This window comes from Hakea prostrata, unplaced genomic scaffold (assembly GCF_041222555.1).
Source record: "Hakea prostrata isolate BN-2017 unplaced genomic scaffold, UWA_Hpros_2 contig_1, whole genome shotgun sequence".
In the NCBI taxonomy this organism is placed as follows: domain Eukaryota; kingdom Viridiplantae; phylum Streptophyta; class Magnoliopsida; order Proteales; family Proteaceae; genus Hakea; species Hakea prostrata.
This window is the reverse complement of record NW_028291120.1, coordinates 1-72089: the sequence shown is the minus strand read 5'-3', so window position 1 is coordinate 72089 and position 72089 is coordinate 1. Positions and strand designations below refer to the sequence as shown.

Here is a 72089-nt window from a genome sequence, read left to right as displayed (position 1 = left end):
ACTTAAAATATTGAAATTGGAATTTAAAAACCAAAATTGTGAAATTGAATGAAAATAATTTGGAAATAAACTAAGAAACCAAAATTTGAAAAATAAACTAATAGACATACTTAGATTGCAGAATCAGATTAAAACATAATGAAATTGAAAATTTAATTTTAAAGCCAGAACAGAATTGAACACACTGAAATTGCAAAAGTTAATTATGAGTATAAAAATTGGAAAAATATTACAAACCAAGATTGGAAAATGAATTAAAAAAAGTTTGAAAACTATGTATACAAACAAGAATTGGAAAAATAATTAGAAAAATAAAGTAAAAAAAATTAAATATACTGAAATTAGAGACTTAGAGTAAAAAATTAATGAAAATGGAAACTTAAGTTAGACAACAAATTAGAAAAAAATGAATAAAAAAAATTTGGAACAATAAACTTGATATGGGAAGATTTATGCCGAACAGGGTTCACTATCGGTTCAGTCTTTGACCCCGGTCGAAGACGGCCCGACCCCATGGTCGGGTTACGTTCGGGTTCAGACATCCAGTCGAATCATTATATCGTGATGAGGAAGGAATCCAGAAGGTTCCAAGGATGAACGTGACCCCAAGGAATTTGGGGATTGAGTTATATTGTCATGAGGAGTGAACAGTCGTGTCACACATGGAAACTACCACTGATATGGGGGAGAGATCGTGTCTCATAAGGAAACTGCTTCCACCCCCAAGAAAAGGGGTAAAACCCTATAATCGGACGACCAATTTACATGCACCATCATGGACCTAACCATGTCCAATAGAGTTCTATTTCTTCTTTCTACTACACCATTTGTTGCGGAGTGTTAGAAATAGTCAATTGTCTCTCAATTCCTTTTTTACACAATTCTTTAAATTGTTCAGATAAATATTAGCCACGGTCAGTTGGCAGAATTTTTTTATATTCCTGCATAATTGATTCTCAATCTCTATCAGAAAGCATTTGAAGCAATCTAATGCTTCATGACAGTGAGCGATCAAATAAACATAACCATATTGCGAATGATCATCTATAAAAGTAAGAAAATAGGAGGCTCCATGTCTTGCCTTAACATTCATGGTTCCATAGATGTCAGAGTGTACTAACTCTAATGGTTGAGTTGATCTAGGTGCCTTTTCAAAAAGGCTTCCGATGAGCCTTTCCAGCCAGACAAGGTTCACATATGGACAAGTCTACTTTAGAGTGAGCCTAAAAGGCCGATTCTAGCTAACTATGACATCCTATCCTTCACGATGTGGCCTAACTTAAAATGTCATTTTACGGATTCTATATTATTGTCAACAATTTAAGAAGAAGAATTAGAGATAACCGAAATCAAATCTAATTTTAAAAAATCCATTGTCAAGAATGTAGTGGCCCCATCAAATAAAAAAAAAATCCAAAGCACTGTTGGAAAAATTGAAAGAATAACCAAAACTTAAAAGTGCTAAAACCGAAACTGTGAAATCTGAAAATCCATAGTGTAGATCCGAAAACCAGAAGTGAAGAAAGAAGACAACTGTGGGCCATCCAAATTTGAACCCCTTTAGGTCTGAACTAGAACCCTTGGAGGTAGATGATGAAGATCCTAGTGTAGAAACCCCGAAGTGACTTGAATGAAGTTTGATTGGAATGGTGGACCAAGAATACAGTGTTGACACCCTTAGAAGGTCCTATGAAGTCATTTAAGACCCTTTCTTAAGTTGGTAACGGACCCAAGTGAAGCCCGAGGCTATTGGAGACCAAAATTCAGCAATTTTGACCATGGACATTGCTTAGTCGATCCTTTGGTTGATGCCATCGACCAATGCAAGTTCGGGGCAGAATTGTGTATTTTAGCAAGTTTTAGGTTTTGGAGCCCTACATATATTTTAATCGGACCAAACCTAAACACTTTGCCTCTTAAATTTTGGAGAATGTGAGAAGAACCCTAGAGCTTCCTCTTCAAGCCCAAGGTTGATTCCAAGCATCCAAGCAAAGTTCCTCCGTTGATTCTTCTTCTACAAGGTTAGTATTCAATCCTATACTTCATTGATTTACTCTCTCTAGTGTTTTTACTATTTGTTTTGATTCTGAGGAAAGTCTTACACTACTGTAATGGCCTAGTCTCTGATTCTCAGTCTTAGAGTGAATTCCCATTCACTCCACTCTTTCCTTAGATGATAAGGTGTATTTTCAATGATTTGATCTAGCATGAGACCATGGTTTACTCTTGTTGTAGTTATTTGATCATAATCTATGTTAGAACTACTTTTAGGTTGTTTTCTATGCATGATCTACTTTTTTCTAATCCTAAGAATGAATTGCCATTCATTCTAGCCTTTCTGTGAGAATCGGTGGATTAAGCCTATTAGGTGATTTATTGGAATTCTATTACAGTGACCTTGTTTGATGTTTAGATCATCATAGATAGTCTTAGTATGTAATTTTAGAATTTTTCTATTAATTTCGGAGTGTTCCGATGTCATTCGACGAGTTTCCGACCAATTTTGAGTACAATATTGACACCCTTGGAAGGTCCTATGAAGTCAGGTAGGACCCTTAAGTTGGTTGAGGACCCCAAGTGTTGATTTTGACTTTTGGAGACCAAAATTCAGCAATTACCAAGAGGGGAACCCTTTGGTAGATCCCATCAACCAAGACCATCGACCAAAGTCTTTCGCAAATCTTTTTCTGCAAATCTTTTTCTGTCTTTCGCTGTCCTTAGAATTTTTCTAAATACCAATAATGTTGTACTATCTGTTATTTCTTTAGTTATTTTTGCAAGGATAATTTGGACATTGTAGTCATGAATTATTATGAATTTATCCTTAATTTTAATCCCGATTTCTCTCTTGACCTCTTTCAATCTATCTCAAAGTCTGTCGTTATATCCCTCTCCCTCTCAAACTCTCTCTGAATCTCTCTCTAAATCACCACTATCTCTCACGACCCCTCTCAATCTCAGTCTCTCGCTCTCTATATCCTCTCCCTCTCGAACTCGCTCAGAATCCCTCTCGATCTCTCTGAATATATGTATTTGTTCTCTCATTGCAGAAATATCCCTTTACTCGCTCTGAATCAATCTCTGCTATTTATTTATCTTTGTTAGAAACTTATAGAGTTTGAATGTGTGAGATCAAGGGTTGCAAAGCAAATCTTCGATATTTCCAGCAAATTTTAATTTTCTCAATTGTTTCTCCTCACGAGTTGTTCTAATGCTCAACTGTTACTTAGGGTTTCTTCTCACTCTTCGGTTTCTTTCGGCGATTATTGATTTATTTCAGTGATCTCTTTTCAGGCAGTGTTTGATGACGATGACAAGGGTTGTTATCGATCACAGAAGATCAGAATGATCGATTTCTGAGGGATTCCCGTTGGTATCTACAAGAGGTAGGTGGAAACCAATCTCTTTTATTTGTTTATCTTTGTTATTTCTCCTCTTTTTCTCGAGCTCGGGTTTTTGTAAATCATACTATATCGGATTTTGCTTGGCAGCAGTGCTTGAGTGGCATGCTCCAAGCAGTGAACGGTTCAGATGAAGAGTTAGAATCTAATATTAAATCGTTGTCGTTGATTTTTTCCATGTGCAAGAAAGCAAACTTTAAGTGGAAGTAGACCCGGTTCGCACGGTTCAAAACGAACCAGTACAAAATCAAAACTCAATTTTAAAATAAAAAGTTAAAGAACGTCGTCTTCTTCCTTACGAATCGACGTTCTCATCTTGAATAACACCGATCTTCAATCTGGAATTGAGGCAATTCTAACCTAAAAACTTTGTCATGGAAGAGATCGGAAAACCCATGATGATACCCTGACTCGGAGAAGGAAAACATGAACCATGGGGGAAATTGAGGTTTGAGGAGAAATCGAATCTGTATTTGTATTTGGTTGGCCGCAATGGTGATGGATTGCCATTGCCGACACACACAGCAACGAAATGATGGAAGCCCATCACGTCTAATTTGTTTAATATCAGAATCTAAATTTCACTGGGGAGTAGGTCAATAGTGCTATTGGGGATATTATTCTTAACACCAGAAGTTGAAATCTTCTTCAACCACTGTCTACTACTTGAGGAGTAGCAGCTGGATAGGGAATCCATGGAAGCGATGCTAAGTTCCTAGACCTGTCAGTAGTGAAAACAACAAAGAAAATAAGGAACTAATTGATGAGGGTACCTGGACGATGGGGATCGACTGATCGTCAATAGTCTGATATGTGATGTTGAAGAAGAAGAAGAAGAAACAGCCGCACCGCTTCTTGGGCTCTCCCGGATTTTGTAGCAGGTATTAGTAGAGTAGACTGAAGGGTTTGGTGCTTCAAACAGAGGTTGTAAGTCTTCTAAAACTCAGTTCCAAATCTGAAACTGTGATCGGAATGAAATTCCATATCTGAGCAGGATTGAAGTCAACTCAAACTTAGGGTTTATGGAGGTTTCGACTAGGGTTAGGTTTGGCTGATACCCTACTGTTCTGCTACCAGAATGGTCCTCCGTTGATGTTTTTATCAACTGGGTTGAGTTCCTTCCAAGTTGATCACACATAACAAATTCTTCACAAATCTCAAGGTTGAAGATGACTTGCAGAATTTTTAAACTCACCAAAACAAGTCAGATTTGCAAAAACAAAGGGTAGGGATAGTTTCTAAAGCTTCCTGCGATCAACTTGGAATTGGGAAACTAGAGTTGATGTTCACGGAACAAAATAGAAGCAGGAGATATGCTGTGAAATCTTAATCATTCTTTCTCAAAAGACCCACCAAGGAAATGGCGGAATAATTGCAAGAATCAGATGTGCTTTGGCCAAAACAATCAAGCAGTAACCAGATTGAAGATCGGTGTTATTCAAAATGAACGTTGATTCGTAAGAAAGAAGACGACGTTTTTTAACTTTTTATTTTAAAATTGAGTTTTGGTTTTGTATGGTTCGTTTTGAACAGTGCGAACCGGATCTACTTTCACTTAAAGTTTGCTTTCTTGCACATGGGAAAAATCAACGACAACGATTTAATGTTAGATTCAACTCTTCATCTAAATCATTCACTGCTTGGAGCAATGCCGTGGCACTGCTACCGGGCAAAATCCTACTATATCATACTATCATACTACTATTATAAAAGCACGTACTCTTCTTTTTTCGCAATTCTCTTTTTGTCCTTTTTTATCCTTATCATTTTTTAAAATTTCATTATTTTTTACTATTTTTTTTCTTTAATTATTTTTGTAGGGATATCTATGACATTTTAATTTTTAATAATATATATATATATATATATATATATAATATTCCTATACGAATTTGGAAGATTCATGTTTTAATCTCTCAATCTCTCTCAATCTCCTCTCACAACGAATTTAGAAGATTCATGATTTAATCACCCTCAATCTCTTCCGTTCGATCTCACTCAATCTCTTCCTGTGATCGATCTCTCTCAATCTCTCCTGATTTGGAAGGTTCTAAGTTTTAATATCTCTCAATCTCTCTGAAATATCTTCCTATGTTCGATCCCACTCAATCTCTTCCTATGATCGATCTCTCTCAATCTCTCTCAATCTCCTCTCACGACGAATTTGGAAGATTCATGTTTTAATCCCTCTCAATCTCTTCCTATGACGAAAGGTATTTATCTCTCTCAATTTCTCTCAATCTCCTCCTCTCACGAAGGGAAGATGGAACAAGGTAGCTTGAAACCTGCTAGCCTTTTATGTTTCTTGATGATCCTGCTTATTTTCATTGTATTGGGCTTCAAGAATTGAGGCAAAAACACATTATATTTCCATTTACAATCAATTGTTTTCATGTTTGGTTGTTACTTTTTAGATTTATTATGCCTTCAAAAAGATCTGAAGCTGACTGAATGTATTGTTGTTTCTCCTAATCTGCTCATATCATGCCTGTAGTAAAATAAAAATAAAAATCCCGTATCATGAAGTGGCCAGTAGGGTGTGGTAACCAAGCCACCAAAATTCATTCAAACTAGGATCAAGTCTCCCTCTAGGTAAGACCGGCCCTCATATCTCAATTGCATCAGCTGGGTAGGTAGTATGCAACAGCGACATAGAAAATTCAGGAAAAAAATTCCCAGAAACTGCAACTACAGGCATGATCTCCATAGAATAGACTATAAATTGTTTACTCCTTCAAAGCTTGATAAAAAGGTTTAACTCATGATAATCACTATTAATCAAAGTCTTGAAAGTTGATAGGCTGCACGGATCAGAATTGGTGCAAGCAATACAGTACACAGGCTTTTCCTTTGGGAGGACTCTCAAAACAGCATAAAAGGTTGGATCAATATCTCGTGTTCACCACTTCAATGCTTGGGTACCATGGGAATAAATAGTCACTAACTGGCTAGATGTAACATGGGTAATAATAATAAGAAGAGAAAAGGATAGGAGAGGTCGCAAGAGAAACACAACTTGGTAGCAGTCCTCTCTCTATTACGATATTACTAAATAGAAGGAGAATTACAATCTACTTTAATCTGTACTTTCCTAAAAACTAGAAACAACAATTAAGAAAATAAAGAGAAACTATAAGCATATAATAATACTGATCAACAAGCTAAAGGTAAAAGAAAAAGACCTGGATACATGACACGTACTTAACCCCATGGTGAGTATGTTTCGTGCACTTCTTACCTGAGCGGTAGACACTCTTACACTTCCATTTGGACTATTCTGGTTATTGGTTGTGAATGGGTATATTGGATTTGTAGGATTAGGTTAGGTTAAATTTTTGGAACCAGTCTATTTCAATGTTAACAATATATCCAGTGTTATTCTTAGTGTTATTCTTGAAGTTCATTTATAGTGATGTTAGTTCTGTAATTTTTGGATTTCTGATGAAATACTTGTTTTGCAGGGAGGTGCTGTGTTAGACAAATTTCCAACCTCATGAATCACATATTCCTTATCCTCTCCAAGTTTTGGTACGTGATATTCTCATGTAGTTGAGGTTTTATGTGTGAGCAATAAATTTATGCTTTTGAACATGCCAAGAGAACTCTTCAATGTTCCTCTCAGTCGTTTTTTTTCTTCTTTTTTCTTTTGACATGGTCTTGCAAGAAGCCTAGAACCAGCCACTTTGGCAGTTTTTCAGTCTGTTTCTTGAAAACTTGAATTGATTTGCTGACATTTTTGTGTGGACTCTTATGGCTCAGCTGACCGTGAATCCCGGAATACATGCTTAGAGTACTAGCAGTAGGCAGTTGTCTGTATGAATCTTTTTTTTTTTCCTTTATTTTTCTTTCTTATTATTATTATTATTATTATTATTATTATTATTATTATTATTATTATTATTATTATTATTATTATTATTATTATTATTATTATTATTATTATTATTATTATTATTATTATTATTATTATTATTATTATTATTATTATTATTATTATTATTATTATTATTATTATTATTATTATTATTATTATTATTATTATTATTATTATTATTATTATTATTATTATTATTATTATTATTATTATTATTATTATTATTATTATTATTATTATTATTATTATTATTATTATTATTATTATTATTATTATTATTATTATTATTATTATTATTATTATTATTATTATTATTATTATTATTATTATTATTATTATTATTATTATTATTATTATTATTATTATTATTATTATTATTATTATTATTATTATTATTATTATTATTATTATTATTATTATTATTATTATTATTATTATTATTATTATTATTATTATTATTATTATTATTATTATTATTATTATTATTATTATTATTATTATTATTATTATTATTATTATTATTATTATTATTATTATTATTATTATTATTATTATTATTATTATTATTATTATTATTATTATTATTATTATTATTATTATTATTATTATTATTATTATTATTATTATTATTATTATTATTATTATTATTATTATTATTATTATTATTATTATTATTATTATTATTATTATTATTATTATTATTATTATTATTATTATTATTATTATTATTATTATTATTATTATTATTATTATTATTATTATTATTATTATTATTATTATTATTATTATTATTATTATTATTATTATTATTATTATTATTATTATTATTATTATTATTATTATTATTATTATTATTATTATTATTATTATTATTATTATTATTATTATTATTATTATTATTATTATTATTATTATTATTATTATTATTATTATTATTATTATTATTATTATTATTATTATTATTATTATTATTATTATTATTATTATTATTATTATTATTATTATTATTATTATTATTATTATTATTATTATTATTATTATTATTATTATTATTATTATTATTATTATTATTATTATTATTATTATTATTATTATTATTATTATTATTATTATTATTATTATTATTATTATTATTATTATTATTATTATTATTATTATTATTATTATTATTATTATTATTATTATTATTATTATTATTATTATTATTATTATTATTATTATTATTATTATTATTATTATTATTATTATTATTATTATTATTATTATTATTATTATTATTATTATTATTATTATTATTATTATTATTTATAGTGAAGAACACCTTTTCACCTTCCACCATCTGCTTTTGTATTATCTAACCTATTTGCTTTGCTTTTAGTGCTATTTCGTCCTTTTTTGGACATTGGGCATTCTACTAAGTGTGACTCCTAGATTGGTGTCTGCATTTGTTCCCTAGAGTAGATCATCAAGAGAAAAAACAATTGTAATGGGCAAAATTATGAATCTAACCCCCCGAATCATAATAAGCGTTGTGTTATTTTCATCTTACTAGCCTTGTGGTTATGATGAGGCTGTGATGATCAGACATCGGGGATTTACCCTTAATTTTTCACTTTGGAGTCATGATTCATAATCCTCTTCTAAGATTTTATGGCCGTCTGATGGAGAGCTGTTTAGAATAGTGTATCAAAAGTGTGGAGATTGTGAGATAATGACTACAGTTGTTGTGGAACCAATTCTGTGGATGATTGCTATCAGATGTAATTCTGAAGTCAATCCAACCCTCAACGTTATGAAATATGTACTTTTACAGGAGGGATGTTATTTGTATATTAAAGGTACAATACAAACAATCGAAAACCCAGAACCATGGTACCATGCCTGCAACTCTTGCAAAAAAAAGATACATTTTAAAGAAAAAGAAGCAACTTGTGAAAAATGTGGAAACAACAATGCGGAATACACACCACAGTAAAATTCTAAACTTTAATTTCTACTAATAAAAAATTATAGTGTGATTTATTAATTAACAGCAAATTGTTCATCTGCAGGTTTATGGAAAGATTTAGAGTGACAGATTCTACCGACAATAATAATTACGATGATTTGATGCAATCAAAAGTATTGTTGATTGTTCAAAGAATCGAATATGCAAAGATCGCTTTAAAAGGTAAATATAATTTCTATTTATATTTAATTAGTTTTATAAAATTATATATTTATAATATTAATTTAGATGACTCAATTATAAGTTTAATATTATTGTTTTTGAATTTTACAGCATAAATGCAAATTGATTCATCGTGAAGGACGGACACATTCATTCTATTTCAAATGAGATAGCAGAAACAGATACAATTTAAAATCAAAAAAGGGTATCGTTGCAGATGCCATAGAAAATGAAGATGATAAGCTGAAGGAAGTAGTTGATTTAGACAAATATGAAAATGTTAAATGTAAAAAAATCAAAATAGAGAAATGTTAGACATGAGAAGTTTAATTTGTTTCATATGTATTAAATACTAGGGATAATTACTATTGGCCCCCTGTACTTTGATTTTATTACTACTGTATCCCCTGTACTTTTCAAAATTACTAATCCAACCTTCAACTTTGTCTATAATTACTGTTGCCCCCCTACCATTAAGTTCCGTTAGTTAACTGCTTATGTGGCATCTTTGTATTTTCTCAAAAAACCCCAAAATACCCTTATACTTATCTCTTTACTTATTTACCCTTTTGTCAAGTTACAGTAGTACCCTTAATTAACTGTGGACAAAAAAAATAACTATAATCCGTTTTATTCTAAAAAAAAAAATTAAAAAATAAAAAAAAACCAAATAAAAAAAGAATGATTGAATAAAACTCAATAAAAACTGAAGAGGAAGGAAAATCGAATTCAACTCAAATTGGAAACTGAATATCACCTAAAAAATTTTCAAAATAAATGAAATTTAGTGAAGGTGGGAAACCAAATTGGACTTAGATTTTGCTTATTTCTTTAATTCAATATAAATGAAGTTTGGTGAAGGTGGGAAACCAGATCGGATTTGGATTTTGCTCATTTCTTTAATTCAAAATAAATGAAGTTTAGTGAAGGTGGGAAACCAAATCGGATTTAGATTTTGCCCATTTCATTAATTCAAAATAAATGAAGTTTAGGGTAAACTTGACATTTAATCTGGTTTTATAAATGGGGTAGCATCGTCTTTTGATTTCTAAATTTTAATGAAGGGCAAATTAGACATTACATATTCAAATTTAACGGTAACTTAACACCGTTATAAGGAAGGGGGCAATAGTAATTTCATAAAGAACAGGGTTTTATTAGTAATAAAATCAAACTACAGGGGGGCAAGAGTAATTATCCCTAAATACTAAGATTTACTTTCATTTTCTTCCAATGTAAATTTTTATTTTAATACACTATTTTAATCAAATTTTTTTATTTCATTCTTATAAAATTGTCTGTTTAGCATAAATAATTTTTTATTTATCTTTTGGTTATTGGCTAAAAAGGGCAATATAAGTTGGTGGAAAAAAACCATTCAAATAGGTTGAGCTTCTGTAGGCAAACAAGTTCGCAAATCCCTTGGGGCAATTCAACAAGCTCATTGCAATAGTTGATCTTAATCTCCCCAAAATTAGGCAATATGTATGGGAAATTGAGATGCAACTTTTTCTTTCTAAAGGGGAGAACATTGTATGCAGCAGAGAGAAACCGAGTTCATTACTGAGTTGAAAGCTGTCATTGTTTCTCTTTAACAAATTCAATGGAGATCTACACGTAGAAGAGCACCACAGAGCTTGCTTGTTTATTTCACTGATTATTCCCTCACCCCAAAACTTGATTGTTTATTTCAATTGTCTTCTTTCTTAATATAAAAATTTTTTCTCTGTTTTTTTTACTCAATATCGTTTCTCTCTCATATGGCCACATGCATTTGCACATGTCTTACAAGTTTGGAAGCTCGAGAGATAATTGATCATACATGATCGAGAGAAAGGAGTTCTACATACAAGCAAAAGTTCTTTGTTGGATGAAGCATAACAGCTCAACAAAGACTTGACCTATCATGCTCAGAGGGAGTAAAGAAAGATATAAACATATCACATCTCGACCTCCTCGTACAAATCATAAAAGCTTTAAAAAGTGATAAGTAGCCATGCTCTACGAAAGAGGTCTAAATATACAAATCTAAAAGACTACTATACTAGAAACCTATGAGTCGACCACAATCACTCTGCTCGACCGACATTGGAAGGACCACCCATTGAATTTGAAACCTAAGTCTTCTCTAATGAATAAGACCACCCATTAAAGTCTTCAGGCTTCCTGAATAAGACCTATGAAATTAAGCATAAAAAAGAAAAGACCTAAAATTATATATACAACACAATAAGTGACGTGCATTTGCACGTGCACGGTTTTACTAGTATATATATATATGTGTGTGTGTGTGTAACTTTGGATTAAACCTCACCACTTTGCCTCAAAGACTTTGGAGAACGTGAGAAGAACCCTAGAACCTCCTCCTAAAGTCCAAGGTTGATTCCAAGCATCCAAGAGAAGCTCTTCCATTGATTCTTCTTCTACAAGGTTAATATTTGATTCTCTATTGATTGATCTATTCTCTCTACTGTTTTTACTCTTTGTTTTGATTGCGAGGAAGGTCTTACACTACACTAATGGCAAAATATCTAATCCTCATAGTCTTGGAGTGAATCCCCATTCACTCAATTATTTCCGTAGTCAATAGGGTGTGATTTCGGTGTTTTGACCTAGTATGAAACCATGATCTATTCTAACTTGAGTTGTTTGATTATAATCTATGTTAGATCTATTCCTAAGTTGTCTTCTAAGCATGATCTATTGTTTTCTTATCTTTAGAATGAATCCCCATTCATTCTAGTCTTTTCGTGTAAATCCGCAGATCAAGCCTATTAGGTAATTATTAGATTTCTCTTCCAATGAACTTGTTTGATGTTTAGATCATCATAGATAGTCTTAGTTTTTTATTTTAGAAGTTTCCTATTAATTTTGGAGTGTTCCGATGTCGTTTAAGGAGTTCTCGACCAATTTTGGAGTTTTCTGCCCGTACAACATACCTTTGGTCGATGCCATAGACCAAGGCCTTCAACCAAAGGAGTGCTTGACAACAACTTTTCTCTGTTTTGACTCTGTGTCATCTCCGATCATTAGGGTTTGTTCCTTATACTCTCTACATGTTTGCTTAGGGTTATTTTGATGGTTTTGGACTTGGTCTTTGATCTCTTACTTGGAGTTTACTAATTAAATACAAGGTGAGTACGTTCACTCACAATTGACATTATTGCATTCTATATGTTGTTAGAACTTGTATGCATATGTTAGCTACTGTTTTAGGACTTTTTCTATATTGCTTTACTTTTATAATTACATTAGGCTATTTATGATGTGATTTACATACTTGAATTGAATATGAATGATGGAATTGTGAATTGGACTATATTGTGATATGTATGGAATCATGATGTGATGTGATTGCCTATATTGTGGTTGTGGAATTGGGAATGCCCTTTTGGAGTTTCTGTCATTGGACACCAGTGGAGATGGTATGGGACGCATTCCTATGGTGTCCCTTGGCGCTTTCCTCAACTACTGGTTGACATACCTAGGTTTGGTCTAGAAGTGTTTGGCCAGGGAAACCCTGTCATATCTGACCCTATTCGAAGGGGAATTGAGACTAGTGGTTGTGGAATGCCCTTTTAGCATTTCTGTCATTGGACACCAGTGGAGGTGGTATGGGACGCATTCTTATGGTGTCCCTTGCCACTTTCCTCAACTACTAGTTGACATACCTAGGTTTGGTCTAGAAGTATTTGACTAGGGAAACCCTGTCATATCTGTCCCTATTGGAAGGGGAATTGAGACCGAGTGACCCCGTGACAGCAATGAGAATTCTAAGAAGATGTGCATCAGAGCCATGAGAGGACGTAATTTACATTGTGGGGGCCATTCATTAGTAGGGTCGCACATAATAAACCTGGGGTCATGGGCGCTCAAGACCGGTAACCAACCCATGAGAGGACATGAGAGCTTCCTGTTTATTATATGTGGATGACCAATAGGGTTAAGAGTTTACGTAGCTGGGAAGGAGACGGTGACTCTAGGGAGGGAGATATCGGAATTGACTACATAGGCATGGAAGGGAGGCTATCATACTAGAACGGAACGTCTAGTGCACGGAAGGGAGATATCAAGCTCCGAATAGATGTGACTCAGTAGATGACTTGCATTGGGCTAGGTATAACCCTGACATGTGCCAGTACTAAGACCAATGGTGCTGAGCCATAGTATTGACCAAAACTCCAGCCATGGAATGTCCAAAATGGATGCAAGACCCAATTACCATCGGAGAACCCAAAAGACGTGCATCAGAGCCGAGAGGGAGAGTGATTTGAGACCTACCCAAAGGAGTATGGTGTTCTATCTTAAAGCATATCTGCTAATAGAGACCAGCATATATAGAGTTAGAAACATACTTGCATTCATTGTTTCATATCATTTGCATTTATGCTTTATTTCTACTATTGAGATTGTGATTGTTGTAGTTGTTTATTGTGAATTGAACTACTAGCTGAGTTCTTTTGAGCTCACCCTTCAGGGAACATGTTTTTCTTTAGATTGTATTGCAGGTATCGATGATTACAAGATCCCGAACTACAAAGCCATGGCATGTGACTCGTATGGTTTCCAAGATTTTGGCGACTACGAGCAATACAATGAAGCATACCCGTGTGATGACAGTGCATACTAAGATTAGCCAGATCTTGAAGGTTGAGTGTCCCGTGTTGGAGTTGGACACATCTAAGTCTAGACACTGTTTGATGGACATAGATACTCATTATGTTTAGTTTTAGAACAATTCATAGTTTCCTTTATTTCTTTCAGTTGTAATACTTTAGTTTCGATCTACCTTTTGCATTGGGGACTAGATACCACCCTTTAGAACTCGTTTTTCTCCCATCGCCTCTATCTATTGATTGCCTCTCTGTATCGTTCTCCACTTCTTCCCTGTTTCTTTGTTTTTATGCATTTTTTTTCTAACCAATTTCAGCTTCCGGTTAAGAGAAAAAAAATATCCAATTAGGTTGATGCGAGTTCTGGTCGTGCATTTTGCGGATCTGGAAGATCTGATGCGGTGAGCTTCTGTAGGTATTCTCCTTCTACTGCAGGTCTTTGAGTTTGCGGCTTTGACAAATGGCAGTTTTTGAATTGAGATCCATCCCCGTTTGCCTGATGGACTCATCCTCTTTCGGATCCACCGTAATAACAACCTTCTACGCAATACAAGTGCTACAACAACCGAATTTCTGCCCTTGTGGTGTGTTTTGTCTCTTCCCTTGTGGTGTGTTGTATCTCTGCCCTTGTGGCGTGTCTATCTCCACCTTAATGGTGTATCTCTACTTTTTTGGGTGTTAGTGGAGGATACGTTTGTTGTATCCATTGTGCTTAATTGTTGTTGTGGTTGTTACAACCATTAATCTAAATGTTTATTGGGCTTTACCCATCATTTAGCTTGGATAACCCTGTCTATTGCATGTACGATAGCTTGGTCAATTTCTATTCCTTGGTTTGGATCGAACCTTGTTCTTTCATGCATCTATCTTTTGTATTTCTTTTTTTCTTCTTCTTCTTGTGTGTGTCTGTATTTCCTTTCAAGTTTATTAATGAAGTTTTTAACTGTAAGAATTATGTGGCCCAACACATGTCATTATATTACTTATACATTCACATTGGACACTTGTAAGGTTATTTTAATTATATGTGGCATTTATTGTTTATGATGATTTATGTGGTTATTTGGTCCATTGGATTGTTTGGACTAATTTTATAGATGCTCATTTGGTTTGAACCACTTTGTAGTCCTTGACTTGACCACACCCATCATAATGTATTATTGTCTAAATATACATTGTTGGACTATGATGGGTTTGAGGGGTGCAAGTTAAAATTGCTCAGACTATGGGAGATATGAGGACTAGTCTCTCTATGATTAGTACACTTTGAATCTATGGAGTCCATCCATGTTAAGATTATTTGTACATTGAGTGTTGATCTTAATGACTAGTGCTCCATTGCCAGTGACTTGACAATTACAAAAGTGTACGCGTACCTACAGACTATCTTTTGAAAGGATTTATCGATAAAATGGTTTTGCAAACTTGTTTTTATATATTAGTAAAAACTTATCTATTTTCTTTTTTAATTTTTGCAAAACCAATTTTGTTTTGTTTTATTTAATGACAGTTCTTTAATTTTGTTCCCTAATTCTTTTGGGGGATTTTTAGTAATTGTCAAGGTAAGCTTTAAGGGCATTCTAGATATGAGCATTTGTGGGCTAGCATCTCACTTAGGGTGGACTTTATGGCTAGTCATCTCCACCCTAGATATATAAATATCTCAAAGTCACACAGGCAAAGGGATTTTAATTTTTCAAAAGCTCAAAATACCAAGTAATGGTATACCTGTCCAGCTAGGGTGAGCACCCTGATTGCTTGTGAGATCCTTGGCATCAAACGTGTTTCTTTTTGAGGAGTTCATCTTCAAGTTTCATCCTTCACTTTTGCTTCAATGGTGCTAGATCTTTCCTTTTCTTTTATATCATTTCTATATGGTTGGAATATATCTTCAAAGAGGTATTTTAATTCTATCATGATTCTGTCAATTTGTAATTTCTTCTTTCATATATTAAATAATCTTAATTTTATTTTTTAGCTAGTTTTTCTTATAGCACAAGCATGATGGCTCTGCATAGATTTCTTTGTTTTTATATGAACTGTTCTTGTTTAACTTTGAAAGATTCCTTGTTTTGATCCAAAGTTAAATTGTTTTGTCCTTTGGATTTTGTTTGTTGGTTAAAAGAGAGAACCCAAGAGTCATACGTATGGGAGTTTGAAAGAGTAGATGAAAAATTGTGTTGATTCAATGTTTTATAATTTAGTGTAATAAATGCTGTCTTAGAATTTAAAAATAATTGTTTAGTGAAAAATTTCTTCCTTTCTTGAGAAATGAAAGATTACTTCTCTATTACGTATTCACCATACTTGACTCTTAATTGCCAAGCCACCTTCTTGGCTTGAGTCAAGCCAAGCCATCAAGATTAATTGGCTCAAGCCAAATTGATATTGGCTTTAAGCCAAATTGATTATGGCTTTAAGCCATATTTATGTGAATGACTCAAGCCATGATATTCCTAATTTTTTGTTTATATTAATTCTTTTGTATAAACTGAGATTTACCTTGTTTCTACTTCAATTTTTAATGAAATCATAAACTATATTTGATTTCTAAACTGAGCATGGGTTTGAGCATTTAGATATATGAATTATGTAAGTTTATCGATTGTCCAATGCTTAGACATGATGACACCCATTGGTTACTCACATAGATAAGCTATGATTATTGATAAGTATATCATTCTATTATGTCGACGTCCATCGGATAAGACATGAATGAATGATAAAAAATAAAAAAAAAAATTTGTTTCGTTTTTCCCTTATGCCCATCAACTATAGGAATGTTTAAAATTTTGCATTGATGTGGTTTTTGGATTATTGAAATTTTCAATTACGCCCATCGGATACGGGAAAAATTGTGACATTTAAGGACTTGTGATTGCCACATATGTCCAATGTGAATGTTATAGTGCAAGTGGGTCATGGTCTCCTTATTATGTTACGTGTTATATAACAGATTGCCAATTATTCTAGCTCTCTGAATATGTCTGATATCATGAAAAGTTGCATCTTGACTGGACCCAATTATACTGAGTGGAAGCATAGAATTGACTTATTTATTGGATTCTACAATTTACTCTTTTTGTATTAAAGAGAATTGTCCTGCTATGCCTAGTGCCCAATCTTCTAAGACTGCAAAGGCTGTTTATAAGTTCTGGAATGAGGTTGATAATAAAGTGAAATATTTGATGTTGGGTTATATGACAAATTCTCTTATGGTGGATTATATGAACAGTCCCTCTGCTAAGGCTATTTTAGATAATCTTGAATTGAAGCTTGGTAAGAAATCTAGCCAACACATTGAGGGTTTGTAAGAGAAATTTATCAGAACTAAATTATATGAAGATGGAGATGCTAGAGAATATGTAAATAGTATGATTGCAGTAGCTGATGAATTAGCTTTGTAGGAAAAACCAGTTGATGATAAAACTAAGATTTCTACAATCTTATCTTCTTTGTCTGATTCTTATGAAACTGTGAGACAAATCTATTTTGTGTCTAGGTTAAGTTGGACTGTAGATGATCTTTTATCCAAGATGACTGGTCATGAAGATGCTAAATTGAGGAAAAAGAATTTGTAATTCATGTTGTTGAATAAAATGTTGATAAGCCCAATAATTCAAAGAAATACCAAAAGAAAAAGAGGCTTAACAACAAGAGGCATGATTGGCAAAAGAATAAGAGAACTAATGTGAGACATGACATTGAATTTAAGTCAAGCCAAATTGTATGCTATTTTTGCAAGAAGCCTGGACATAAAATGTCTCAATGTTACTCTTTTCTGAGATCTAATGGTAAGCAACCTCAAGGGGTTTAAGGAGTTAAAGAGAATAAATGATGGGAGGAGCTATATCTATATGGAAAATGATGATAAAGTATCAATTGAAGGAGTTTGAGTTTTTAAGCTAAAGTTGAATGATGGAACATTCTTTAAGTTAGTTGATTGTTTATATGCTCCTAGTATAAGGAAAACCTTGTTATCTGTTTCAATGTTGGAGAAATTTGGTTATGAATTTTATTTTGAAAATAGGAAATTCTTAATGCATAAAGATGGTAAAGTTGTGTTACATGGCTTTAGAAATAACAATAGGTATTAAGTGCAATTATGTGGTAAAATTGTATGCAATGTGGATGTTTCTGTTAAATCTAATATCACATATCTTTGGCTTATGAGGCTAGGACACATCAATGTGGATAGAATTGGAAAATTAATTAAGTCTAGAGTATTGACTAGAGTGTCTCTAGAGAAATTTCCAACTTGTAAAAGTTGCATTTCTAGAAAAATAATTATGAAATCTTATAAGAAAGGTGAAAGGTGTTCCCATATTTTAGAAAAAGTGCATACTAATGTAAGTGGACCTAAGAATTTCATTGCAAGAGGAGGCATTTGTTACTTCATTACTTCCACTGATGATTTTTTTAGATTTGGCTTTGTAGATCTTATTAAACATAAATCTAAAGCTTGAGACTTTTCAAAAACATTTCAACTTGAAATTGAAAAGTCGACAGGAGAAGTGATTAAGTCAATTCATTCAGATAGAGGTGGAGAATATCTATCTGATGAATTTGAGAAGTATTGTGAAGAGAGTGGCATTAAACATTTTAGAACTCCTCCTTATACCCCAAAAGCTAATGGTATTGCAGAAAGACATAATAGAACTTTGCTTGATATGGTTAGATCTATGATGGCTAAAGCTAATTTGCCTACTTATTTTTTGGGAGAAGCTGTGTATACTGATATGCATATACTAATAGAGTTCTCACCAAAGCTATAGATTCTACACCATATAAGTCCTTTTATGGAAAAGAAGCCAATATTGCTCACATTCGAGTGTGGGGTACATTGGTCATGTTCTCACTCCTGATCCTAATAGGAACAAGTTGCTATCCAAAACTAGAAGGTGTGTCATGGTTGGGTATCCTCATCTCTCCAAAGGTTATAGGTTATATGATCCTGAAAATCAAATTTTATTTGAAAGCAAGAACGTTATCTTTTTTAGAAAATCGTTTTGATAGTGGGAGCAATTTTGATTCTGACAAGAGAGTTTTGGAAGAGTTGGAAGAAGGTGATGATTGTCACCAAAACTATTTGGGTGGTGAGTCCCTTGATCCTATTGTTTCATCAAGTCCAAAGATTCATAAGGAATCTACTTCTACAATTAGAAGAAGTGAAAGGATTTCTAAAGCTCTTGATATGTTGGATTATTATGTTTATTTAGGTGAAACTTTTGAAAGAGTTAGTGTAAATGAAGTTATTGAAGATCCAATGACCTATTCTCAAGCTATGTCAGATATTGATTGTCATCATTGGATTACTGCTATGCAAAATGAAATTGATTCTATGAATAAGAATGGTGTGTTGAAGTTAGTTGATAAACCAATGAATACAACCTTCTTGAATGAGAATATTGATGAAGACATTTTCATGGAACAACCTGAAGGTTTTGTTTCGAAAGGAAATGAAGGAAAAGTATGCAAGTTAGATAAATCAATTTATGGTTTGAAACAAGCTTCAAGGCAATGGAATTTAAGGTTTCATATTGCAGTTACTAGTATTGGTTTTATCCAAAACACTACTGAAGCTTGTATTTATATGAAGAAAAATGGAGAAAATGTTACATTTCTTACTCTCTATGTTGATGACATTCTGCTTGTTGAAAATGATTTTACTATGTTGGTGAAAATTAAACAGTGGTTGTTTGATAATATTTGAAATGAAAGATTCGGATGAAACCTCATATATTTTGGGTATCAAAATTAAGCGAGATTGTCAAAATAGAACTTTAAGTTTATCTCAAGAGAAGTATATTGATACCTTGTAGGTTTCATATGACTAACTGCTTGGATGGAAAAATTCCTTATAACTATCTTAGACCTCTTTCTAAGGAAGATAGTCCTATGTCTAAGAATGCAAAATTGAATTATTCATTATTTCTGTATGCATCTACTATGGGAAGCTTAATGTATACAATGACTTGTACTCATCCAAACATAGCATTTGCAGTTGGCATGATCAGTCGTTTCCAAAGTAATCTTGGGAAAATGCATTGGGTTGGTGTGCAATGGATAATGATGTATTTTAAGCGAACAAAAGGTTTTAGATTGGCTTATCATTCTGATAAGCTTGACCTCATTGGAAATTCAGATTTTGATTATCAACAGTGTGTTGATAACAAAAAATCTACCTCTGGCTATACGTCCACTTTGGGGTGCTATTGCTTGGAAAAGTAAGAAATAAGAGTGTGTTGCTCAATCAAAAATGGAAGCTGAAGATATTACTTTAAATGTAGTTGCCAAAGAAGGTGTTTATCTTCGAAAGCTTTTGTCAAAATTATTGATAGTGGATTATGTAAAGAAACCTATTCCACTTTTGTATGACAATAATTTTGCAATTGCCATCACAAAATATCCAAAGTGTCATTCTCGGGCCAAGCATATAGAAGGTCGATATCACTATATTCGTGATGTGATTATAAAGCAAGAGGTTGTTATTGAGAGAGTGCCATCTAAGTCAAACTTGGTTGATCCCTTCACAAAAGGTTTGCCTTTTGGTGTATTTGGAAAACATGTAATGGATTTGGGATTGTGTTAGGCCAAGTAGGAGACTGTAAGAATTATTTGGCCCAACACATGTCATTATATTACTTACACATTCACATTGGACACTTGTAAGGTTATTTTAATTATATGTGGCATTTATTTTTTATAATGACTTATATGGTTATTTGGTCTATTGGATTGTTTGGACTAATTTTATGGATGATCATCTAGTTTGAACCACTTTGTAGTCCTTGACTTGACCGCACCCATCATAATGTATTATTGTCAAATATACATTATTGGACTATGATGGGTTTAAGGGGTGCATGTTAAAATTGCCCAGATTATGGGAGATATGAGGACTAGTCTCTCTATGGTTAGTACACTTTGAATCTTGGAATCCATCCATGTAAAAATTATGTGTACGTTGAGTGTTGATCTTAGTGACTAGTGCTCAATTGCCAGTGACTTGAAACCTACAAAAGTATACGCGTACCTACAGACTGCCTTTTGAAAGGATTTATCGATAAAATGGTTTTGCAAATTTGTTTTTATATATTAGTAAAAACTTATTTATTTTCTTCTCTAATTTTTGCAAAACCAATTTTGTTTTGTTTTATTTAATGGCAGTTCTGTAATTTTGTTCCCTAGTTCTTTTGGAGGCTTTTTTATTAATTGTCAATGTAATCTTTAAGGGCATTTTGGATATGAGCATTAGTGGGCAAGCATCTCACTTAGGGTGGACTTTATGGCTGGTCATCTCCACCCTAGAGATAAAAAATATCTCAAGGTCACACAGGCAAAGGGATCTTAATTTTTCAAAAGTTCAAAATACCAAGTGATGGTATACCTGTCCAGCTAGGGTGAGCACCCTGGTTGCTTGTGAGATCCTTGGTATCGAAAGTGTTTCTTATTGAAGTGTTCGTCTTCAAGTTTCATCTTCAAGTTTCATCCTTCACTTTTGCTTTAGTGGTGCTAGATCTTTCATTTTCTTTTATATCATTTCTATAAGGTTGTAATATATCTTCAAAGAGGCATTTTAATTCTATCATAATTTTGTTAATTTGTAATTTCTTCTTTCATTGATTAAATAATCTTGATTCTATGTTTTAGCTAGTTTTTCTAATATTAACTTCTTACCAAAAAAAAAAGCCATCAAAAAATTTTAAACTTGAGTCACCTAGGGCTTTATGATCTTTGCATTTGGTCTCACAGAAAAATATGAGATATGGCTTGTGTTTTATTAGGTTTTTGGAAATACACTTCAAAGTGAATTTTCCATTTACCCCCGCACGTTCCATGACGGAATCTTCATATTTGATGAGTCCCAACCCACTACCCACCCCCACAATATGGAGTTTGCAATAGCGAGGCAAGCAAGACTAGAAGTATGAATGCAAGCCACAATGAAGAGGGACACAAAGTTTAAGAAGCAAATATCATGAAAAAAGTATTCACATAATGGTGATAAGGAAAGACCTGCAGAATTGAGGCTTCACATAGAGAAATTGTGTAGCCCTATGGACCTAAAAATTTGGGCCTTGTAATTAAACTCATTATAAATAAACATATTTTGGAGGGGAGACCATTTCTGAGTACTATCAACTATCAAGACAGACCATATTTTTTCCATAATATTGTAACTACACATCCTTGATCTAGTGAACTCTATTGCAGATTGTCAAAGCTACAATCTCACCATAACCTTGTAAAATAATGGCAAAGCAGAGTTTGTGCAAATCTATAATAAGTCTATAATGGTGCGTCAGTTCCCTAATGGTTTAAGATCCATACCATGCCTATTCTATGCACTTCATGGTCCTATCGTTGGGAGCTTGAGAAAGAACTCCTAAAGCACAAGTTGGACCAAAAAGTGTATTCAAATAGGGGGTATTTAGGGAAACAAGAGTCTCATACACGAACTACTTTGGAACTTACAAGCAAGGAACGATATTTCGTTCATTTTGCTCGGTTCGCCGAGCGAAATGGCGAAATATCGCCGAGATCTTGGCAAGAAGTTTGTTCAGTTCGTTCGGTGATTCTTCGTCAGTGACTTCTATTGCTACTCCACCTCTTCCTCCCAGACCCTATAGCCTCTACTCAGATCGGTCTCTTTCTCTTTCTCTCTTTCTTCTTTTTCTTCTCCGGCAAAAATAGCAGCGGCTGCTACCCACCTCAGACTCAAAGAGCAGATCGGTCTCTTTCTCTCTTTCTTCTTCTTCTTCTTCTTTTGCAAAAATAGCAGTGGCTGCTACCCACCTCAAACTCAAAGAGCAGTAGAAGAAGAAAGAAAGAAAGAAAAAAAAAAAGGTTTTGAAGTTTGGCCGGAAAATCGTTAGTTTCGGCCGAAAATCTTTGTTTCGCCCTAAAATCGAAATATCGTTTCGACTTCATTTTTATTTCGCCCTCTGGCGAAACCAGCGAATTTTTGCTGAAAAAGAGTTCTATGCTTACAAGTCTATTCTTGACCGGTTGGACCAAGTGATTGATGAGCTATCAACCACTTGATGGACCAGCCAATTCAAACCCTATCAAATTCTAATTGTCTTGTGAATCTATACTCAAGTATGTTATATTACTTAATCCGCCGTCTTTGTGATGCACATTCTTGAAAAGTTGGCAATTCAACTCCCTGAACCTGATGAATCGAGTGTCTTTTCCTCTCAAATTCCAATATGGCTATCTCAATTGGGTCCACCTCACCATTTTCTTGAAGTCCAGATTTTGGTACGCTGCTATCCACCTGAATGGTCCATGGTTTAACAGTTTGGTTCTTACATCGTAGTAGTGGGTTAGGATCTAGTATGGTTATTCCGTGATTGAGACTAGTCTAGCTTTGATGATACCATACCTTTCTATTTCACATTGTAATTATGCAACTGATTTAATAGCTCATGGTTTATGGTACATGTTATAGTTTATGACTTAAAAAAAATGCCTAAACAATGTATATGAGTGATCACAACATATTGGTAAGTGAATGTGTGATCTAATCATTTTTTTATGACGTAGAAGAGCACAGGAGCCATGCTATTAACAATAGCAGAATACCTTTAAGAACTTGGAACGCTTCTAATTGCATTGCTGAGCTGACTAGTATTACAAGTCTTCATATGTGCCATCCTTTTTTATATCATCTTTATCCTAAAATTTTTCTCATATTTTATTATTTTTATATGTTTGATATTCATTTCAAAGCTTATTTTTGTTTAAGAGGATAAGAATAAAAAAATAAAAAAACCCTCTAAATCTTGTAATGGATTCCAAAAATTAAGGAATCTATTTTGTTTATTTATTCTGTGTTCTTAATGGACATAAGTTCACATAGCCCAACATTTATGGGTGAACTAAGCATTAGATTTGTGATCGCAGGGGTGGTTGATTTGATCGAGATTATACCAAAGCAAGCAAGTAAGAGACACAAAGAATGATTACGGAGTTTGGTCCGAGGACCTACTTTCCGGGACTCAGGTGCGAGTCCAATCAACTATGGGAAATCATATGAAATACTTACAGATCTTGGAAAATAAATACAAGACAGAGAGGTAATCAACAGAACTAGATAGCTCCTCCACAAGCCAACGAAAGCACACCTCAGCCAAGAATAACCGAAACAGAGAAGAAAAAAATAGAGAAATACAAGAGTAATCAAACCCTAATCAACTGCTCTTCCATCTAACGTCAAGAACTCTCCATTGTCGCCGGCAGCAGCATCAATCATCTTCTCCAAGAACAAGATTGAAACCGAAGCTCTGAAGGGAATCACCAAAGGCTCTCACACGAGACAAGAAACCCGAAATCTGATTTCGTGAATCTGACTTCGTGAATCTGACTTCTCCTAACCCAGCTGAACCAGAAAGCTTATTATACAAACAGAACTAGTTCAAAACGTAACTCAACCCGAACCGAACCCGGTTCTTACAGATTACCCCAACTAGATTATTTTAAAGCTAAAACCCCTTGCTGACCTCTTGTTCACGTTCCTACATCCCAAATGCACCTCTTGATTTTAGTACTTGTTCTCCAATATTTTCCCCCAAGAGTTTCAAATTCCAATTCTTTTATATCAGAAATGACTCAAAAATGATACAAGAACCTTAATATACTTAAAATCCAAGTTCTTTTTAAATAAGTCTTATCTACGCTTATTCTACCATTGTTAGTAAAAGATTTTCTAAGAAAAACTGAAAAGGGATTTCCAGGTTATTTTAAAATTAGAAAAAAAATTCATTTTATATGTGGGTACATTTTCGTAGAAGAAAATATAAGTACTTGCCTTATAATTGTTGATTTTCTCCAATGCCTTAACATTGTTTTTTGAATTTTTCTTAAATTTTACTGCTCTTAAAACAAAATATCACTTTTACCGACAAAAAAAATAAATAGAGGGAGTAACACTTTGAGTCTAGATCAGAAAGAACACTAATTAAGAAAAAGATTGTAACCAAGTGCAATTTTGTGGTGTAGGGAGTTTTTACAGATAAGTCTCATGCCAATCACGTGTAAAATATGCATGTCTCACAACAATTAAATGAAGAGATTTGTTGTTATTGCTTGGCTTTTAAAAAAAAAAATTAAGGTTTGTTTGAGCCAGCTTACATATATCTCAACCACATTCTCAAAAGGGATAATTTTATATAATTATTTAAATAAATGATAGAACTTTACCCTTAATCCAAAGATATTCGAACTCTTGACCTTATTTTATCTTTTAATTTTTACCATTAATAAATTGTGTGAACCAAGCACATTCACGGAGATGACTATTCTTTAATTTAAGTTTATAAGTATTCTAGCAGGGAAAAAATCATCTATTGTGTACATTTCATTAATGTGCACAACAGTGCACCACCACAGTGCGCCACATGGAATATGCTAACAAAGGGCTAAAATTAAAATTTTGATTTTAAGTGAAGTGAACCCAATTTTGAGACCCATTTACTAAATACCCACCCATTTCTAGAAACCTAGTTCAAACAGTACTCACATCAAAGATCAAACTTCCCTCTAGTTTGGGACTCCATCCTCTATCTTCATCGTCTTGTTGAGAACGCAATAACGAAACAAAGTTAAGAGCAAGGATAAATGACAGTTCGTAAATATAATAGTTTCTGATTCCAGAAGAGAAAATCTAAGAATTTCCTCTTAGATTTTGAATGATTATATAATTCCTTGTTTGCAGGGGGGATCTCCATTAAGTTGCAGTGATATTATTTGTTTGAAGGTATGGCACATAATTTTTCCTTTCTTCTTCTTTTTTTTTTTTTTTTTTTTTTTTTTTTTGGGGGGGGGGGGCACTCAATATGCTGAAATAATATGCTTTCTAAGTTCTCTCATATGCTTTTTGAGTTGTAATGAATATGATGAAACAATTCTATAAGGAATGCGGTATAGGATCTGGATTTTTATTATTCATCACATTCTAAGGAAGCGTATACTGGAAAAAAACAAAAGAACCTGCAAGATTTGTGTTGTAGACGTTGGAGCGTTTTGGGTATATATTGTTTTTTCTTTCTTTTTTCCCAAGACATTGGGTGCTTTTACCATTGAAGATGTTTTCAAGAATACGGTGTCATTTAGGAGAAAAATGAATAACATGAAGGAAAGAGTTATGAAAGAGTAATAGCAACGAAGAAGAAAGATGGAGGAAAGGGAAGTCAAGGAGTTGAAGCATTTGAAGTGAGCTTTTAGAAATCGGTGCTAACGGGTTTCAAAATGGGCAGGTATTTAATAAATGGGTCTCAAAACTGAGTTCCTTTCACTTAAAATCAGATTTTTAATCTTAGCCCTTTGTTTAGTATATTCCATGTGGCGTGTTGTGGTGGTGGTACACTACTGTATACAGCAGAAAGATACACACAGCTGCCAATGGTGGGTTAGTTGAGCAATTAAAAGCCCAAACTCCCATGGGGAGGTCTTGGATTCGCACCCATTGGCGGCACTTATATTAGTAGTATACCCCGCCCCCACTAATACAAACTCACCGGCTATAACAAAAAGATGTGCACAACAGACGGTTTTTTGTCCTTTTAGGCATCCCAAATAATGTATTGAAAATGAAAATATTTGAATCAATATAAATCTTGTTATAAAATAAAGAGAAAATATATAATACAAAGAAATAAGACAAGATCAGTTCAGCTCTTCTATTGAGTTAGTCATTACATATTTTCAATGAAATTAGCATCTTCTCTAATATGGTAATATCAGAGTCTACAAAGAAATACAATATATGATTCTCACACACAATAAGATAATCTTGATATGGAAGGATAGATTGTCACCCAAGATAGAAGGTGCATAGAATGGAAATATTGACTGCCAACATTGTGTAATGAGATAGTTGTGATCTTTACCAATATTGCATCCTGAGGTAGTTAAGATATTTAATTGGAAGTACAATCTCTTTGGGGTAATGGACATCCAAAATAAATATTATTTATAACATTTCCCCTTGGATGTCCATCAATAGATAATGTACCTCGTTAAAACCTTACTAAGAAAAACCCTGTGGGAAAAAATATTAGTGAAGGAAAAAGAGTATACATACCTAAATAATACGTATTGGTAGCTGCCTCATTAAAAACCTTACCAGGAAAACCCAATGGGATAAAACCTTGGTTAAGGGAAAAAGAGTGCAGCATGTATTTTACTCCCCCTGATGATAACATCATTGAGTATCTTTAAGTACATACATTCCAATATCATATACCAGCTTCTCAAGATTTGAAGTATGCAACTTCTCAGTAGATAAATCTGTCACATTATCACTTGAACGAGTTTGTTGAACATCGATTTCACCATTTCATTGAAGACCATGAAAAAGAATTTTAGTGAAATATGTTTCGTTTTATCTCCTTTGATATATCATTTCTTCAATTGAGCTATGCATACAACATTATATTCATATAATATTGTTGAAACTTCTTCTTCTAGTAGAAGACCGCATGCTTCCTGAACGTGTTGTATCATTGATCTTAACCAAATAGCTAACATTCACTTGTGAGTAAATAGCCTGTTTGAGATCTAGTTTTATATAAATCAGATAAAAATCATGCATCTGCATAACAAATAAGTTGATGTCCACATTCATAAAATAATATCATGTCAATAATTTCTCGAATATACTGAAATATATGTTTTATAACATTTCAGTGTCTTCGTATTGGAGAATAGATAAATTTTGCTAATACACTTATAGAAAATGTTATATCTGGTCTTATACTATTAGCAAAATACATTAATGCCCCAATTGCACTAAGTATGGTACTTCATGACCAAGAAATTCTCCACTGTTTTCTTAGGGTCGAAATTAATCTTTCGTTATATTGAGCGATCTCACAACCATTAGGGTACTCAATGAATGTACTTTTTCTATGAAAAATCGCTTCAAAATATTATCTATATAAGTTGATTGATGAACGAATATTTTATTCGTCAAATGCTCAATTTACAAGTCAAAACAAAACATTGTCTTTTCAAGATTTTCATTTCAACTTTCTTCAAATAATCTAATGCTTTTGAAAATTCTTCAGGAATTCCAATGATATTTAAGTCATCTTCATATACACTTATTAAAATCAGGTCCATATCCTTTAATAAAACACAATAATAAATTGAATCATATTTATACTCTTCATTTAGTAAATATTCACTAAAGATGTTATACCATATATGCCATGATCATCTCTGAAACCTTATTGAACAAACTTCTTAGGAATTTTTATATGCTTCAGTCATTTTGAATCCTTCAGGGATTTTCATATAAATTTCATACTCGAGTGAGCCATATAAATAAGCTGTAATAATATCCAATAGACGCATGTCAAAATTTTCATATACTGTCAAACTAATAAGATATCTGAAGGTGATTGCATCCACCACAAGAGAACATATTTCCATGTAATCAATGACAGGCCTCTGCGAAAATTCTTATGCCATAATTCATGATTTATATATCCCAATTTCATTTTTTTTCATTTCATTTTTCGCACGAAAACTCATTTGTACCCCATTGGCTTTATACCTTCAGATGTTGGACTACAAGTCCAAAAACTTTAATTTTTCAAGCGAATTCAATACTGCTTGAATTGTGTCACTACGTTTTGGCCAATCATTTCTTCATTTACATTCATCAACAAATTTGTATTCAAGATCCTCGTTTTATTGCATTATTTCAACAATAATATAATATACAAAAATGTTGTCGACAACTTTATATTTTCAGTTCCATCTTTTTCCTGCAATGACATAACTAATTGAGATCTCTTCATTATTTTCAAGTATCTAAACCTCTTCTAGAGTTTTATAGAAAGTTATGCCTTCAGGATCTTCATAATCAATTGTCTTCATATTATGATCATCTTGATCATTTGCTCCTTTCCTTTTATAGGATTTTATCCTTGGAACCGATTGATCTTTCATGTTTTAAACGTGGTTTAATTTCATTTGCACTGATAGATTGTCCTACTAGGACATCAATTCTAATTGGAGCATTTACAGCTGAAATATGAGATTTAGTAACTCTTAGCCGGTCAACAAATATGGCAGTTGATTCATAATATTTATTGCATTATCCTTTGAACTTCAAGTTCACAGTGCTTAGTGCGAGGATCTAATGAGATAATGATAATGCATACAATCAATATCTTTTTCCAACTGTTTATTATCTCCCCCTCATGTTGGAAAAATTAATTCATCAAAATAATACTCAGCAAGTATTGCTTTAAATAAATCTCCTATCATTGGCTAGATATTGAATTATATAATGAAATTCATATTCAACATATATTCCCAACTTTATTTAAGAACTCATCTTTGTGAGTTGTGGTGAAGCAATTAGAACATAAGTTGCACATCCAAAAAAATTTAAGATAAGAAATATTTTGCTTATAGGGAGAATTTATGACAACATTTTGGTCTGATGAGTACAAATGATGCTTTGTTCTCATAAACAATGGTTTAGTTATTAATTGGAGACATTTAATAAATAATTTTACCAAATCATTTTAGATATAAATATGAGCAACAGACTATTCAACTGTGATCTCAGTTGTTATACAATAATCATAAAGCCTGAGATGTAAATTCACCAGCATTATCAAGACAATCTGTCTTTATCTTATAATCCATAAATTATGCTTTTAATCTAATTATTTGAAAAAACAATTTTGCAAATACCAAATGCGAGTTCATTAAGAACATACATGTGATTATTTTATAGATGCATCTACTAAAATCATATATTATTTTAACGGTCCACATGATGGGTGAATGGATTCACCCATATATTTCACCCTCTATACGTTTCAAAAATGTAGAATGTTCAATCTCAAGTTTAGCTAATGAATATCTAATAATAGATTTTCCTTGAGAACAAGCAGAATAAGAAAATTCACTCAATTGAATAATCTTCTGGTTATTCAATAGATGACAATTGAATTTTCAATAATTTTTCGCATTATACTTGATCCGGGATGGTCCAACCGGTCATGCCAAATAATAAAACTATCAAAATCAATTTTTTTTATTTACCCAAGCATGTGTTTCAACCATGCGAATATTCGTGTAGTACAAACTAGGAGTAAATGTCTAACACTTTTGTAGTAATACATAATTACTCACTTTTACCATTATTTGTAGTCTCAATCTAATAATCATTTTGGCAAATAGCTTCAAAACTTAACAAGTTTCTTTGAGACTTACTACAAAATAATGAATTATTTATAGCCAATTTTTATCTCCTAAATAATAATAAATTAGCTCTTCCGGAGCTTTCAATCAATGTTGTACTATCGATTATTATATGAACATTGGCTTCCGCATCATCAAGTAAGATAATATTTTTTTCTAAGTATAATATGCGTCGTAGCATATAACAGAATATTCACATTCTTTGTCAAAATGAAACAAAATAAATCAAAAGATATATAGGAAGTTAATAAAAAAATTATAGAACAAAAATATTAAATTTAAAATAAGCTAACATATGAGATGAGATTTGAAGATAAAAGAATTACAAACTAATATAATATAAATTTTATTTTTATTTGTACTTGACTAGGATAATCAAATCTTCAACTATTATCTTCAAAGGAGTTTGCAGCATCTAGATGTGTAGTATCTGTGAGGCCATCAAAATCATCCATTTTATAGGCAAAAATTGCTAAAGTATCATGATTTTGGAAAATCCATTTTATCTCCACATTATTTTTATTTCTTTAATTAAAGTTTGACAAAGCTTAATTAAATATTGTGGAGTACGACAGATATATGTCTAATGGCTTTTATACATTGATAACAAATATTATCTTCACTCCTTGAAGAGTTATATTGAGAATCTTTATTATTCTCTTATTAATTTCCATCATAATGAGGGTAATTATTCCGTCTTTTGCCTCGTTATCTTCCACAATTATGACTATAATTATAATTTTGATTCTTTCAAGTATATCATGAATTGCTACATTCACTTCAGGAAATGGAGTAGTACTAATAAGACGAGCTTCATAACTTTTCATTAATAGTCAATTATTTTACTCAACCATAAATAAACATGATATCATTCAGAGTATTTCTTAAAACTCTTTTTACAATATTGATATTGTAACAACAAATCTGAAGTTTGAAAATTTGCTGGCATATTTTCATGAATAATATTTTCTCCTTATAATTTTAATAGATAATTAATTTTAAAAAAACTACAGAATTGTATTTATTTACAGTTTCAAATCTTGCAATTCATGTGCATTTACAGAATTGTATTCATTTACAGTTTCAAATCTTGCAACTTCAAGTACATCTGTAGAACTGTACTCATTTATAGTTTCAAATTTTACAACTTCATATGCATCTGTAGAACTGTATTCATTTACAGTTTCAAATCTTGCAACTTCAAGTGCATTTAACAATATTTGTGGTGCAAGACTAACAATCACTATGTACAATAAATAAAATCGTTATTTTTAGATTGGTTAATGACAAACCACAATTGTTAAGGTAACATAATATGTTATTTGATTCTTATATTCAATAAAATACATACATTTCTATCACGATGCACTTACATTTCAAGATGGAGAAGGTAAATTCCATTGTTTACAAAAACACGCGAGGAGGTACATAGTCTGTTATCTTTCTTCTCAAAACAAAATACTTTGAGCGGAGTCGTTCATAATTACTTCGCGGAATCGTGCTGATAACGTGTTATAAAATAAAGAGAAAATATAGAATACAAAGAAGAAATATAAGATCAGTTCAGCTCTTCTATTGAGTTAGTCATTACATATTTATAATGGAATTAACATTTTCTCTGATATGGTAATATCAGAATCTACAAAGAAATACAATATATAATTCTCACACACAATAAGATAATCTTGATATGGAAGGATAGATTGCTATCCAAGATAGAAGGTACATAGAATGGAAATATTGACTGCTAACATTGTGTAATGAGATGGTTGTGATCTTTACCAATATTGTATCCTGAGGTAGTTGAGATATTTAATTGGAAGTACAATCTCTTTGGGGTAATGAACATCTATATTAAATATTATTTATAACAAATCTCACATTCTTTAAAGTTAGAAATAGTTGGGTTCCATTCTTCTTCTTTTTTTTTTTTCCTTTTTTCCACATTACATTACTGTGCCATTACATAAAGCAAACTCCCACTTTAAGTAAAATTTAAGAAGAAAAAAAAACGTATTAGCTTCCACGCCCCATATGACAAAATCAACACTAAGTATGATCTCAATGATTGTTCATAATCACGATTCTCCAATTAAAGTAATTTGGTTTTCAAAATTCTGATTCTTTCTAATACCTTTGTTTGCCATGATTTGTGAAAACACTTATTCATAGAGGACATCAGAGAATGAAGTTCTCTTCGAGCTTGATAGGGAAATTTGAAATACATAATTAGAGAATAATATTTTTAAAATGTAGAAGCTAAAAAATTTTATTTAAAACCAAAAATTGGGGAAATAATTTGAACACACTGAAATTACAAAAGTAAATTATGAGTATTAAAATTGGAAAAATTTTACAAACCAAGATTGGAAAATGAATTAAAAATTTTGAAAAATACGTATACAAACAAGAATTGGAAAAATAATTGGAAAAATAATTAGAAAAATAAAGTAATAATTGGAAAAACAACTAGACTAGTAAAGAAAAAAAATTAAATGTATTGAAAGTAGAGAATTAGATTAAAAATTAATTGAAAATGGAAACTTAAGTTAGACAACAAATTAGAAGAAAAAAAGAATTGAAAAGAAAATTTGTAAAAATAAACTTAAAATATTGAAATTGGAATTTAAAAACCAAAATTGTGAAAATGAATGAAAAATAATTTGGAAATAAACTAAGAAACCAAAATTTGAAAATAAACTAAACATAATTGGAAAGTCAGATTAAAACATAGTGAAATTGGAAAATTAATTTAAAGCCAGACCGGGAAAATGAATTAAAACCTAAAATTGAATAATTTCAAAAATGTTGAAATAAAAACATAAAAAAACTGAAAACCCAAACTTAGAAAAATAAATTCAAGAATTTTCTTCCTCTATCAAACCCATTTCAAATCATATCAAAGTGATGCATATGAATAGGGACAACCCCCAATTTGGCAGAATAGCTGACTTCTCTCCTGGCAGATCATGTACAGAACAGAAAACCATATTGAGCTTTCAAATGCAATTAAACAATGAATCCCCTATGAAATGGTTAGACATCCAAGATATATCCTTGGTTCCAGTGAGCAATAAGGCCCCTATTAAATCCATTTGGCACCAACATTTCCTTCCACACCTTAGAAGAAAATATGGCCAACCATGTGATGAAGGAAACCCAGGGTTTTTGAGAACAGGGGAACCAGACACATTAGTTCATCCCAGCTTGTTCCCATGACTTCTTATGGCATCCCAGGCAGAATCAAGTGAGAACTTACCATCAAAATTACGAGTCCCTCCTTAAAACATTGTAAGGGAGTTGCCAGGCAATGACAAGGACATTTATCTAGTAGAATATGATGCCCATAACCAGAGATTAGAGAAGCACTAGGCATCGGGCATATGATACCGTGCGACCTCTTCAAGTCGCTAATTTTATCTACAAGAACAAGCCATACCCAACTAAATGGAGTCCACTACATGGACTCTCGCCTTTTAATCAGCTCTATTTGAAACTATACGAGATACAAGGCTGTCTTAGAAGTCAAGACAATGGCCTTGCTAGACACAAACAGGCCATAAGCAAAAGGCACCAAGGTGATGTCCAGCTTACAACATAATCAATGATACATAGAACCCTCTTTAGAAAACTGACACAGAATTTATGACTCGTAGAACAAGAATGGTGACAAAGGGATGCCCTTTCAAAGCCCCTCTGTTAATAGGTAATCTTAGGGTCTGGGCAACATTCAGAAACACAACATAGCTTGGTCAATAATGTATTGGAATAACCAATAGAGAAAACATAGCGGAAATTTTAGTTAAGCAGCAAACAGAATAAATTATTCCATTGGTCAAAGTCATGCTACTTTCAAGTCTAACTTTGCTACAAATCTCAGGATTCTTTTGTTGAGGTGATAGCCATGTTGGGGCTCTTGGCAGAGGACATTGTTGTCACTTTGCGTACCTCAATATAGATTATACATGACCAATTAACATTACCAACTTAAGTCTAAGGGCCATACTTTTGCAATGAAGCAATAAGTAAAGGAGCTTACAGAAATCGGTTTGTAATCCTGGAAGGTGTCCTGTTGCTGACCCCCACAATGTTTCAAAATTTATTGAAGAAGTACACGCCAGACATGTCCGTGCCAGTTGCATCGTCTTCAGCAGCTGAGAATTGAAAGAACCCAAACGAGAACATGTTCTTCCCATTTGTTCATTATTTGGGCAGATAGCATGCTTACAATGAGATGACTGAAAAGGTTACATTGACTCATCAGTGAGGAAACACCATCTCCATTAAGAAAATGAAGTAAGGTTTTGGACACAAATGATGCAGTCTGAATCTAACTCCTGGATCTGGCGATGCTCATAAGCCTGAGGATAGGTGGAAAGCAAATCTGAGCTAAACATATGATATGACATGGATAAAAATTTTGTATCTAAAGTCCGCCAAGTAATAATAAAACAGAACAGTAACTAAACATAAAAATAAACAGTTCATTTTCAGGTCTGGAACTAATTGATGTGGGAGAGATTACAAATCAATGGAATTCAACTGACTTGTTCTGCAGGTTGGTACATTAGTAGACTAATGGAAGAAACATTGAACAAAGAAAAGAAAGAGGAGATACAGGAGGTTTTGGGACTTTGAGGTACTTTAATTTCCATAAGAAAAATGAAAGCAAAGAGAATATAAGAGCAGGGTAGTGGAAAGAGCTCACCACCAAGACACATACTTTCAAAAATAGACTCTTACTCAACTGTGTGATCTGAAAGGGAGCTACATCCTTGCCAAAATTTTATATTATCTTTGAACACTTTAATTACTTTTTAGTTAGTAGGCAAATAGACCCAAATATAGAGGAACTAAATTGGCTTTAACGATAATAACTCCACAAAAGCTATTGGATGAGAACTACTTGACCCTCAAAATCGAGGGTCCGAATAATAGAATACAGAACTGTTAAGGTTAAATTTGTGTAGCCCCATGGACCTGAAATTTGGGCCCTGCAATTAAGCTATTACAAATAAAAGTAGTTCAGGAATAAGAAAGAAAAGCATTGCCAAGTACTACCAAGAGGGGCCCTAATTTTCCATTATAAATACACTTCCTTGGTCTAATTGGACTCTACTGCCATGACTACAATCTCATCATAACCTTGTAAAATAAAGGCAAAGCAGACCTCATGCAAAAGTTGAAAATATTCTGAAAACTGAAGTGTTTTCAACATTACTCCGAAGTTCATTCTCAACTAACAGAAAACAGGAATAACTAGATGTATTAATCCAGAGATTAATTCCGGAACTATGACGGTCCAACCTCTTACTGAATCATGAAATAGCATATTCATGTGGGGGACCCAGGGGCGGCATGTGAATGATGCAAACAACCTCACCCTATCTGTGAACTACTTACTAGGAACAAAAATATATCCTGTAGACCTTGAATATAACTCTTCATAACTAGATGCAAGTTATTTCTCAATAATGAACATAGCATCAAATTGATTTTGATCAACATAACATTTCCACAGACAAGTGGAAATGAGAAGTTAATGGATGAATGCGTACAGATATATCTGCATCAGTAATTTGCATGTAACACTTATATACAGCATCTCATGACGAATTGATGAAACTTTTTTTTTTTTTTTCCAGCAGTGGCATTTGATTGCATCATAGGAACTTCTCTTACCTATCTTGATTTCACTGCCTCCGACCAACAATCTATAACCGCCTCCATTTCAAATGTCTTACCGGCTTCAGGTGTAGCATTTGCCAATTGCATCTTCAAGAATTTTTCTTAGATAATCTAGCTGCTGAAACTCACCTTGAAGATTCTCCCACTGTAAGAAAAATAGCATGAGCGAAAATATTACATCAACCAGGTATCAGACAATAACTGAAGAAAAAGTTAATTCAATTGTTGACTGATTCAAAGCTTCAAAGGGGATTGCTAATGAAAATGCAAATGCTTGTAAAAGCTTTGGCAAGTTGGGCGGACAGCACCATAATCAGTTTCTATGCTAGTTACAATAAACAGTGTGACAAGTTGCAAATCAGAGAAAGCAAATGCACAAGTAGTAGAAGAAGAAGAGAAAAGAGCTAGATGAAGAGAAGATGGAGGTGAAGAATTGAACAAGAACCAATACAACTCTCCCCATCACAGTAGCCCTATATTTACAAGAAAGTCCAGTACAGCATAAGTGATGGGGACATCACGCCATGCACACCCACCACTCGTACTACCTGAGGCGGAGGCGACGGAACCTTTTGATTTGGTTCAGCTACTAAAAAGCGTTATCTGGACCCTTACAACTGTGATCTACATTCCACACCACGTCTCTTTTTTTCATGTATTAGTCTTAGTATTTATGTGATTATTTTTGTTAAGGATAGTTTAGGGATTTCTTTTCAAATCATGGAGTTATGGGATTTTATTCTGATTGAGGTTATTTTAGGCAAGTCTTTTTCTGTTTCCTTTATTTCATTGCAGTTATTTTAGGAAACTTCTTATAAGCCAACCACCACAAGGCACGAGACATGAAATCAGACAGAAAAAAGAAAGAAAAAAAACAGAGTTCGACAACTGCAGCTCCCTCTCTCTCTCAGTGGTGGTACTTCCTCCTCCCTCTCTCGGACAGGTCAGTTTTCTCCTCCCTTGCTGCTCCTTTGCATCTGAAAATTCTATTCTTCCGGCCATTGCTTTTCTTTTTGTTCCTCCTTTCTTCTCTCGTCTTTCTTTCCTCCCAAGGATCTCATGGCAGTTCCAATTCTGTGGATAACTTTCCCTTCCCCCTTTATCTTATTTCTCTGTTCTTCTAGTCACATTTTTACTGCAGAAACTTTCTGTCTTCTATTTCTTCAATCCCCTCTTGTTTCCCCACCCCCACTACTTCCCTTACCTACGGTAGGACTCCACTCTGCCCAGAGTTTCTTTTTCTCTTCTCCTTTTCTTTCTTTCTGTGGAGAATCTTTGCTGCAGAATATTTTTATGTGATCTTTTGGGTTGTCTTTCAACCTCTTCCTTCATTCCCTGCAGCCCTACGGCAGCCACCTCTTTTCTGTCGACAGCCTTGTTTTTATCCTCTTCTGCACTAATCTATTTTCTGCTGAGTAAACTGTTACTGCAGTTTTGTTCTAGTTCTTGCTGTAACCATATGGCGACCTTGCTTCTACTGATATTGCTGCCTCCTTGTTCTAGCATAAAAAAATATTTGTTGGTTGACTTGGCTTTGGAGTTTGTGTTTTTTTGTCTTTTACAATGGATGTAACACTTGCCTCTAGATTGAATGAAATTCATCATATTATGACTTTGTTGGAATTTTATTTCTTTGGATGTAATGCCCATAACCCCCTTGCCTAGTAGCATGGATTGATCATATAAGAATTCTAAATGATTCTCTAGAGTCTTTAGTTATTTACACTTTACTTATATTCTTGATTGCTGCATTTTTTTTTTCCTATACTATTTTCTTAGTGTGAATCTAATTATGTGTTGTGCAAAACCCCTCCACTAATCCCTTATAGTATTTTAGTTGGCTTAGATCCTATTTCTTGTAGAATAACCTAGTTTCTAGGGTTGTCCTACATCAATCTGGTATCAGAGCATGGTCTGGATATTCTGAAATTTTACTTTTGCATCTTAGAGTGTCTAGGAACCTTTGCATCAAGTTAGTTGATGTTTTAGGAAACTTAGGATTGTGGTCCAGTTCATGTCATGTCGCACTAGGTCCATCCTTAGGCATAATTTGTTCGTAGTAGAGCAAGAGTTGCAACAGTGTTACAACCTTCTCGAGGACACCAAAATTTCCCTAGGATAAGTGGCCCTAATAGTATTGCGCATTACTTGTTATGGAAAGTACGCATTAAGAGAGAGATTCGTAGACTTAAGGCCAAAAAAGCAAGTTACCTTGCCAAATTAGAGGTTTTGAGCAGACCTTAGGTTGTCCTTGCTATAGTTTTCTCCCATACATGGTACCTTGGGCATGACCACTCACAGTAGTAGATCATATTGCAACATGGACCCTACTTTGGACTTAGCAACTATACTAAAGGAGACATTGACCGAGTTTGTAGCTAACAGAGAAACTTGAGAAGAACAGTCCAACAACCTCCAGGCCATTAAGCAAACCCTACAAACCGTCTCCTACAGGCTTACCCTCCTGCAGATCACTAGACAAGCTATCCCCATTGAGCGCCCTCACACCGACCCTAATTTAGAGGAGCACCATTTTATAGGTAGTGTTGTAGTAGGGAACCCCATCATTGGGAATGGTCGAGGTAGAGGTCCTGACCCCCGTGTGCAATGAGTCATTCAAACACATCCTCCATATAGGGATGATAATTACTTTGAGCCCTATGATAGAGGACTCGACTTCAGGAGATTGATTAACATAAAGGCAACATCCAATGATGGTTAGATCGATGCCAATGTCTTGATTAGATTAGGCAGATGCAAGGAAGAAATTCGAACGAAATAGGAATTTCGACCTTGCAAAAGGCCGAAATTTCAACGTTTCGATCGAAACTGGACACTTTTTCTGAAAATTGGAACTTCAATTTCGGGCCTCATATGGACTCAAAATGATTTGGATTCTTGTATACTACCTATTTCAAGCATAATAAACACAATGGAACTAGTATTTTGTAAAAAACAAAACTATTGAAAATTTATCATTCAAGTATACTAACAAATGACTGGTTCCGACAAATGCAAACTATATTGCATACATGCATATAATCAACAACATACATGAATTGTTTGGTAGAATGGTTACATATACAACAAGTCAACAAAATAAAATGACCGACTAGATCAAGTGATGGTGTCTCAAATATATTAAGCTAAAGCCTATATATCATATATACATAAAATAAAAATACATAATTTTAGAAAATAATTATTAAAATAAAAAAAATGAAAAAATGGTAGCAAATAATAAAAAGATAAGTTTAACAAAACACAATTATAGATCATAGTCCTAGGCTAAACATATATTAATTTCAAGGCAATACAAGATCATTTAAGGCATGAACAAAACAAAAATAAAAAAAGGGGAAGTTTGGAACTGTTGGGTGTGGCTCATGCTTCATATTCTATTCTTGCTGAAGTTTCCTTTGTAGCTGTTGTGGCTTAGGAGGTGTTTGGAGGCAAAAAATGAGCAAAAGTGGTGTTTGAAGGCAAAGGAGTAGTGAAAATTAGGTGAAAATGGGATAGAAATCAACAAAAGTTAAGGAAAAACAAGTTGGAATGCTGATATGTCGAAATTTTGGTCGAAATGGTCGAAATTTCGGTCGATACGAAACGATATGGATACATTTCGTGCCTACTACTACATTTCGTTTTGATTTGGATTTTTGCAGGCATTTCGGTCGAAATTTAGACCATTTCGATCGAATTTTCTTCCATGGGTAGATGAACAGGTTCTTTGATTTTTATGATATGCCCGTGGAGGTCCACTTTAGGTTTGCAAAGAAGAAGCTAACTAGAGCAACACAGGACTTCTAGACTTCTGAACCTCAGGCATATGATTTAGGACAAGTATCAATGTCTACCTGGTTTGAAATGCAAGGCAGGCTCAAGGCAGAGTTCTTACCTATGACCTATAAGTCACAACTCTTGAATGAGATGAATGCCCTGAAGAAAGGTAGGCTATTGGTCACTAAATACATGGCTAAGTTCAATGAGTTGAAGCTCAGGAGCCGTACTCATGAGGATTAGGAGCAGACTTTGTCCAGATTCCTAATTGCACTCCACACTGAGATTTAGTTAAACATATCACCCCACATGGTGCATAATATCCCCGAAGCCTTTAGAATAACTTTGGCGGCTGAGAAAGCCTTGAAACCCTCCTTACAAAGGAGGAACAACTCGACAAGGGATGTGAGCTATAGGAGGCCTCAACCTAACACAAACGCTCAAGGACCACCCAACAACCCGCCCAAGCCACTTGATAATAAGGGTAAGATTATCTTAGGATCTAGCCTAGTGAGGTGTTTCAAGTGTCAAGGTACTAGACACATTGCCAAAGAGTGCCCCAACCGAAATCTTTATATAGGGGATCATAAGGATTATGGACCTAAGGATGATCAAAGTGATGATATAAGGATCATCGTCCCTAGGAGGATATCTTTGATGAGGAGGTTAACGGAAAGGTCACCACCTCTAGATTAAAATTAGTGAGACTATAGCCCCATAGACCACATGACGACAAGTTTGAAGCTATTGATATTTCTCATCTAGGTATAGTGTGTTGCATGATATCGTAACCTAAGGGCAGTGAAGAAGACTGATGGCAAACTAATATTTTCATCACCTATACTTGCCACCATGAAAGAACTATCGAATTGCCATTGATTGTCGGAGTTGTACGAATGTGGTGGCACAACATGCTATGTCTCGCAAGGGGCTTAGCCAGAGGCTCACCCAAAGGCTTACAAGGTTCCTTGGGTCAATCAGTCCACCAATCCCATTAAGTTGAGATGTTTTGTCTCCCTACATTTTGCAAGCTATGAGGATAGAGTTTGGTGTGATGTCCTGGACATAGATGTCGACCTCATCATTTTAGGGACACCTGGGATCTATGATTTAGATGTCACTAAACATGGGAGATGCAACATCTATGTGTTTGAGTTCAATGGGAAAAAAATTAGGCTGGCCCTTCAAGAGATTAGGGTCCCCGAGAACAAAGGAAGCACTGCAAAACAAGCCCCTAAGAAAACACTTAAAACCCTTGAGTCAAAAGAGCTTTGAAAGGGAGTGTAAAGAAACACGGGTTATTTGTGCCTTGGTTCCAAAACAAAGTAATACAAAGACACCACCATGCCTAATCATTGAGGCACCCAAAGAAGTGCAACCTTTATTAGGGAACTCGAGCAGTTGTCACTAGAGGAAATTCCGAATAAGCTACCACCCATGCGTGACATTTAGCATGCCATCGATCTAGTTCCAGGCTCATGCCTGCCAAATTCACCTCATTACTATATGAACCCCAAATAGCATGCTGAATTTTAGTGTCAAGTTGATGACCTACTCCAAAAGGTTTCATTTGGGAGAGTCTCAATCCATATGATTCACTTTACTCACACCAAAGAAATATGGTACTTGGCACATGTGCGTGGACAACCGAGCCATAAACAAAATCACCGTTAAGTACAGGTTTCCCATACCTAGACTCAACGATTTGCTTGACATGATGGCTAGTGCTGTCATATTTTCTAAAATTGACCTAAAGAGTGGGTACCACTAGATACAGATGAGACTAGGGAATGAATGGAAGATGGCTTTCAATACGAAAGATGTCCTTTATAAGTGGCTAGCCATGTCATTCGAGCTCCTTAACACCCCCAATACTATCATAGGGATCATGACAAAGGTGTTGAGGCCCTTTCTAAAGAAGTTCCTAGTGATATCCAATGACAAAACCCTCATTTATAGTAAAACCCAAGACTGCGTCAAGTATTCCAAACGCTTTTAAAAGAGAAACTTTATGCTAATCTTAAGAAGTGTTCTCCAACAACCATGTGATGTTCTTAGGTTTTGTTGTGTTAGCCAGTGGAGTATCAGCTGACCCCGAGAAAGTTAGCGAGATAGTAGAATGGCTGGAACCAACCAATATTCATGAGGTTACGGTTTGGCCACTTTTTACAGGCGGTTCATTCACAAATTTAGTACCATTACAGCCCCATCACTAATTGTATTAGAAAAGGGGAGTCAAAATGGACTAAAAGTGCTACTACAGCCTTTCAGGAGATCAAGAGACTGATGTCTGAGTTCCAGTCCTGTGCTTACTAGATTTCTCTAAGGTCTTTGAAGTAGCTTGTGATGCATCAGGGGTAGGTATAGGAGGTGTCCTTAGTCAAGAGTCCCACCTTGTTTCCAATTTCAGTGAGAAGCTGAATAAAGCAAGCAATGATACTTGACATATGACAAAGAGTTCTACACGGTGATACAGGCTTTGAGATACTGGCGTCACTACCGCAAGAATTCGTCCTGTTTCTCAATCACCAAGCATTGAGATATATTGAGCTCACAGAAAAAATAATGCAAGTTATAAATAATGGAGTGGAGACATAAACCTCCTGTATGAACTGAGTTATTGAGAAATTGATTGTTTCCCTCTTCAGGCCAATAGGTAAGTCGTCCTTGGACTGTGGTTGGTGATGGATCTCTGTTGTGGTGATGCAGGTTGGTTCTGGTAATTCAACAGGTAGGGCTTGTAGTGATACAATTCAGACAGGCCTTTCGGTGGTAATTCCAAGGTCATGTCCCTTCCTATCTTTTTATCTTCTTCTTCTTAGTCTATCGTCTTTCTTCTCTTCTACCTTCTATTTCTTCCTTTGGATTAGATCTCCTATCTCCTCTTTTGTGCATACAAGTTTCGAGTTTCTGTTTTATATCTCGAGGCTATTCTTGTCCTTAACAGTATCAATTTTCCCTAAATTTTTCAGATCTGGTTTAACAATTGATAACCATCAGCTCAGTCTACTGGTTTCATGTTTTGATAGCAGTCCACACTGTTGCTACAGCATTTTGTTCATCTTTCTAGTCTTTACTTTCTCAATAGCTTTTCTAATTCTGTTCGACCTAGTTACTGATCTAGTACTTCACTTCTATTCTGAACCATACTTGTCTACTGCTTGGTCTAGTCGATATTTCCTTTGGTTACTAAAACTCAGTTTCTATTTTCACCAACATACTATTTTTGGAACCCTTTGAATTCTCCAAATCCGGCTCCTACTTACTATTTTCAAATAGTTACTAAATATGGACTATATTTCAGCTACTTGCACTTTCAGTTACTTCTTGACATCTTCAGTTCTGACTGTTGGACCATTTAGCCAAAATATCGTGCATGTCTGAGTTGCCAGTATACCTGTGATTTCAGCACAACCCCTGATCTCCTCTTGCACTTTACTGGATTGAGATTAGCACTGCATTAAAATTAAAATACCTGACAAGGAGAACTCACCTCTTGATAAGATAATGATACTAGTTTCCAACCAGCTGAAGCAATGTAGCGACGTTTGAGCATTGTATGACCTAATGGAGTACCTGTAACAACAGATGATGAAACACAGATAATGAAATGAGTAACCCTAGAGGAAATAGATGCAAGGAGAAAATAAGTCAATATATAGGTGGAGGGATGCACCAGAGTTCCTCGTGAAATGAGTTGGTCCATCAATCTCCAAAGCAATTTTCTGGTCAACCACGACTGCATCCAAGGTGTACATGTCAACAGAAAATTCTTTAACCCAATCAAGGCCTGTGCTTACAAGAAGGCGGGCCACCTCCTTTTGGAATGATGAAGTCGTTTTCTGATTAAACCTCTTGGTCCTTCCCACAAGCACAATTTTCTCCTCCAGATCACTCTTCAGTGATAACTGAAGTTGGGGGCTTTCAAGCTTCAAGCACTGATTCACAAGATGGACCTGAGAAGCAAACATGATATCCTCCTTATACTGTCCAGAGATCTTTTGCGTCTCAAAAAGGTTCAATGTGTGCCATATGTTGGAGAAGAAAACACGATCCATTTGACCAAGAACAGCATAAGACCACGCTACACTCCCAAGCTGAGCCCTGTTGAATTTAAGTACAGGGGAGTCAGAAGACTCTTCCAGAGTCAAATCTCCTGAGCTTTCCACATTCCAATATTCTTTGGAGGTTGATTTTTCTTCAAAACAGCATTGGAAATCCTCTGCATTCTTGAAAGCATTATCAAGGGAATCAAGCAAAATGTCGGCTGGCTCATAAAGAGAAGCAAAGGCCCACAGGACCTGAGCAAGTTCTTGCCCCTGGAAAGTATGAATTATATCAGCTGCCCTCTTGGATAATGCAGAGAATAGTTCAGGCGCGGAATGCTGCATTGAAGCAAAAGCACCAGCAACATTTGCAACATTCTGTGAATTGAACTCCACCACCTTAGTGACAGCTACCTCAGCAAGTCTATCCATTTCAGTCAAAAAAAGCAGCTCACCTCCTATCTTGGACATTGCCCAAGCAATGTTTGAAATACCCTGAGCTGAGCATTCCGGTAGGGCTGACATTGCCATACCCACAAGCATAGACATCTCCCTTTGACGAGCAAAGGCCAGCCTGCGAGGTCTCATAAGAGAAACTTTTTCCATGTTTTTGGCAATTCGGTGGAGGGCAGTTGCAATGTTTAAAGGGGTGAGAGGAGAAGGGTTCAACCCTTTCCCAACAGCTGTGATTACCTCAGAGGTTACTTCGAGTACTTCTTCTGCAGTCTGTGCATCAATAATGGCTTTATTCAAGCTGATTTCTTTCTTCCTATCAGAAGGTCCAGAGAACTGAGAAAGTCTTTGCACAAAAGCTTCCTTCATTCTCTCTTTTCTTTCTTCAAGCACATCATCTGCAAGTATGTCCACACTCCTTCTGAGGTGACTACTTCCATCAGAAAGATCAATCTCCTCATTTTCACTTCCATACCTTCTATCATCAAATTCAGAATCCACTTCTTCTTCTTCTCCTCCTTCTTCTTCTTCTTCTTTTGGTATCTTGTTCTTACCAAATTTCTTGTTCCTCCTTTTCTTCTTCTTGACAGTAACCAAGTCTTCCATGGCACGAGACAATCCCCGGGCCTCAATCGACCTCAAAGCAATCTTCCTCGCCCTTACACACCAGTCCATCCCTTCGGTGTCTTCCAAAAGTTTCGACTTGTGACGATTTCTCTTTTTAGGGGGCTGGAAACCCAATGGATCAAGTTCCCCGAGAAATTCCAATTCCCAATCTGTATCAGTTTCTTGTTTATCCCCTTCAGCGCTCTTAACAACTAAGGAGACAACCCGGCTTCCATTTCTGCAACTAATACGATTAAAACCCTGCTCGAGCTTCCAATTACAAAACCCAGATCCTGAATTTGCCTTTGGATGGTTATGAACTGTTTTAGCAAAATTGAGAGTTAGTAAACTCTTTTGAGTCGAGCATGAGTTCAGAAAGCCCTCCATTTCCGATGAAGATTACTGAATCAAACACTTTGAAAAATAGAAATCACGAAAACTGCCCAGTAAACGAGCCACACGCAGAATACCGTTTGCCAGTCGCCCATGCACGCATCTCAGACAGTCGGTTAATTATCCATTTCCTAAACTTATTTTCTCAAAATTGCATAAAAATTTCAGGAAAAAAAAGGGCGGTGGGGGGGGGGGGGGGGGGGGGCAATTGCAACAAACCGGGTCCAACTACAATCAGTTCAATCACTCACCCCAGTTGGGACCGGTTCAAGAATTAAACTTAGAGGTAACGTAGGCATGAAGGAACTCAACAGTTAGAGGAAGAAACATGATCCCGCCAAGTTCAAAGATATGCGATCGTGCTCCATATTGAAACTGCAACTAACTTGAATTGAGGGAGAAAAACAGGACAATCAGACTACGACTATGAATGAGACTTGTGAATTAATCCGACAGTTGACATGAAAGGTAAACCCTATATAACTCAAAGCATACACGAAGAGAATGTAACTGAAACGTTTTCCCCATCCTCATTTTTCAACTAAGCTTACTAATTCACTAGAGCTCTGTGATGGTGCTCTTACTAATTTAATCTTCGAAGGTGGTTTCTCGACTGGCGAGTCAGCCCACATTTGACGTTGTTTTGCAGAAATCAAAGGGTTGTCAATTTTTGGATGCATCATCAAGCTTATTCGGTTTGATTACTTGCATAAAGTGTTTCTACTTCCAAAAACATCGGAAACATTTTTGGATGTTTCTAGAAGCTGAAACACTTTTTTAGTCGTTTGATAAAATTTTCTTATAAGCTTATAAAACTTACTTAAAGAAGTAGAAAATTTGAAAGTTGTAATAAATTTATGAAATTGCCAACGTTATGTCTAGAATGCCAAATTTCTTACATACCCCTTATAAAATTGTCTCACTTAATCTAATTCGCAACCAATTTTGCTTCGAAAACAGATGCAACAATAAATAGTTGTTGAGATTAAAGTGCTTCTCAAAGCTAAATTTTTTATAAATTTTAATTTATATTGTAAAAATCATGCGAAATGAAACAGTTTTATCAAGTGGTTTTCACCAATTTTTCTGCTTCTTGAAGCAAAAACGCTAGAAACTGTTTTTCGATCGATTATCAAACGGATCCTCCCAAACTGCCAATCCTTTCTTATGTTAGCTAGTTAAAATCCTTTTATTCATTCAACTCTTAATTATATATTTTCCCAAAGAAAAAAATTCTTAATTATGTTGTTTTCTCACTCACACTTATATTATGTTGTGGGAGTCATGTCAATTATAATTTTGGGATATATATATATATATATATATATATATATATATATATATATATATATATATATATATATATATATATATATATATATATATATATATATAGCGGCATCACGCCTAATTGAGACATTTTCGTTTTCCACTCTAAAATAAATTAAAAAAAAAATTCTATCAAAAAGATAATTTTGTTATGTGGTAGTACTCTTAAATAATAACTAGAAAAATTATGTTTTGTAATCTCGAGAGTATTTGACCCCCTTGTTCTAATGCTATGTTAGTTGTTGTTTCAGCTGAAAGCCCTAAGTATTAGGGGAAGGGTAACTCAAATGTATTCATCACTAATACATTAGTGAGCGTGGTACAAAATTAAGGAGGTTGGGTATTCGTCTCTTGGAGAATGCAAAATAGCCAATTATTTGTACTTTACGACATGTATGCATCATTATGTGTTGAATTTTTGGAAAATACCATTATATAAATGCAAAGCCCAAATAGACCTGCAAGTGTGAGGGAATATTGACAAATATCTACAGTTTTTACCTAAGAAAAATTAATGAAAATGTTAGCTTAAAGGTATTCATGAAATAAAAATAACTGCAAGCGCATGATATCGTGTAGTTAACGGGTCGATATTAAGGAGATATACTACTTTAGAATTTAACATCTTAATGATAATACGAAAGTGCAATGATTCAAAATTTTTAACTAATCAATTAAACTAAATAAACGGTTTTAACACATATATTTAATGCGATCGAATTAAGACTTAAAATAAAATGGACATAATCTAACCATTCATCATCTAATAAAAACAAATGTGGAAACCAACGGGGGTTGGTCTAAGTGGTAAGCAACTTGGTCCGCTTAAGCAAGGTTCCGGTATCGAAACCTTGTGGATGCAAAAAATCTCCGCTGGGAGACTCACCCACCACAGTTGTGCGACCCGGGTCGAACACCGGATTAGTCAGGGCAAAGCCTTGGAACCGGGGTTGGCAACCAAAAAATAAATGTGAAAATAAAAAGCAAAAATAAAATATGCAACTAATAAATAAATAAACAAATAAAAGTGATTACAAATAAATAAACAAATAAAAGTGAAGTAATTCGAGTGTCAACTTTGGATTAGGGGAGTATAACTAGGATGACTTTGAGTCCACCAATTGGGGGAATAGATATTAAAAAAATGCAAAAAGAAAAATAACAATACAAATAATATAGTAATAAAAGGAAAAGTGAAACATAAAAAAACAATAATAGTAATAAAATCCTTTGGAAAAGGGGGGGGGAGAGAGAGAGTAAGTGGAGAAAAGAAATAAAAAGTAAAAGAAACCTTATTTTTTACTTAAACATGGATAATAAAGTGGAGAAGGAAAAAAAAATCTGGGTTATTAAGGAAAAAAATAAAATAATAAAGTGAAAGAAATAATAAAATTACATGTTTCATATCCAAAGCTCTAAATATTTGCTCAAATCGTGAAAAATCCTAAATCTGCAAAAACAACATAAAACTCAAAGTAGCTCCACTCTAAATGTGTAAAATGCATGTTTTATGCCCTAAGATTTCACACATAAATGTGCTCATCAGTATTCATCAACAACTTGCAGTTTCTCCTCTCTTCACAATACCAAAATGAACTTGTTTCCATCATGATGATCCCTCAAGTTTTCCTTCCATGCCCTTACAATCTACCTCCACGATCCTTAACCTGCAAATCTGTTGGGGTAATCTGTATGAACCGGTTTGGTTCGGTTTGAGTTATTTTTTGAACCAGATTTGGTTCAGACTATTTTGTATATATGTTTTGGTTTGGGTCAACTAGATTAGATCATTCATATCTCACGAAATCGAAAGGGGGTTTTGGGGTTTCGTCTTACGAGGTTCATCTTTGTTCTTCGTTCTCTGGGTTGCGATTTTGATCGAGGGAGTAGTCATCGCTGCAAATCGAAGGCATCTCCGGCGAGGTGGAGTGCATATGAAGGCTCTAATGGAGGCTTGCTCCAGTTCCCTTTGATTACCCTCCTTGTCTTTGTATTTTTCTTCCAAGATCTGTAAGTGTATTCATACGATTTCCCATAATTGATTGGACGCATACCTGAGTCCCGGAGAGTAGGTCCTCGGACCAAACTCCGTAATCAAACATCTGTCTCCTATTTTGCTTGCTTTGGTATTATCTCGATAGAATTAATCACCATGCGATTACAAATTGGTATCAAAGCTTCGGTGGTTCGGTGATTCGGTGATTCGGTGATTGATGTTGAATGAATTGGTCCTAATTTGCTTTTGTTTGATCTCATAGGTAATATAAATTGCTCTATTGTGCTTCTTGATTTGAAATTTGCTTTTGCTGGTTACCATTCGGGTCTTCTGAAAATTGTTTCAAATGATCAATTGGTTCAGTTATGTTGTAAGTCTATATGTCAGATTGTATTATGGTTAGATTAATTTGCTGAATTAATCTTATATGAATACAGGTTGATTACTATTTAAATTTTGGTCATATATGCTACTGCTGCTCCTGTAGGTTACCAATCGTTATTCGGTTCTCTAATTTTATGACCTAGTTGATTCAATAATTGTGATAACCTATGTATGGGTAGAATTCTATTAGTTTAATTACTGATTTAATCTGTGGGAAAAAGATGTGCTAGTAATCTGATTTCTATTTGCATTATCTGTTCATCATTGTTATCCAGGCACTTTATTTGGTTTATATTGGTCGTGTGAGTTAACAATTATGCATAATTTAATGTTGTTGTAAATTGCACATGCTTAGCAATAATTTGTGGTTAGATTAGTTCTTGTAATTAATTTTTTCAGAATTGTTTATATCAGTATTTTTGAAATTTTTTGTATGTACTGATTTGTGAGATTTACCGGTGTCAAAGTGGAGTTAAGTAAGGAACTAAGTCTACCTGAGGAGGGTTCTCCCAGTGTGGTTTCCACAAGCTCTAGTAGAGCTGTAGGTATGGGTGAGAACCCTAAATACCTAAGTTTGGGAGCTCCAATGGGGAGTTTCAGGGTAGACATAGAAAAGTTTGATGGGACTAGGGATTTTGAAATATGAAAGAGGAAGATTAGAGTTCTCATGGCCCAACAAAGACTTCTTAGGGCAATAGATGATCCTGATGCTTTATTTGAAAGCATAGACCATGTGTTGAGGACTGAGGTGATTGAGAATGCAATTGGTTGCATACTCTGGAACATTACTGATGGTGTCATTAGCAGTGGCGGAGCCACGTTGGGACCGGAGGGGGCCATGGCCCCCCCCCGGATTTTTTGAAATTGGAAATATCCTTGTTTTTTTTCCTTATTTCTCTATCTTTAAATGTGAAATACCACTATTTGGCCCCCTCCAAAAATTAAAAATAAAAATTTAAGATAAAGATGATGGGTACAAATGTCATTCATAATCTCTATCTAATGGTTATCATTCAATCCCTAGTTTTAAGGAATAAAAGGTTAAATTTTAATTAAAAACTAACTTAAAAACTAACTCACAATCCATGAATTTCTCCTTATATATTTTCTCCTATTTTCATTTCTATTTATTCTCTCATGGATTTCCTCTTTTATTCCTATATTTTCTCTTTTTTTTTCCTCACACGTCTCACAAAATATTGAAGTAGTTAGCAAACTTTGGAATTTTCCTAAATCTTCTCCACATCAGGTATTCACTCTCTTTCTCAAATTATTCATTTCTCTCTCTCACACTCACGAATTTTCTATTAATTTACCTAATTTTTAATGTAGACTCTACGTTAAAATATAATAATATATTCTGAGATGTGACCTATAGTGGGTCTCACATTGGCCCACATATATTCAGCCCCCCTCCATGTTCAATCCTGGCTCCGCCCCTGGTCATTAGGTGCTTAGATGAAGAGAATAACACCCCTATCAAAGTGTGGACAAAACTTAAACAAATTTATCAGAAAAAGAATTTGGGTAATAGGATTTATTTAAAAGAAAGACATATGGTTTTAAAATGGAAACTGCTATCAGTCTAGACCAAAATCTAAATGTGTTTAAGAAATTAGTTCAAGATTTGACCAATACTGGGGAGAAGAGTAACTTAGATGACTAAGACTTGTCTATCATCTTGTTAAATTCCATTCACAGTGATTATTTTGTTGTTAAGAATTCTATTAAATATGCTTGTAAAAATATTACCCTTGACCAATGTATTAATGCTTTAAAGACTAGGGAGTTAGAGTTGTTGGCTTCTGGTAAGGCTAAGGGAAGTGGGGAAATTTTGTTTGTTAAGGATGAGGGCACTTACAAACAAGGGAAACCCAAGGGGAAGGGTAAGGAAAATGACAATCATGCTGATAACAATAAGGATAACAATGGAAATAATAGAATTGATTCTAGCACCAAGAGATGTTTTTTCTATAAGAGAATGTGTCACGTTAAGAAACGTTTGTTTGCATACAAAAGAAAATTGATAGAAAATGAGATGTCCAACTATGATATGCCTAATTCTAGTGATGGTTAAGCAAATGTGTATGAAGTCCTTTGAGACTCAGGTGCTTTCTTTGGTAGCATAGACCTTGCTTTGAAGACCTAGTTATTCGGGTTTCCATTGGATGCACACTTTGGTTTATCCTATTTTGCCCCTTTGTCCTTTGTTAAAGGGAGGTGGTCTATTTATCTTTAAGGTGTTATGCTTATGTAAGGAAGTTGATTATTAAATAAATCTAAGACAACATATTTTGTGCCTTGAGTATTAGCATGTTAATTGATTATTGTTGTTTTGTACTCTTATAGATGCTCATATTTGTATTGGTGTACTTGCCTGACTGAGTTTTGGAATGCTAGAGTGATAATGGGTGGTGTTGACATAGGTGAGATTGTTTTAATACAGATGGTTGCACACATGAGGGTTCCTATTTCACTTAGTATGGCATTAGGTGTATCCCTGGTTTTTGGAGAGATTTTGGTCTCCAGTTCAGCCTAGATAGTGCTGGTCTTGACACAGGTGTTGTCAAGAGGGTGTCATCACATGTTGTTGGGGTTCACATGAGATTCAGGGGGGATATGGTTCTGTCAGCTTGTATGGTTTGAGTGGGAGTAATTACTTTAAAGTGTCTCGGCTTTATGTTGTTGTCTAGTAGGATGACTTGCACCAGTTTTGTTTGCTAGATTATGTCATGTTGTAGTTGGACTTGTATAGCTTGTGTGCATTGTGATTAGGTATCATCATATTTAATTGGAGTCTTGTTCATTATTTCGTGTTTCATATGTTTGGTCTTGTAGGATCAGAGTTGTTGAGTCTTATGGAATTTACTTCTTTTCTTTATCTCTAGTTGGTATCTACTCTAGGTGACATGTATTTGTCTAGTTGTTGACTTGTACCCCTCCTCTTGGTGAGTGGGTGGAGAGGTCCCGGTTGAGTAGTGGTAGTAGACTAGTGATGGATTTAGGAGTGTGATTGCATTTTGGGTTTGTCTTGATAATTTTTATTTTGTTGTTAAATGTAAGTCTATAAGAGTGTTTGCTATCCTGAGTTACTCCCTTCATTATTTTATTGGGTATTAGATGCTTGTTATCTTTCTTTACACTAAGGTAGAATAAATAATTATTTGCAACTTCTGTAGGTATGTTGTTCCATTGGCCTAAAATGAAGGTGTTGTCATTGTTGGCAACTTAAGTGGGTTTTGATATGGTACAGCAACACACAAAAAGGTTTCGAGAGAAAGAATCCAATTCAAATAAAGAAAACTCAAGAATCCCGTTTTTGAGGGTCTCTGTCTAGTTTTGATCAACATCTTCATCGGATGGTCATCCAGTGTTCGATTGAGCCGATTTTTGGAGGAGAGCTTCACGATTTCTTGAACTTCAAATCCAACGGTGGGATTGTTCATTGGATATCTCTAAGTTAGTCCGATTTGTACGTCAAAACACTCCTTGTTTAAGTCAGATAGAAACTCTGAGTTTGATTCAAACTCTGAGTTTAATTAATCTGTAAAAGGAGAGCAAACTCCAGCAGAAGAGGAAGGACGTTTTGAGGAGCTTGGGAAGAGAGTGGAGGTCGAACCAGAAGACGTTGGTTGGCTTTGGAGATCTGAAGCTTGGGAATAAAAGTTGCTGTTGAAGGAAGTCTTTTGTTTTGCTGAACAAGAAAGAAAGTGAAAGAGAAGGAAGAAGAAGCAGCAGAATAAAAGAAGGGGACATGGTTGTAGTTACTTGCTTTCAAGAAAGATAAAGGACTGTTGTTAGCCTGTCTGAAAAGTGCAGCAGAAGCGTGGTGGGCCCATAACCCAAGAGAAACAAGTATTGTTACCATGTATCTCACACAAGTTAAGGTAACCCGTATTCACAAGTTATTGTCTATTATTTTCTAGGTTATGTTTAATGATGAATAACCTAGACCATGAATGTAATTTGGGGAACTTGCATTATTGGTTTACATTGTGACCTAGAAAGTTGGAGCTTGTCTAGGGGGTTGGGGTTGGTGCCCTTGTCTGAATCGCATTTTAGACTATAGCAGGAATTGGTGTTCCTGGACTGTTGTAGCAGTCAAAATATCTAAGAGTGTATTGAGTAATATACGAAACCCTAGGTAGGGTATTATTCCGTGGATGTAGGCAATTTGGCCGAACCACGTAAACTCTGGTGCATTGCGTTTTTGTTTATTTTTCTTTGTTGCACATATTGGAGTGCCTTGATTGCAGTGGTGGTACACACTGTCTGGTAGACCCAGCCACATTATGGTGAATCTTTGTTTGAGTTCAAATTTGAATTTGGTGGGTCCCACTTGTGTTAAACATGGGTTAAGTGTTTGGTATCATTAAAAGGGCATTGGGAGAGGTAAATGGGGTGAGAAAAAGAGAGTTTCTAGGTAGTTCTAAATGGGTTTTGAGAAAAAATAGGATTTAACTTTTGGACTCTTCTTCTTCTTGTGGTTTTGCAAGAAAAGAGTTTATTCTCTCTTCTGTTCTTCTCCATTGCAACTCCATTGAAGCTTGAGCTTGGATTGAAGGGTTTTCTTCTAGAGCTTGAGGTGGAAGGGTATTTTCAAGGAGGTTTGAGAGGTGGTGTGACCGGTTGAGGTAGCATTGTATTATTCTCAAATCTTGTACTATTTTGAAGATTAAAATAGTGAAATCCATCCCCGTGGTGTAGTTAATCTCGAATATTTCGGATTAGTGAACCACGTAAAATTATTGTCTGTTGTTTGCATTTCTCTTTCATTCTTATAGTGGTTTGTTATTTATTTACTTTGTGACTGTCTTTCAACTTATTTGCACAAGATCCTTAGTTTATTTTGTTCATTTGGGTGATTTGTTTAACTATCCAGTTCCTTGGATTGGGTCTTGTCTTCTACAATTGGTATTAGAGCCTTTTGAGCATATAATTTGGAGACAATGAAAACTCTTACATTTAGGGTGGAGCCATTCAATGGAAAGACAAATTTTGAGCTATAGAAAATGAAAATGAAAAATTTGTTAATTCAAAATGGTTATCACAAAGCATTTTTGGGAAACAATAAGAAACCGAAGGGAATGAAAGATGATGATTGGAAAGAGATGGATCTCAATGCCATGTCTACTATTCGGTTAAGCTTGTCCAATGAAGCTTTGTTTAATATTGTACATGAAAAATCGGCAGCGAATTTGTGGTCAAAGTTGGAAAACGTCTACCAAACAAAGTCTCTCACAAATAGAATTTTCTTGAAGAGAAAATTATTTTTTTAAAGAATGAAAGATGGTTTAAATATTTCTAATCATTTGAATGAGTTCAACAACATACTTTGTCAATTGAAAAATGTCGAAGAAAAAATGAAGGATGAAGACAAGGTGGTGATTTTACTTTGTACTCTACCGGAATCTTATGATCATCTAGTAACGACCCTAAGTTGTAGTAAGGGGAATTCTCTTGACTTTGATTCGGTTTGTAGTACATTACTTGTCGAGGAACTTTGGAAAAATGCTTCTTTGGAAAGTTCTATGGAGGTGGGTTCGAAAGCTAATATGACAAGGGGTAGAAGTAAGGAATGTCATGATTCTTCAAAAGATTCTTCAAGAAGCAAGTCAAGACATCGTTTTAAATCCAAGGGGCATGATGGCAAGTATAGTTGTTGGTTTTATAGAGAGAGTGGACATCTTAAAAAGAATTATCCCAAAAGAAAGAAAAAATGTTATAATTCAGGAAATGGAAAAGGTAAAGAGATTGTTAGTGAACATTCTAAGGAGGCAAATCAAGTTGTGGCTATTACATCTAGTGTTATCGAAGATGAAGTATCGATAGTGGGTTGCAATTCGAATTTCATCAAATTGGGTTCTTGACACCAATGCTACACATCATATTTGCCCACACAAATCTTGGTTTAGCACATATGAGCCATGTGAAGGAGGATTGGTGAAGATGGAGAATAACTCCACTAGTAGAACACTTGGCATTGGATTGGTACACTTGAAGATATTTGATGATATTGTTCGCACACTTGAAAATGTTAGATATGTTCCAGACATGACAAAATGTTTGATTTCTTTACCTAGTTTGGAGAAAGAAGGTTGCAAATTTTTCGGAGGAGATAGAGTCCTCAAAGTTTCAAGAGGTGCTCTTGTTATCATGAAGGGAATTCGAGTTGGTCTCTTGTACAAGTTATTGGGTAGTTCCATGATTGATGATGTTGCAAATGTGGTGGTCAACAAAGGAGATGTTCCTCTTAGATTGTGGCATCGAAGATTTGGGCATATGAGTGAAAAATGTATGAAAATTTTGATGGAAAAGAAACTTATCCCAAATCTGAATTTTTTAGAGAATGAATTTTGTGAGCATTGTGTCTATGGGAAGCATCATAAAAGGGCTTTTAAAGCCGGTATGCACACAAGTAAATGGATTGTTGATTATATTCACTCGGATGTTTGGGGTCCATCACCTGATGTGTCTTAAGTGCTCAATATTTTGTTACATTTTTTGATGATTTTTCAAGAAAAGTATGGGTGACAATTCTCAAGTCAAAAAGTTATGTGTTAATGGTATTCAAGAACTTCAAGGTTGAGGTGGAGAAAACAATCGATAGGAGCATCAAAGTTTTAAGGATGGATAATTGAATGAAATATGCAAAGAATGAATTTGGTAGCTTTTGCAAGGAGGTAGGAATTGTATGGCATCATACAGTTGTGCATACTCCACAACAAAATGGAGTGGCAGAACACATGGATAGAACATTGATGGAGAGGGTTTGGAATATGCTTAGCAATGCAAACTTGGAGAAATAATTGTGGGTCGTGGTGTTGACGGCATGTTATCTTGTGAATAGGTCTCCTTCAATGACTTTGGGTGGAAAGACTCCAAATAATGTATGACATGAAACTCCTTGTGATTATTTGGATTTGAAATTTTTTGGATATGATGCATATGCTTTGATTCCAAGTTGTCAAATGAACAAACTTAATCAAAAATCCAAGAAGTGCATTTTTGTAGGATATGATAAGAATGTGAAGGGGTATTGGTTATGGGATCCAAGTACCCATAAGATCATTATAAGTCATGATGTACATTTTGATGAATCCTCTATGTTGATTAAGGGGGTAGAAAAGAAATGTGATGAAGAAAATTCAATTGTTGAGGATATCTATGAATTTCACAGGCAACCTACAAGTTCTTCAAATGAGGATGCTCATGATGAAGATGTTATAGATCTTGATAATCAAGATGTACAATGAGAAATTCAAGAAGAAACATCGGTTGGTAGTGAAGAAGAAATTGTGGTACCTTTAGGAGGAAGGCCTACAAGACAAACTTGTTTGCCGGAAAGGTACAAGGATTGTGTTGGTCCAAATACTCTTAAAACTTTGGTGGCTTTAAATGAAGAACTAAGTACATTTCTTGAAGCCATCAATGGGAATGATGTAAAGCATTGGAAGGATGCAATGAATGAAGAGTTTCAAGCACTTCAAAAGAATAAAACATGGGATTTGGTGGAATTGCCAAAGGGAAGAAAAGCCATTGGTTGTAAATGGGTGTACAAACTCAAGAAAGGGGTGGATGGCAAGGTGGAAAGGTATAGAGTAAGGCTTGTTGCCCAAAGCTTTGCACAAAAAGAATGTATAGATTTTTTTGAAGTATTTGCTCCGGTTGTGAAGTTGGTGACTATTAGGTTGGTGCTTGGACTTGTTTCTATGCATGACTTGGAACTTAAACAAATGGATGTAACATCAGTTTTACATGGTGATCTTCTTGAAGAGGTGTACATGAGGCAACCGGAAGGATTTGTTGAGAAAAGCAAAGGGAAGCTCGTGTGCAAGTTGGGGAAGTCCTTATATAGACTTAAACAAACTTCAAGACAATGGTACAAAACTTTTGACTCCTTCATTTTAAGTCTTGGTTACAAAAGAAGTGAATATGACCATTGTTTATACATTAAGTTCTTTGATGATGGTTCATATATGATTTTAGTTTTATATGTGGATGACATGCTCTTGGTGTCCAAGAATAAAGTTAAAATTGAAGAGCTCAAATGATATTTGAGTAAGAAGTTTGAAATGAAAGATATTGTTCAAGCCAAACAAATTTTTGGAGTTGAAATTCAAAGAGATAGAATGAATGTGACTTCATCACTTTCACAAAAGTCATTTGTGAAGAAAATTCTTGAGAAGTTTAGCAAGTGTAAAGAAAAGGCGGTTTCAACTCCATTGGATCACATTTCAAATTATCTTCCAATGATAGCCCAAATACGGAAGATGAAAAGAACAAGATGTCAAGATGCCCTTATGCAAGTCTAGTTAGGAGATTAATGTTTCTAATGGTGTGCACTAAGCCAGATATTGCTCATGCGGTTAGTGTATTGAGTAGGTTTATGGCAAATCCAGGAAAGAAGCATTGGGAGGTGGCAAAATGGGTGCTTCGATATTTGAGAGGCACAAGTGACTATTCTATCACATTTAGAAAAGGTGGAGAGCAAATTCAAGGCTATGTGAATGCTAGTTATTGTGATGATCATGATAAGGGGTGATCTACAATGGGATATGTTTTCAAGTATGCAAATGGTCCAATAAGTTGAATGTCTAAGCTTCAAGCGACGGTAGCATTATCAACTACCGAAGCTGAATACATGGCGGCAACTGAAGCTTGTAAAGAGGTGTGGCTTCAAGGTTTGATGGGTGAGATTGGCATTGAGTCAAAAGGTATGCATTTGTTTTGTGATAATATGAGTGCAATTTACTTGGCCAAGAACTCAGTACATCACAAGAGGACAAAGCATATATTGGTACAATATCATTACATTCGAAAAGTCATTGAAGACGGAAGGATCCAATTGTTAAAAGTTAGAACCAATGAGAATGTGGCGGATATGCTTACCAATGTTGTCCAAGGAGAGAAGTTGAATTGGTGTCTATCTTTTCTTGGTTTCAAGAAACACGAATTGACAAGTAAGTGATTTCCATCAAGGTGGAGATTATTGGGTTTAGTGATAAAAATCACTTTATCTTTGTTTGAGTTCAAATTTAAATTTGGTGGGTCCCACTTAGTGTTAAACATGGGTTAGGTGTTTAGTATCATTAAGAAAGCCTTGGGAGAGGTAAATGGGTTGAGAAAAAGAGAGTTTCTAGGGAGTTCTAAATGGGTTTGAGCAAAAACGGGATTTAGCTTTTGGACTCTTCTTCTTCTTGTGGTTTTGCAAGAAAATGGCTTCTTCTCTCTTGTGTTCTTCTCCATTGCAACTCTTTAGAGAGATCTACCTATCTAGAGATAAAATGTTTAGCTCCCCAAGCCAAATGGTCATGGTAAGAATTTTCAAATCTATTTACATACCGGAACCTAACAAAACAGAAATTCAAACATAACTTGTTGATATGATCGTGTTCAAAACAGCAATTCAAAACACAAGCATCTTTGATGTCATTATTATTTAAGATAGCTTCCTGATTCTACACTAGATATTCTAGGACTTTGAGCAATGAAGATTAAAGTGAGTGATGCAAATTGAAATGCTCCACTATTGATTACTATGGTTGCAGAGAGAGAGAAATGTAAAAGGAACTACAAGTGGTAAGGCTTAATGTGTTGTAGGATATAGGGTGGGGCAAGCACCAGGTGGTAGGAACCAGGATGGAAGAAAGAGGTGAGGGGTGGATTGAACTTCTCCATTTAGTCTATTTTGGATTTGATTTCTGCAAACTGAATAACTTGCTCCTAAACCATTAAGATTCATTTCCAGTACTGCAAGTAGCCTATATAAGCTAGGATAATTATAGAACCCAACTTCTGGCACCAATGTTCTACAGATCTCGAAGAGGTAAGGCACCATGTAGTATGGCTATGGTTCTATAGGTCCAGGGATAAACTTCTACCAAAAAGGGAAATCAAAGATAATCTGCTTGATCGCCAACTGGATCCAAGTGACCTGTTGTACTCAGAAAAACATTGCCAAGATAAGAGCAGAAAATATTGGAATGGCCCCTGTGCAAGGATGACAGGCACAAATCAAGAAAGATAAGAGCTGCCAGTTATACTTGAAGAGGTGAAGATCCAGATTGTAAAGCTAATTTCCCTCCATATACAAGACAAAGTCCAATATCCTTCACCTGAGTCTGAAGAGCCTAGGCTTGCAATCACCAAAGAAGGCACATTCAGAGTCTCCCAGTCAGGCAGATCACAGGAGAACCTGGCAATTAGGCCTAGGTCAGGCTATCGAGTTTTAATATCTGAGTTCAAGTGAAAATGGTTCCAGTTGGGCCAGCCAAAAATAAATTTGATTTAGCAAAGAGTAAGGTTGGGGTCTGGCGTTCATATAGAATGTACACATCTGCCACAAACAGTAACTAGACAACATGAATACATTAAATAACCAAGTAAAGGTCTTAATTTCCCAGTGAAACTTGTGGCAGATATTAATACAAAATGTCAAGGGTGACGGGCATTGAAGAATATGTGACCTTAGACCAAGAGGGCCATTCAACCAAATACGCCTAGTCTAGGAACTTTTTAGTATCAGTAGTTTTGGTAGTCGAGTGACAGAAGCAGCACGTACCATCAAAGGTAAGCCAAGAAGAAATATACCTTTCAATGGAAGGCCAAAATTTATATGTTTCCAGAAAAATCTTCAATCTGGATAAACTTTTCATTTTCCAAAACCACCTCCACCATCTTCTTGAACTAGACATACACCTTGGGAGAGAATGTTTAGTGGAAAAAGAACCATCCCTGGTAAGTTTTAATCTCCACATGTTTGGTGTCTGAAATATAAGTATTATGGGGATTTCATGGACAAAATGGATAGGTACAAGTGTAATTGCCTAGACAGATTATCATTCTATTTTTGGGCACAAGTATGATCCATCAACTTTGATGAAAAAAAGAAAGCAAGTACGATCCATCAGCTGGGTCCAGCATTGCAACCCTTATTTGGGAATACCTGATGATTTAATATTGGGGAAACGTCCTCTGCTGTGCACAAGTCTCTGCAGTGCCTTCAATTGCCAGAACCTGACATACTATTCAAGATTCTAGTAAATGATATATTTCAACTTCAAACAAATTTTGTTATCAAAATTAGCAAATGCTCATTCCAGCAGTGTATAAAATTTACATACATTACTGCACAATCACAATGTCATAGTAGACATCTCATGAATAATTGACATAAACAAACTTTGTAATGTACAATCCTTAGGAAGAATCCAACCATCTTGCATTACATCCTATGAAAACCAGCCAAAGCGTACACCGTTAATTTAGTTTTGAAATCCTTTATCTTTAAAAGAATTTCAACAATCATGCAATGGATAAACGTATTTTTGGTTGGAAGGGGGTAGGGGTGGAATAGAAACTAATAGCAATGGATAACCTATCAGTATGTTCCATTAAATTAGTTTTTCTGCTGACCCCTTTTTCTTTTGGTTTTGGAACTTGTTAGTCTACTTCTCTTAAATTTCTGAATCATATTGTAGACCTGCATCAAGAAGGCAGTGGTGTAAGTCCATGAAAATGTAAATACAAAAGAACTACGATATAGTTGAGCATGATTACAGTAAAAAAAAGAATGACAGAAGAAATTTGAAAGATGGTGACAAAAGAACAAAGAAATGATTAAACCTGAGGCACCTTTACCTTTGTAAACAAATATTCCATCAAAACCTAAAGTCTGAATTTGAAAGTTTGGTTCATAATTAATTCTAACATGAAATTGAATGCAAGATATGCAAAATTATGGAAGCATGACCAAATGAGACAATATCAATCTTTTGTAATCTCCATGCATTGTAAGAACTAAGTGATTTCAACTGAGAAACCAAAAGATTTTTTTTCTTTTTTTCCTGCTGGGGGGGGGGGGGAGAGGCGGATCATGAAACCATTTGGTAGGCTGCAAATTTACCATTCTAACTCCGGATGTTAATCCCACGTTCTGAATAGATTTGGCGTCTATCAACTTCCATGTGATTTTTTCTTCTTCCTCCTTTGTGTTGACAAGATTTACCCCACCTTTATGCAAATAGAAAGCTCATGAAATTAACTGCTGGAATCAACAGTTTATTGAGAAAGAGAGATCATAATTTACATGAGTTGTCAAACCTTTTTGATGTAAAATCATCAACTCTACATACATCCTCAGACGTATGTGACTGAAAACATGCACATACTCTCCAATATCTTCCCTCAAAGTTATGCAGGAATTCTTCTTAGCATCAAGCTTGAAAGATTTCAAGTACTGATCCATTGCTTTTCTCCTTGTGGCCAAGTCAGTTTCTCCATCCAGAATCACAGATGGAAACTCCCAGAGACCAGCAAGCAACCCTTCTTCTGGCCTCTTTACAAGAAGAAACTTGCTGTTCTTATCATGGGTTGCCTCCTGAGTTTCTGGATCTTCAGCTATTTCAACAACACAGACAGCAGAGAAATCACTTCTTTGCTTAGGTTTTTCCACCTTCATTGGATAATCTGTAACCTTTACTGATTCGCAAGTTCTAGAGATTTTAAGTGCACGACATTGGCCTGACACAGGGCACGTGGAGCAGCTTGGGCTCAATGGAGTGCATAGAGTTGCTCCGAGCTCCATCAGAGCCTGGTTGAAATCTCCAGGTGTGCACAGATCAACTAATTGCCCAGCTAATTTCCTACAAGAAGAGGAATGTTGAAGAAACTGGGTTTTTTTTCAAGATAAAAGCATTTGGTTCAGTAATAAGGGATAAAACTTAATCAGAACTTGTATGAATCGCAAGAAATAGTATAGAAGGGACAGGAAGGAACTTGAAGTAAATTTCTTCCTCTCACTCTCAAAAGTAGAAATGCAAGGATTGCAAGTCAAGTAATAAATGAGTCAGATGCCTAACCAGAAGATCTTGATAGTCTCACGCTTCTTTGGATTTGTAGATACAGCTTTCAGTCTAGCAATTACCCTGACAACATTTCCATCTACCACAGGTACTGCCTGAAATTAGAGTCTCAGCTAGGCAGCCAATGACATCTATCAGGAACATATGAAATAAAAGTAGGAGAATCAACTTGCCTCCTTGAAAGCAATAGAAGCAATTGCTCCAGCAGTGTAATCTCCTATTCCTGGAACTGAATGAAGAGTTGAAGCCGTCTTAGGAAACTCACCTCGTTCAACAATCAACTTTGCGCCCTGGCCAACAGAAATAGAGATGGTAAGAAAATCCTTCAGCTTATCCTCTCAGGGTTAGCACCTACCCATTCCCACTTTCAGACTAGACACACGGAGGGGAATTTGAGTTCTTTTGACTGGATTTCTGAACAAGAACGTACCAGGCTAACTTTATTTCACATATCGAGGTCGGAATGGGATTGGGTCTTTCTAAGTCTGGCTAAGATCCTTTATGATTCCTGGAGCAAATTGCTTATTCAGCAAGGAGGGATGGCTAGCACGATGTCTTAAGCAGAGTAGAGATCTGAAAGCCGGAGAAGAGACTGGTGAGCCAAAGCAGACAAAACACAATTGGCTAGTATCAGATGGCTACTAGTAGGGCTTTTATCAAGTTCGGGAAAAAGGTGAAAAAGCAGATAAATACCCAAAAAAGAAAAAGGAGAAGAGACCTCTTTTAATGGTAGGAAAACGACCACTTTCTCAATGGTATCACTTTCCTTGGCTAAGTCAAACAGCTGATACTGCTCTTCTACTTTCATAAGAAACATGTAGCTTAACAAGTCCTAAATGCACAGCTTGAGGTCAGTTGATTCTCATATCAGGCACAAAGAAACCTGCCCTGTCCATTGAATCTCTTCTCCCTAAACTCACCCACCCAACAATTAAACAACTTATACATAGTGAGAGAGAATGACTAGTTAATAGTGTTTGCAAGCATTCAAGCAATGGTACTCGTACAGCAATAATAGGGCCACTAGAAGATAGCAGTGTCATGTTAAGGTAGCAATGTTAGACGAAATAAGTGTCTGGGTCACTTCAAACAATCCGCATACAAGATATCCTTCGGAACTGAAATGAATTAGACAAACCTCTAACAGAAAGCGAGCTCGTCTATAGTAACCCAACCCAGCCCACATCTCATTGACCTCCTGCGCACAAACATGAACAGTTTTAAGTGAGAAATTCGAATTTGGTGAGCAGATTTTGAAATTTTCCATCTCCAAGTTCTGTTATCCTGCAACATACCTCTTGAGATGCTTGAGCTAGACGATGAACGGTGGGCCATTTCTCCATCCACCGATTGTAATAGTCGATAACAGCAGTAACCCTAGTCTGCTGAAGCATTATTTCGGAAACCCATACAGCATATGCTCGAGCTTCCCTTTCTTGTTCATCGACGTCTTCTTCATCCAACTGGTTCTTCCTCCATGGCAAGACTCTCTGGTTTTCATAATACCACTTCAGTAGAGATGCTCTAATCTTTAGGGTTTCTTGAGGAGAGAAATCTTCAATATCCCCTACTCCATTGGTGATTTCAGTGTCAGATCTAGGTTTCAAGGTGGATTTTTTCAAGTTCGCCCTTCCCCTCTTCCTCTTTTTGTTCGCAACGTCTGCATCTTCCATGACGAACGTTACCAAAGAATTGAAATTCGTGTTGGAACTTTTTCCCGCCAAGTGTAGCGTTGGAAGGAAATGAAACACTAGGAGAGGAGACGGAAGTGGGACGGGCATATTCCTAATTCCTTGATTTCCTTGCCTTTCCCTTTTCCACCTAATGACGAAAATAACCTTTGGGTTTTGGTTAGTACGGTGAATGGTTTAGCCATCCTTTTCCACATAGGCACTGTTCCGAAGTAAAATCCGAACCCTCTATAGTTTAGAATCTAAAGTCCTGCTCCCAAGCAAAATCTAGAGGGTTCAGGCTCCTAAGCAAATTCACGAGCCACGTAGGCACTTCTCCAAGCAGCCAATGGTTAGATTTAAACTTTTATGCTTAAATTAAATATTTATGGTCCATTATAGGCATGTGTAACAAATACCAATTTTAAGTGATATTAAACCGATTTTGTCACCTAATTCAAATGGTTCAAGCGACTCAAACCTATGCTAATGGACCAAAGGAATCGAGAGGTGGATTCCGTCTTCAATCTTTGGAAAGGTTCGACGACTAGGGAAGAAACAAAAATTATAGTCATTTTATGAATTACCTGCTGCAATGGCAATACTCCAATGCTCCAAACTAGACAGTTAACATCTTCCACACTGCTCTTATGGAAGAACCATATCCACTCCGATCATCTGAATACTTAGACCAGAGCATCACACCTCCATACTTTGGAGAAGTATTGGCCACCGGCAATATCTGAGAAATCAAAACGTCTGCTGGAACAAAACCATCTACCCATACCGACGACGGCAGCCCCAAAAACATCTTAGTCATCGGAACTGACTTGGTCCATTGCTTCCAAGAACTCAGAAGATTATTTACACTACAAGAGTTGTAATCGCAGGGACGATTATCATAGAATTGAACCCAAACATAATCGAAAAGCATGAGGAAGAAAAGCTGGGTCATTGTGCAACATGGGTTTTTCATTACCACCACTAGCAGGTGAGTTTGCAGATTTAATTGCAGATTGCGGAAGGATTTTTCTGATTAGGAGCTCTACCAATTCAAAGAGGGAGAACTGAAGTGGGAGTAACAGTGGGAGTAGTTGTTGGGTCCGGCCCATGGCCCATTAAAGCCATGTGGGGCCCAGCTTTAAGTGAAGTAATAGGGTTTCAAAAGAAACCCTATTGCCACCTCACTCTCCTATATATATATGGTTGCTGCACAAGAAAGATAGTAGAAAAAGAGAAGAAAAGAAAAAGGCGCAAAAGAGGGAGAGAGAGAAAAACGTGAAATAGAGGAGAGAGAACCAGAGCGGGAGAAGAAGGAAGAAGGGATTTTCTGGTTTTTTGGCGAATCCGACGGTGATACGTTGCAGGAATGAAGTGAGATTTGAAGGGAATGGTCGTGGCACCTAGCTCTTCTTATCCAACGGACAGAATATCATTCTACCACAATTCTCGGGAAGCCCCTCTGGTGACCTTTCTCCATTCGTGATTCCATTTATTTGATGATGTGCTTGTGATTCTGAGTTCCTCTAGTATTATCTAGAGATGGGATATTGATTGTGTACTCATTATTATTAATAGTGGAAGTTTTGGTGGAGTCCGATAACGGTCCCGTAGTTTTTTCCCTTGCGGGTTTTTCCACGTTAAAAATTCTTCTGTGTTTGTTTCTTTAATTTACACTAGCATATTATTTAGCCTCATCAAAGTGGTATCAAAGCGAGGTTGATAGCTGTGTAAATTAAAATAGAAAGTACCTCAAGTACTATGATTAAGCTTAATGGATCAAATTGATTGATTTGGAAGCCTATGATGGAAGATCTATTATTTTGTAGAGATTTATATGAACCTGTTGAAGGTAATATTAATTGACCATTAGAGATGTCTGAAGCTGAGTGGACCAAATTAAATAGAAAAACTATTGGCACGATCCGACAGTGGTTGGACATTAGTGTTTTACATCATGTTGCTAATGAGACATCGGCGAAAGAACTTTAGAAAAAGTTAACGAGTCTCTATGAAAGGAAAACAGCTGGGAATAAAGCTTTTCTGATGAGAAAGCTTGTTAACATGAAGTTGAAGGAAAATACTTAGTTATTGAACACTTGAATGAATATCAAAGCATAGTGAATCAGTTAAACACAATGAGGCTGAAGCTTGAAGATGAGTTGTAAGCTTTATTATTATTGAGTTCCTTACCAGATTCTTAGGAGACTTTGGTTGTATCAGTTAGCAATTTTGCTCCAGAGGGTAAACTATCATTGAGCATGGTTACCAGTGCATTGTTGAATGAAGAGACAAAAAGGAAGTCCATGGGTTCAAATGATGCACAAACACTTGTCACAAAGAACAGGGGGAGGAGCATAGACAAGTTCAACAAATGTCGTGATAAAGCCAAGAGTCGTGGTAAATCAAAAGATATATCAAAATCTAGAGAAAAACTTAAGTGTTATCATTGTAGCAAAGAGGGACATATGAAAAGAAATTGCAAAATTTGGAAAAGAGAGCAAAGTGAAGAGAGCAGTCAGAAGAAAGATGATGATAATAACACCGCCTCTATAGCATCTGATGATGCTTTAGTTCTTCTTCCTTTTGGTGATGATCAATGTTTGCATGTGTCAGATCACCAGGATGAGTGGATTATTGATATAGGAGCTTCTTATCATGCTACTCCTATTAGGGATTCCTTCACTAAATACAAAGCAAGAGACTTTGGAACTGTGAAGATGGGGAACACTAGTGCTTGTAAGATTGTGGGTATTGGTGATTTTTGTATAATGACAAACATGGGCTACACACTCACTTTGGAAGATGTACAGCATGTTCCTAATTTGCGTCTCAATTTGATCTCAGGGATTGCCTTGGATAGAAAAGGATTTGAGAGTACCTTCAGTAATGAAAAATGGAAGCTCACCAAGGGGTCATTGGTGGTTGCTAGAGGAGATGTCTATTGCTCTTTGTACAAGACAATAGCGAAAATATGTGAATGTGGATTAAATGCAGCACATGATGATTCCTTACCTGATCTATGGCATAGGAGACTGAGTCACATGAGTGACAAGGGGCTGCAAGTTCTGGCAAAGAAGTCATTGATTTCTCTTGCCAAAGGTATGTTTTTGATCCTTGTGATTATTGTTTATTTGGCAAACAACATAGAGTTTCATTTCAAAAGCATCATCATAGGAAGTCAAATTTATTAGAATTGGTACATTCTGATATTTGTGGTCCATTTGAGGTTCCATCGTTAGGAGGTATTAGATATTTTATTACTTTCATTGATGATGCATCACAAAAGGTGTGGTTGATTTTGTTGAAATCCAAAGACCATGCACTTCATTATTTTCAACAGTTTCATGTCATGGCCGAAAGAGAAACAGAAAAATCTTTGAATTGTCTCCGTAGTGATAATGGAGGAGAGTACACATCAAAAGAATTCAAGAGCTATTGTTCTAAGTATGGCATCAGACATGAGAAAACAGTTCTGGAACCCCTCAACACAATGGGGTAGCGAGAGAAGATACAACCGGACCATTGTTGAGAAAGTAAGATGCATGTTGAAAATGGCTATGTTGCCAAAAGCATTCAGGGAGAAGCAGCCAACACCGCTTGTTATCTCGATGAATAGGTCTCCATCAGCTCCTTTAGAGTCCGATATTCCAGAAGGGGGTATGGAGAGGGAAGGATGCCTCCTACTCTCATCTGAAGGTGTTTGGTTGCAAGGCATTTGCACATATACCAAAGGAGCAAAGGTCAAAGCTTGATGACAAGGCGGTTTCTTGCATATTCTTGGGATATGGAAATGAAGAATTTGGGTACAGATTATGGGATCCAGAAAAGAAGAAGACTTTTAGAAGTAGAGATGTGATATTTTGTGAAGCTGAAAATATTACACACTTTGAGAAGTCTGAGAAGCCTACTCATGTTGAGAATGTTATGTTTGATCCCACATCCGTTCCAGGAGGAGAACCTGCTCATGAAGAACATGTTCACCTTAATGATCCAGAGATTGTGACAGATGATTCTATGGATCATGAGGATATTGAGTAGGGGGAGCAATCCCCACAATAAGAGGTTGTAGGTTGTAGAAACTCAAGTGAGGCGGTCTACAAGAGAGCATAGACCAACACAAAAGTATCCCAGTTCTGAGTATATTCTTCTTACTGATGAGGGGGAGCTCAAAAGCTTTCAGGAAGCAGTGATCCACAGTGATAAAATTAGTTGGATGAAAGCTATGCAAGAAGAGATGAGTTCCTTGCATAAGAACCATACTTATGAGTTGGTAACACTTCCTAAAGGCAGAAAAGCATTGAGGAACAAATGGGTATACAAGATAAAGAGAGATGCATCTTAGAAGCTAGTGGAGATGCATCTTAGAAGCTAGTGAAGCACAAGGCTCGTTTGGTGGTGAAAGGGTTTGGACAGAAGAAGGGCATTGACTTTGATGAGATATTCTCTCCAGTAGTAAAATTGACATCCATTCGAGTCATTTTGGGTTTAGTAGCTAGCATGGATCTTGAGCTTGAGCAGTTAAATGTGAAAACTGTTAAAGAAATGGAAAAAAGATCACAGTATTTGAGCTAGAACTTCTAGGCGCGTTACAACGTCGCTTTCCTTAAGACGTAATTCTCCCTCGCACCAAGGTGCTATGAGGTATTGCGAACCGTCTCCCATGATACAAAGAAGCCCAACTTTGAGTTGAATCTCTTGAGTTTTGCTGAGCACTCGCAAAACTTAAGAACTGAGAAGACTTCGGGATTTTCTCACTTATTCTGCTGTTGTGAAGCTAGACGTATATATAGGCATTGAGGTGCCTCTACTGAACAGTTCATGACTCTGTTCGTATGGGTGCACCTCTTTGTAGGGATACAAATGCCAACGTTCAGATCTGAGCCGTTGGATCGTTCGGCCGCACGATCTAACGGTCCAGATTGAACCATCAAGATGACATTTATGGATCTACTTCCATCGCCCTAGATCTGCCGTTGATCAAAATAGACGGTTTAGATCTGAACCATCAAGTGCTAAGTGCGTGCGCCAAAAACGCCTAAACAACCCACTGCCCACGCCGCGCATGCGAGAGCGCGCTCGGACGGTACACCGTCCTCGCTCGTACACTGCACACGCATTGGCATGTCTTTTAATATTAAATCAAAGTTAATAGGCAGTACCTATTAATTAACTTGGATTCCGACATCTCGGTTTCCAATGTGGGACTATATAACACACTTTCCTAAAATAAACAAAGGAAAGTTTCCGCACTTATAAATCCAATTTTAAATGAAGAAATTTATATGATGCAACCAGAAGGATTTGAAGTCAAAGGGAATGAGCACTTGGTATGCAAGTTAAAGAATAGTCTTCATGGACTAAAGCAGGCACCAAGGCAGTGGTACAAGAAGTTTGACTCACTTATGGTGGCTATTGGGTATAAGAGGACTCAAGCAGATCATTGTGTATACTTCAGAAAATTTCCAGATGGTAAGTTCACTATTCTTCTCCTTTATGTTGATGATATGTTGATCATTGGGCAAGATGCAGATATGATTAAGAAGTTAAAAGAACAGTTGTTCAAGTCCTTTGATATGAAGGACTTAGGGCCAGCTAGACAAATATTGGGCATGCGGATTGTTCGTGACGGGGAAGGCTAGGAAGCTATGGTTGTCACAAGAAAAATATGTTGAACGAGTGCTTAAAAGGTTCAACATGCGGGGCACCTAAGTCTCTGTAAGCACTCCTCTTGCCGATCACTTTAAACCGAGTAGCGGTCATGTTCATCTACCCGGAAAGATAGAGAAGCAATGCCGGGTATTCCTTACTCTTCTGCAGTTGGTAGTCTTATGTATGACATGGTCTGCACTAGACCAAAAATTGCATAGGCAGTTAGTGTTGTGAGCAAGTTTCTTGATAATCCAGGGAGAGATCATTGGAAAGCTGTGAAATGGATCTTCAGATATTTGAGAGGAAGTTCCGAATTGTGTTTATGTTTTGGAGGTTCAGATCCAGTCTTGGAAGGGTAAACTGATTCTCACATGGCGGGTGACCTTGATTGTAGAAAGTCGACTTCTGGGTATTTGTTTACTTTTGCAGGGGGAGCTGTCTCTTGGCAGTCCAAACTATAGAAATGTGTGGCTTTGTCTACAACTAAGGCTGAATACATCGCCGCTACAGAAGCAGGGAAAGAAATGTTGTGGTTGAAAAGATTTCTCCAAGAATTGGGTTTGATGCCAGACAAGTATGTGCTATACTGTGATAGTCAGAGTGCTATATATTAACTTGAGCAAGAACTCTACATATCACTCTCGCACAAAGCACATTGATGTGAGATATAATTGGTTGCGTGAGGTGGTGGAAGATGAGTTGTTGAAGATTGTGAAAATTCACACTGATAAGAATGCCTCTGATATGTTAACAAAGATTGTTACTCGAAAGAAGTTTGAGGTGTGCAAGGAGCTTGCGCACATGGATTCCTAGTAAGGAGTCAAGTTGTGGTTTCCTCCCTCATGGGCATGGAGGGGGAGATTTGTTGGGCTCGGCCCATGGCCCATTAAAGCCATGTGGGGCCTAGCTTTAAGTGAAGTAATTAATAGGGTTTCAAAAGAAACCCAATTGCCACCTCACTCTCCTATATATATATATATGGTTGCCGCACAAGAAAGATAGGCGCAAAAGAGGGAAGAGGGGAGAGAAAACGTGAAATAGAGGAGAGAAAACCGGACCGGGAGAAGAAGAAGGAAGAAGGGATTTTTTGGTTTCTTTGGCGAATCCGACGGTGATACATTGCCGAAATGAAGTGAGATTTGAAGGGAATGGTCGTGGCACCTAGCTCTTCTTATCCAACGAACAGAATATCATTCTACCACCGGTTCTGGGTAGCCCCTATGGTGACCTTTCTCCATTCGTGATTCCATTTATTTGATGATGTGCTTGTGATTTTGAGTTCCTCTAGTATTATCTAGGGAGATGGGATATTGATCGTGTGTTCATGATTATTAAGAGTGGACTCGATAACGGTCCGGTGGTTTTTTCCCTTGTAGGTTTTTCCACGTTAAAAATTCTTTTGTGTTTGTTTCTTTAATTTACACTAGCATATTATTTGGCCCCATCAGTAGTTTCATGCAAGGATTTGTTTCTTCTTTCAGCACAAGTTTCAGGTTACATGATGAAAAATCAGGCTGGTGTATATTACCGAAACTCGCAATTCGGAGGCTCCGGAGGCTTCACTTTCGAGTTCGGGGATTTAGACAACGTTGGAGATTTATGATCCTGCAGTACAAAGTCCTAATACCATTTTCAAACTCTATCTAATTAAATTCAGTGATTTTTAGGATTTTGCTTGGTACAAATATTTGAAGAGGAACATCGCAGCTCGGTGTCGCTTGCAATCGTTTTCTTCTGTTCAAGATCGCAGGGGGGAAGGCCAAAGGTAAAGGGGTTTTGAAGCATCGTTCGACATCTGGTCGGTTAGTTTCGTTGGTTCGTTCATCATGTGGTTTGTTCTGGAGGTATCAAACCCCTAAAAGTCACTTAAGTGGCTAGATTTTTTATGTGGAAGAAGACAACAATGAAGACCTTCGGATCTGGACAAGATTTAATGCAGCCAAGTGAGCTGCTCCCGCAAAATCCCGGAGGACTCACGGATTTTTATTTTCAGGCAACAGCTGCCCGAGGGTGAGATTTTTGCCACATATTATGTTTAGATTTCAACGGTTCAGATTCAAAAGGGGTGAGTTTAAATGTAATATAAAAATTTTATTTTACTAAAGATATTTTTAAGTTTTCAAATTTACAAATTATATCCTTTCTGAATCGGGGAACGTCCAATTGAATCGGGGGATCTACTCCAGCATCCACCTCAAAGGCAATCGCTGCTACCCACCCCTGGTTCTGAACATTTAAACAACCCTCCTAGTGGCTCCTCCTCACTGCCAAGCGCCAATCAGTAGATTAACCCCAAACAAAATGCAGTAGAGTTATGAGTGCGGGCTCTGTTTCAATGACGGATTGTTCCGAGGCACAGATGTAAGAACTGCCAGCTTCTGTTATTGGAAGACGAACGAGAGCAAATTGTTGACTCAGAATCACTTCCAGTGATTGAGCTTTCCTACCACTCACTAACTAGAATCGCACATCCGTCAACTCTCCGGTTCACCGGCTACTCGTTAGGAGGGTTGTACAACTTCTTGTCGATGGAGGCAGCATGAACAACTTAATTCGGTCGGCGGTGGTGAAACAACTGGGGTTGCTTGTGGAAGAAGCACCGAACATGACGGTATTGGTTGGTAATGCAGGCTAAGGCTTACATGTGAAGGCAAAGTACCGATTGGTACTTCCAGCAGGGTGTTCCCTTACACCAATGTTTCTCAACGAGGTGCACAACACACCGGTAGGAGGCCATTCCGGTTACCCGTGAACGTACAAGAGAATTGCAGCGAACTTATTCTGGTGAGGAATGGAAATTACGAAAGCAGATATCAAAGAATATAGAGTCATTGCTCAACTCGCCAATAAATCACTAACAGAGCCCCTGCATTCATCGTCTGTGCCTGGGGTGAACTATTCATCATCATTGAAACAAGGCCTGCACTCGTAGCAG

At 35.6% G+C, this 72089-nt stretch overlaps 2 protein-coding genes across 4 annotated transcripts; both read right to left on the bottom strand.

Annotated features, from left to right (window-relative positions):
* Positions 1-33898: 33898 nt before the first annotated feature.
* On the bottom strand, positions 33899-45377 carry LOC148999477 (RAP domain-containing protein, chloroplastic-like). Of its 2 annotated transcripts, XR_016170918.1 has the most exons (4): positions 43436-45377; positions 43253-43335; positions 35974-36124; positions 33899-34652 (listed from the first exon to the last, which is right to left on the bottom strand). XR_016170918.1 is itself a non-coding variant. In XM_089141113.1 (3 exons), the coding sequence occupies exons 1-3, from the start codon at positions 45249-45251 to the stop codon at positions 36041-36043; spliced, it is 1983 nt and encodes a 660-aa protein (XP_088997239.1). In that variant the 5' UTR covers positions 45252-45377; the 3' UTR covers positions 35638-36040. The 2 variants fall into 2 exon arrangements, 1 of the variants encoding a protein (XP_088997239.1); XM_089141113.1 differs by lacking the exon at positions 33899-34652 and having other exon boundaries at positions 35638-36124.
* Positions 45378-60066: 14689 nt separating this feature from the next.
* LOC148999476 (adenine DNA glycosylase-like) lies at positions 60067-63581 on the bottom strand. 2 transcript variants are annotated; one of them, XM_089141115.1, is made up of 8 exons: positions 63128-63581; positions 62971-63030; positions 62002-62122; positions 61830-61923; positions 61072-61613; positions 60875-60981; positions 60347-60451; positions 60067-60200 (listed from the first exon to the last, which is right to left on the bottom strand). In XM_089141115.1, the coding sequence occupies exons 1-7, from the start codon at positions 63503-63505 to the stop codon at positions 60368-60370; spliced, it is 1386 nt and encodes a 461-aa protein (XP_088997241.1). In that variant the 5' UTR covers positions 63506-63581; the 3' UTR covers positions 60067-60200; positions 60347-60367. The 2 variants fall into 2 exon arrangements, with proteins under 2 accessions (XP_088997241.1, XP_088997240.1); XM_089141114.1 differs by having other exon boundaries at positions 60067-60451.
* Positions 63582-72089: the final 8508 nt, after the last annotated feature.

Coding starts and splice junctions, on each gene's coding strand:
- LOC148999477 (XM_089141113.1), bottom strand. CDS start 45,251: ATGGAGGGCTTTCTGAACTCATGCTCGACTCAAAAGAGTTTACTAACT. Junction 43,336..43,435: donor TCATTTCACGAGGAACTCTG/GTGCATCCCTCC, acceptor CTGTTGTTACAG/GTACTCCATTAGGTCATACA. Junction 36,125..43,252: donor TATCATTATCTTATCAAGAG/GTGAGTTCTCCT, acceptor TTTTTCTTACAG/TGGGAGAATCTTCAAGGTGA.
- LOC148999476 (XM_089141114.1), bottom strand. CDS start 63,505: ATGGAAGATGCAGACGTTGCGAACAAAAAGAGGAAGAGGGGAAGGGCG. Junction 61,924..62,001: donor TATTGCTTTCAAGGAGGCAA/GTTGATTCTCCT, acceptor AATTTCAGGCAG/TACCTGTGGTAGATGGAAAT. Junction 60,452..60,874: donor TAACATCCGGAGTTAGAATG/GTAAATTTGCAG, acceptor TTCTTGATGCAG/GTCTACAATATGATTCAGAA.